General features: G+C 37.5%; 2 protein-coding genes and 2 pseudogenes across 2 annotated transcripts in view; 1 reads left to right on the forward strand and 3 right to left on the reverse strand.

Moving 5' to 3' along the window:
• The first annotated feature begins 4,994 nt into the window (after positions 1-4,994).
• LOC144250025 (apolipoprotein C-I pseudogene) lies at positions 4,995-5,245 on the forward strand (annotated as a pseudogene).
• A 21,711-nt stretch (positions 5,246-26,956) lies between these two features.
• Positions 26,957-54,893, reverse strand: LOC144253345 (small ribosomal subunit protein mS31-like). The gene is made up of 9 exons (XM_077795460.1): positions 54,887-54,893; positions 54,213-54,247; positions 53,005-53,285; positions 49,325-49,609; positions 45,733-45,891; positions 41,487-41,621; positions 38,055-38,128; positions 29,686-29,829; positions 26,957-27,236 (listed from the first exon to the last, which is right to left on the reverse strand). The coding sequence occupies exons 1-9, from the start codon at positions 54,891-54,893 to the stop codon at positions 27,007-27,009; spliced, it is 1,350 nt and encodes a 449-aa protein (XP_077651586.1). The 3' UTR covers positions 26,957-27,006.
• A 2,426-nt stretch (positions 54,894-57,319) lies between these two features.
• LOC144253294 (BCL2/adenovirus E1B 19 kDa protein-interacting protein 2 pseudogene) lies at positions 57,320-58,120 on the reverse strand (annotated as a pseudogene).
• A 13,834-nt stretch (positions 58,121-71,954) lies between these two features.
• Positions 71,955-72,089, reverse strand: part of LOC144253295 (ubiquitin-fold modifier 1-like) — a 10,835-nt gene continuing 10,700 nt past the window's right edge. Inside the window, exon 5 of the mRNA XM_077795161.1 lies at positions 71,955-72,089. This exon is cut by the window's right edge and continues 42 nt beyond it. Coding sequence (XP_077651287.1) covers positions 72,025-72,089 — 65 coding nt within the window. The 3' untranslated portion in view covers positions 71,955-72,024.

Below are 72,089 nucleotides of genomic sequence, written 5' to 3' on the forward strand. Positions count from 1 at the left end.
ATTATCCAAACTCAGAGTTCATCTCCTGTTTATTACACTTTCTGCCTCCCTAAAATGTTGGGATTTTTCTAGTAGACTAGAAATTAACTTCTGCTTCAAATTTTTTCCAAAAAAAATTGATATTTGAAATAATTTTTCTTTCTTGGGTACTTGTTGCCAATTAGCTCTGCCTGGAAGCAGTTCAGTTTGTGATAAAAAGCCTAGAGACAACATAAATCACAATAATAAAGCTGATGTTTGTTTGCATTTGTATAGCACAAATCAGGTAGGGGATTTTGAGCTATTACCACTTGCTTAAACAATCAGCCACAGTCTGAATACAAAAGAGCAACCACACCTTCCAGAATGTTGGTTTATCTGGAACTCTTTCCAAAACTTTCCTTATCCTGAATAAAAGCACATCAAATCAAGCTCAACAGCCATATTGAGCTCTCTCTGCACCAATGAAAGTGATTAGTGTTGGATTTTTATCCAAAAGCCTTCCCCCTCACTCAGTCAAGTTGCAGAGCTTGGATTTAGAACAAACATATTTTAATGGTGAGTCTTATTCCAACTATATTTTATCCAGCTCTGTTGCCTATTGCAGTACCTACTGGGGACTGGTCAAAGCCATAAATTTTACTTTCATGAGGTAATAAACAAAATTAAAAGCAAAACAAGCAAAACCCTTGTGTCCCTCTCTATATTTTCAAGTTGGCCTCAAAGTGAATTGGAGAGTGTCCCCCTCTACTGCCCATCAAGCATAAAATAACAGAGATATTTTAAAAGCACCTTTAGAAAATCTTACTGGGGGAATCCAGTAGAATTAGGCATCCAAGTTCCCAGTTTTCACAAAAAGCATGAATAAGAAAGACATCCTTCAGGGGAGAGGGGGAAAGCTGACGCTCTGCATGCTTTTTCAGCCTGTCATTGCAAAGGGCCTGCAGCATCCCTAGACTGCAGGCCAGTTTTCCTCTGAAGAGCTTATCTGGGGCCACTTGCCTTTGGGTGGGGAACAGTTCAATTGTCAATGAATCACAAAAGGAAAATCACTCCTCCAGGAAGAGTCCTCCTTTCAATGACCCATTGAACACTGCTTAGTGCAGCCAGCAGCTGTGAGACCTCAGCGGATGTTGAAGATGAATGCCAACTTTTGTATGACACTTAAGTAAAGCTAAACCAGAGAATCCTCCAAAATTTTTAAATATATTTGATTCTTGATTTAATTTTTTTTTCTTTTTTTCACTTTTCACTGTAGACAGAGCCACATTAGATGTCCGACAAAGGCCTGGGGCAGTAGGGTAGAGAAGGAACGGAATGTTCATGGACGTGGCAGTTGTGTCCCTCAGTCACCTCCAGCCAAGGCTGATGCAAGTAGAAAATTGTAGAAACACAGTGGCTCTTTACAGATCAAGGTAGCCTTTAAACAAGTATGCCATGATGTTGGTCCTATATGCAAAATATGAGAAAGGGAAAATCACAAATGGATCTTCCAAGAGGAGCAGAAGATAGGCAAAGCATGACTAGAAGTTCTTTATTCCCTAAGTAGTGTTCCATTTATTCTTCATTTTGAATTTTTATCTTGGTATGACTTGCCACCTACATACCTTAAAGATGTTTTGTAAGGATTAAAACAATGTCTTTAAGTGCTTTGAAACAGAGATGAAATGTTTGTTCTTTGACATTGGTACAACCTCGTGGGTAGGTTTTTGTTGCTATCCATATTACTTTAACTTAGGTAAATACATGATTTCTAAATCACTGATATTTTGTTCTAAATCTTACTACAGCTCCTTCAAGTTCACGCGTTACCCACATTGGTTGCCAGAATCCAACCAGTCCTCTGTGAATTCAGAGACAACATGTATTATGACCTGGGACTGTCATAGCAAGGGGTTGAGGAAAGGTCTCTAATCTCAGGGATTTTTACTACTTATCTGTGTCCTACAGCTATGAAGGTTTGTTGTTGTTGTTGTTGTTGTTGTGTGTATGTGTGAGGCTGGGGGTAGAACCCCCAGTCTCACACATGCTAAATAAGTACTCATTCTGGCACTATACCCCAGCCCAGCTATGAGTTTTATTCTTGTTTTTGTTTTGCTAGGAGGTAATAGTCTCCCTGTGTGCCCAGGCTGGTCTTAAACTTCTGGATTCAAGTATTCCACCTGCCTCAGCCTCCCCAGTAGCTGAGCCTACAGCAGGCACCCTGTGTCCACATACTTGGCCAGCGGGAGAGGCTATTATTTATTTAGCCATGCTGGGGATCTGTCCCAGGGCCTCACATGTGCTAAGCAAATGCTCTACCACTGAGTTACATCCCCAGCCCTTTTCATTCTATTTTGAGACAGGGTCTGGCTAAATTGCACAGGGTGGCCTTGAACTTGCAATACTGTTTCAGTCTTCAGAGATTTATAGGCATATACCACCATGGGCCCAGCCAGCTAAAGTTTAAAAGGAGAGGAAAAAAAAAAAAAAGGTGGGGGAGGATTAGTTGAGAATTCTGAATCTTAGCACCACCTTTTTGTATGGTCGGATATGGGAAAATTTTGCTATTAAAGCTTTTAAAATACTCTTATATTAGTCTTGATAGTCTCCGCAGGCAATTAAAAAGCAGTTAAAAATAAAGTTAGCTGACTCATTTCAGGAGTTTAGCTGCTGATGCCAGCTTCAACTGATAATGTTATCATAGAAAGCAACACAACAACTTTAACAATGGAGCAAATTTCTCTAAAATAATTGCAAAAGAGTATTGTACAATGCAGTCTTTGTTTTTTCTGTGGTTCTTTGAGTAATTTTTTTGCTACTAGGGATTGAACCCAAGGGCTTTTTACCACTGAGGCTAGATCACCATCCTATTACCCCAACCCCCAACTCCCACCCCATTTTTCTAAAACAGGATCTTGCTAAGTTGCTGAGACTGACCTGGAACTTATGATCCTTCTCCGTCAGTCTCCCAAGGTTTTGCACCACTAAGCCCAGCTACAAATGACTATCTCATGAAGAGAAAATAAAACAAAACAAAAAGATTATAAAATTAGCTCTCTTGGAAAAAAAGAAACGGAAAATATATAGAACAGTAACCACAAAAAGATTACTACTTATAAGGAATTGAAATCTACTGGCTGCTTAAATCCTGGATCTTTTTTCTGGGTTAATTTTTTTTTTAAGACTAATTAAGCACTTCTTTAGGAAAAAGGCAGTAGCTTATTTTTTCTTTTCTTTTTTTTTTTTTTAAAGAGTGAGAGAGAGAGAGAGAGAGAGAGAGAGAGAATTTTTAATATTTATTTTTTAGTTCTCGGCGGACACAACATCTTTGTTGGTATGTGGTACTGAGGATCGAACCCGGGTCGCACGCATGCCAGGCGAGCGCGCTACCGCTTGAGCCACATCCCCAGCCCCCAGTAGCTTAATTTTAATGTTCGCTTTTTAAAGTGGAAGGGATTTGTGTCTCTTCATGTCAACAAATTATTTCTAACAAGGCACACCACCTGTATTATCAGATTCTGTAGTTATTCCTAGATTAGTTATTCTTGGCATTCTTACTGTAAAACCACGTGTCAACTTGTGTTTGCATGTGATGTATATACACACCAGGATTCTATTAAAAGATATCATATATGCCATCTTATTTTCACAGTATAATTAAAATATACAACACATTTGGTCAGTAATAAACAAAAAATGATGAGAACCATGGAAACCTCCTAAATTAGCAACTACAAGAACCTGAAATTAAAAAACAAAGTAAGTTGCTAACTGACATGATCAAGATAAGAATTTGTGGGGCTGGGATTGTGGCTCAGAGGTACAGGGCTCGCCTAGCACATGCAAAACCCTGGGTTCGATCCTCAGCACCACATAAAAATAAATAAACAAAATAAAGGTATTGTGTCCAAATATAACTAAAAAAAATAAAATATTAAAAAAGATAAGAATTTGTATTGTAAATGTTACCTCCCCCCGAAAGAATTTAAAGATGTGTGAAAACTCGTTTTGCTCTTGCTTTGTTTTTTGTTTAGCAAGGACCTTCTTAGTGACCTTTGCTAATAAATTCTTGAACTTATCATAATGGAAGAACAATTTTTTTATATTTATTTATTTTTTAGTTGTAGTTGGACACAATACCTTTATTTTATTTATTTTTATATGGTGCTGAGGATCAAACCCAGGGCCTCACATGTGCTAGGTGAGCACTCTACCACTGAGCCACAATCCCAGACCAGAAGAACTATTTTTAAGCAGGTCATGATAAAGAAATTATTGAAGTAGACATACTGGATAAGGTATTCTTGTTCCCCAAAGGGATTCAGGGGTCTTTTCTTTTTCTTTTCTTTTCACCAGGGATTGGACCCAGGGGCACTTAACCACTGAGTCACATCCCCAGCCTTTTTTACTTAAATATATATATATATATATATATATATATATATATATATATATATATTTGCTTTATTTCACTTATTTATTTTTATGTGGTACTGAGGATAGAACCCAGGGTCTCGTGCATGTGAGGCAAGCGCTCTACCACTGAGCCACAACCCCAGCCCCCTTTTTTACTTTTGAGACAGGGCCCCACTAAGTTGCTTAGGGCCTCGATAAATCACTGAGGCAATTGTGATCCTCCTGCCTTGGCCTCTGGAGTAACTGAGATTCAAGGCATACACCACCACGCCAGGCAGGATTTTTTTTGAATTGGACCAAGATGGAAGGACATCCAAGTTCCTGAAATAGTTTTAGACAAAGCTCACCATCTGCCTCTACCTTATCCTTCCACTTTCCCTCTTTCTCAGTTGAGAAAAAGAGTAAGAAAGAGAAGATAGAGAAATTTTTTAAACCAGGATTTCCTACTCAATTAAAAATCCTAAGGATACTGTGGTTCTGGTACATACCCATAATCATGTGACAGCACTCCACTAATACCCACCAGGGACCAGACTGCTCCCAAGCACTGTGCTTCTTCACTTTAAATGGTACCTGTTGACCCCAGCTGTCCTACAACTGATCCACCTCTGGCTGCCATGAGGCCCATCCTGTGACTGTCGGCTCTGGTAGTGGTCCTGTCCATGGTTTTGGAAAGTCCAGTCCCAGCTCAGGCTGCCCCAGGCGTCTCCAGCACCTTGGAACTGAGGGAGTTTTTAAATACCCTGGAGCACAAGGCCAGGCAGCCATGGACCACATCAGACAGAGTGACATTCCTGCCAAGATCTGGAATTGGTTTTCTGAGACATTCAACAAAGTGAAGGAGAAACTCAAAGCAAACTTCTCTTGAATGCCTGCAGGACAGAGCCTAAACAAAGACTCCCTCCATGATGCCCGAGGTGGCCCCCATTCCATACTAATAAAAATGCTATAAAATAATAATAACAGTAATAAATGGTACCTGTCAGTTAGTGGTAAGGTACTTGCCTAGCATGTGTAAAGTCCTGAGTTCCACCCCCTGCACCAAAAGCAAAACCAAACTATGACAAGTGGCCCTGGAAGCATACACCTGTAATACCAGCAACTCTGGAGGCTGAGGCAGGAGGACAGCCAGTTCCAGGCAGCCTCAGCAATTTAGCAAGGCCCTATTTAGACACACAGAGATGTGCCTGCATTGAGAGAAGGCCATGCCAGGACCCAAGGAGAAGTGGCCATCTACAAGTCAAGGCAAAAGGCCTCAGGAGAAATCAAAACCAATTCCAGCCTTCAAAACTGTGAGGAAATAAACTTCTGTGTTTAAATCCCCAAGTCTATGGTATTTTGTTATACCAGCCCTAGGAAATGAATACACTGGCTAGACAATCAGTTGTCTTTCTTACAGGCAAGCGCCAACACACCCAACTAGTTTAGGTTAGTTTTTGGGTTTTTTTTTTTTTTTGTACTGGGGATTGAATTCAGGGGCACTTTATCACTGAGTTATATCCCAAGCCCTTTTTAATTTTTTGAGATAGAAATTCGCTAAATTGCCTAGGGCATCCTTAAATTGCTGAGGCTGGCCTCGAACTTGTGATCCTCCTGCCTCATCCTCCCAAATGGCAGAGATTACAGGCATGCACTACCATGCCTGGCTTAGGATAGATTTTTTAACATTCAATTGAGGATTTAAAGACCCTAATTCAGTTAAACAAATAAAGCACTAATGTGTCAGTAAAAATCTGAACTGAACTTTCAACTAAACCCTAACACTTCGTTTCTTAACAAGCATCATGGTTATCATTATAGGTGATGTGCCCTTATGTGCCCTATATTGTTCTAAGCCCTGTCCTTGGAAATTCATTTAACCTTCACAAAACCCTATGGGGCATAGACAGGTTGTTACAGATGAAGAAACTGAGGCATAGACAGGTTGAGTTACTTGCAGGAGGTTGTGTAGATAGCACATTGGAGCTGTGATCCCAACATCTTTGCTTTTAACTAGTAATCCATGCTGCTTCTTTAATTAATAGATCTAATAGTTGTTACCCCTCCCTCACCAAACACACAGCAGTGCAAAGCAGGCGTAATCTACTTAGACCTGGACTTAAAACACCTAACTTCTGCCAGGCACAGGGGTACAGTCATATAATGCCAGAAGAAGCTCCAGAGGCTAAGGCAGGAGGATGGCAAATTCAAGGCCAGAACGGGCAATTGAGCAAAGTCCCCATCTCAAAATGAAAAGGACTGGATTTGTAGTTTAGGGGCAAAGCGCTCCAGATTCAATCCCCAGTCAGGGGCGAGGTGGGGAGGGGACCTAACTTCAGATTCAAGCTCTATGGGTATTCTTCCAGGGAGTTAGTTTCCCCATCTGAATAATAGACATCAGAATATGTGCCTGCTTTGGGGATCAACAGAGATAATGGTACAAAGATGCTTGCAGGTGGGATTAGCCTCAGGCATGGCCCACCTGTTTACTAGTCCTTTTATCTCAAGTCTTAAGTTCCTTTTTATGATATTCGGAAGGACAGTCACTGACCGGGATCCAGCGGTCTCAGTCCCACCAAGGGTTTCCACCCCTTTCCAGCTGTCTCGCATCTGCAATGCACGCAGATGCAATCCTGCCTCTCATAGGGGTCCCTTAGTCCTTGCCCTTAGTAAACCCAATTGAGGACGAGGAAGAGGAGTCGCTGGACTGTGGAAAGCTTTTGCAGAGAAGCTTACTTGCGAGGAAAAGCCAGCAGGTTAAAGTTAGGCAAGCACAGACCAGATCCCTCCTCTGTCAGTCCCCTGTGGGGCCCACAGAATCATAGAGACCCTCGTTCCCACACCCAGTTTCCCAAAGTGTAATTCAAGCTCTTCGCCCCTGCCCCCCGCCCCCGCCCCCTTGCCGTAAATGTCCTAAAGCCAGATCAGCGCTGGCCTCCATACAGTTTGGGCCTCTTGGAACCACAATTGGGTTTTTATTTTGTTTTTACTTTTAGCCATTTTTTTTAACTTTCACTTATTTACATTTTTGTGTGTGCTGGTGCTGGGATTTGAATCCAGGGCCTCAGGCATGCTAGGAAAGTGCTTACCCCTGAGCTACCCCCCACCCCGCCCCCGCGGGCCCTTGGAATCCACCCCTGGGACTTCAGCTCTGCCTTGTCCTCGCCTTGGCCATCCTCTTATCCTGGCTAATAGAGGCATTTCATGAATTTCCTTCTAGTCTTGTTAAAGAGACAGCACTTTAAAAGCCTGCTTCTGATATCTGCCCTGCCCCGGTGAAGTTGCTGCTCACGTGCGTGACTGCAGCTGCACTGGCCTCTGGGTCTAAACAGTCTCATCTCGACCCTCAGCACCCCCTCCCGCTCCTTGCAGAGGGCTTTCACCACCAGGGAAGGAGGGGAGGAGAGCAGAGCTTTACCACTAGAGACTGGCTGTCAATCTGAACACAGAGCCATTGGATCCCCATCCCCATGGTTTCTTTCTATACTATTAAAATTCGCCACCCCCCCTAATTCTGGGCATAACATTTGCTTTTTTTCTTTTTTTTTTTTTTCTTTTTGTCTGAGTCTCACTAAATTGCCCAGGCTGGCCTCAAATTTACCATCCTCCTATCTCAGCCTTCGGAATAGATGGGATTACAGCTGTTCTGCCCCACCCAGCTTCTGTACTACTAACATTTGCAAAGCAAATGATAAAAATTCTACGGGCTGAACTAAAATCAGTGCACATTCTCTAATTGTGTTGTGTGACCAACAGGATCTTGCTTTTCTTTCTCCTCTTTCTCATGGAAATAAATAATCCAAGAAATGGCGCAATTTCTTTTTTTTTTTCTTTTTCTTTCTTTCTTCCTTTCTTTTTTTAATGACCAGTTACACACTAACTCCTGGTGTTGATTGCCCCTGCCAGTTAATGAGCAGGGCCTCACTATGCCAGCCTATCCAGGTAAATATAGCACACTGACACCTGAGAATACATCTGGCCAATCCCCAGCATATCCTTCTGCCACTCTGCAAGTGGATGCTAAATAGTTCATGCCCAAGTGACAATTGATCTGGAAACTCACAATCTAGATTTTTTTTTTTGGGGGGGGGGATGTTTACTGGGAATTGAACTCAGAGGCACTTGACCACTAAGCCACATCCTCAGCCCTATTTTGTATTTAATTTAGAGACAGGGTCTCACTGAGTTGCTTAGCCTGCTGTTGCTGAGGTGGCTTCGAACACTGATCCTCCTGCACCAGTCTCCAGAGCTGCTGGGATTACAGGCATGTGCCATCCTGGCTGGCACCATTTAGAGTTTAAAGTAACAAATTGTAGACCATTGAAATATGCAGCAGACCATGTGCAAATTGGGGTGGATTTTTGTTTGTTTGGGGGTACTGGAGATTTAATCCAGGGGTGCTTTACCACTGACTCACATCCCCAGCCCTTTTAATGTTTTGTTTTGCAACAGGGTCTCTCTGAGTTGCTGAGGGTGGCTTTGAACCCGTCATCCTTCTGCCTTAGCCTCTCTAGTTGTTGGGTTTACAGGGTGCACCACGACACCTGGCTGCAATTGAGTTTTTACATTTATTTCAATTTGGAGGACCCCCATACATAATGGCCCACAGAAGTTCTGGAGTGTGAGAGAGCTAGTTGAGGTTTCTCGTCCCTGAGACATTCACCAACACTGAACATCCATCCCTCTCATGCTGGTTTTTACAAAGAAAATTATTCTCTCCCCTGTCAGGTTAGATCACAGTAACTTGTTAGTTCTGATCTTCTCATTGAACTGTTCCTCTTTTTTGCCCGGTCCTCATCGTTTTGGTTTTTTTTTTCCACAATACAGTTTTTAATGTTTTAAAAGCAATGTTGTAGTGCCCCCTACTGGTATATCCTATTAGTAGCTATTTGTGAAGAGAGTTTGCTATTTTTAGAGAAAAGGTAATAAACTTCACCAAAAAAGTTTAAAAGGAGAGTCTGTTATTTACTTCCTTTTCCCCTTTGTAGGTGGGATTGAACCTAGGGTCACTTTACCACTGAGCTAAATTCCCAGCGCTTTTTATTTTATTTTGAAACAGGGTCTTGCTAAATAGCTGAGACTGGCCTGGAACTTTCTATTCTCTTGCCTCAGTCTCCCAAATCGCTGGGATTACAGGTGTGTGCCACCACACCCAGCACAATTATAGTAATTATTGAAGTCGATCTGTGTATTGATTTTATTATGATAATGCCCTAAATTCCCATAAGGATAGTAGATGGATACATTGTGCCGCATGAGATCAGTACAACTCATAAGAATAGGAACCAAGTCAAACAGGCCAGTGGTGGGGAGGGCTGTCAGAGCTGGAACTATAAATATTATGAATTAAATAGAAGAAAAACTTTGTCCCTAATAAAGCAAACCAGAATAATTTTGCAACATCAACCTGCACATGGAAACAATCCGGTCCCCTATTCTGTTTGGGTATAATGCAGAGCCAATCAGGGTAAAAGAGACCCTGTGTGGTCAAGCAATCCCTGTCCACTCTCAGACAGAACAAGGAAGCAAATACAAGCAAACCTCCAAGTCACTTCCCACAGCCAAGTAGTGCCTGCCTGCAAGGGAAGGCACCAGGCCCAGGGGTGGACACATGGCCACTCAGTGATTCAGTGATTTCCCATTCAGCAATGGGTGGGCCCATTTTTGCAAAGCCAGAAGGAAGCTACGCACACAGATTCATGTAAAAAAAAAAAAAAAAAAAAAAGAAAAGAAAAAGCACTTAGTTAAGCCACTTTACTTATAATCTTGTGCCAGATTTGAAAGATTAGCTCTGACAATGAAAAATACTCTCACTGTATAATATCTCCAAAACCTGGGAAGCTTTCAGGAAATTCTAATTGCCTAAAATGGTCTTCTGTTAGTTTTTCAAGGGTCTTCTAAGTCTTGCAGTTGAAAAAAAAGGATGATCTTCCTGTCATTTTTTGCTTTCTTAATTTTGCCTTTATTTTTATTTATTTATTTATTTATTTATTTATTTATTTATTTATTTATTTATTTATTTATTTATTTTTGCAGTCCTGAAATTGAACCCAGGGACACTCTACTAGTGAGCTTACATCGTCAGCTTTTCTCTCTCTCTCTCTCTCTCTCTCTCTCTCTCTCTCTCTCTCGGTACTGGAAATGGAACTCAGGGCACTTGAGCACTGAGCCACATCCTCAGCCCTGTCTTGTATTTTATGTAGAGACAGGGTCTCACCTATTTGCTTAGTGCCTCCACATTGCTAAGGCTGGCTTGAACTCGTGATCCTCCTGTCTCAGCCTCCTGAGTTGGTGAGATTACAGGGGAGAGCCACCACACCTGAATCCTAAATTTACTTTTAAAATTCATTTGAAGCAAAAGAAACACTTGAAGAGTATTTTGTCATATAACTTTTATTTTTGTCACTTACCTTCACCTCTTGCTTTTCAAATCTGTTTAGTAAGAAGTGAACAAGAGAACATTTAATCAAGACATATGGTTAAAATGTCCAAAACCATGGAATGTCTCAGTGTGTTCTGCCAAAATCTTAGGTATTTTAGCTTCAATTTTAATAACTGCCATTATTAGTCATACTGTAGTGGAGAAAGCTGCCTTAACTGACAGTTCTTCTTTTTTTAAAAAATATTTTTAGTTGTCAATGAACTTTTATTTTATTAATTTACATGTGGTGCTGAGAATCAAACCCTGTGCCTCACACATACCAAGCAAGTGCTCTACCGCTGAGCCACAACCTCAGCCCTGACAGTTCTTTTAAACCTAAACCTACCGGTGATAATTCACAGGAACTAGACAATTTGAAGACCAGTGTTGTCTCCATGGTTGATTTCTCCTAAAGTCAGAAGGTTCATCTCTTGCTCTAAGGGAAGAGAAGACTCGAGAAGAATAATTTTTTTTTTTTTTTTTTTTGTACTGGGGATTGAACTCAGGGTCACTCAACCAGTGAGCCACATCTCCAGTCCTATTTTGTATTTTATTTAAAGACAGGGTTTCACTGAGTTGCTTAACACCTTGCTTTTGCTGAGGCTAGATTTGAACTTGTGATCCTCCTGTCTCAGCCCTTCCCAGCCTCTGGGGTTACAGGCCTGTAACCTGCCTGAGGTCCAGCAGGAAGAATACTTTTTATAACCAAGTCTATTAAAGTTCAGATCACTGGCCTGGGGCTGTAGCTCAAGGTAGAGCATGTGTTTAGCATGCAAGAGGCCCTGCGTTCCATCCACAGCACCTGGGGGAGGAGGGAGTAAAAGGGCAAGTCACTCTTACTGCATTCTGTAGTGTTGCTAAATACCTAGCTCAATGAAAAGAATAAACATAGGCTGTCACCTACAAACACATGGTGACGTTCACAGTAGGGAATGGATGGAAATATAGAGGCTCCTTGTGTTAAAAGCACAGCCTCTGCCGGAGCTTGGTGGCAGATGCCTATAATTCTAGCGAATTGGGAGGCTGAGGCAGGAGGATTGCAGGTTCAAGGCCAACCCCAACAATTTAGTGAGACCCTGTCTTAAAATTTAAAAAATAAATAAAAATATAAAGGGTTAGGGATCAACTCAGTGATTAAAATTCCCTTGATTCAATCCTCAGTACCTTCCCTGGGAGTGGGGATCCCCACAAGTAGTAAAATCTGGAAACTCAAATTTAAAAAGCAGTTCCCAAGCTGGGTGTGGTGGCACATGCCTGTTATCCCAGCAGTTCAGGAGGCTAAGGCAGGAGGACTGTGAGTTCAAAGCCAGCCTCAGCAAAAGTGAGATGCTGAGCAACTCAATGAGATCCTGTCTCTAAATAAAATACAAAATAGGGCTGGGGATGTGGCTCAGTGGTTGACCCTTGAATTCAATGCCAGGTATAAAAAAAAAATTGTTCTCAGACTGGGAATATAGCTCAGTTGGTAGAGTGCTTGTCTCACATGCATAAGGCCCTAGGTTCAATCCCCAGCACCACACACACAAAACAGTAGTTCCCATCACTTTCTTTTTGTTGACTCCCACCACTAACTTACTTAGAGAAATACTTGATTGCCGTCCCATAGCTATTCAACACAGGGGCTGCATGATGATGCTGTGCCACCCCAGCCTGGGGATCATGGAAGACCAGGGCCAGCTGTGCCTGGAGAGTGGAAGGAATGCCCAGAACGATGACTGGCAGGTTGTGTCTTAATGGGGATGGTAAAGAGTCTCCCAGTCAGAGAATGAAGGTGCTCCCTTCATGGGGGGAACAGTATGTGGAAAGGTACAAAGGTGTAAAATCTGCCATTTAATCCATGCCAGGCACTCAACCACTGAGTCACACCCCCAGCCCTATTTTGTAATTTATTTAGAGACAGAGTCTCCCTGAGTTGCTTAGTGCCTTGCTTTTGCTGAGGCTGGCTTTGAACTTGTGATCCTCTTGTCTCAGCCTCCTTGGCCCAGCTCTTTTTCCTTTTTTCCGCAGGACTGGGGATTGAACCCAGGCCCTGGTGCCTGCTAGGCAAGTGCTCTGCCACTGAGCTACATCCCTTTTTATTTTATATTTTATTGATAAGTTGCCAAGGCTGCATTTGAATTTAGGATCCTCTTGCCTCAGCATCCCTTGTAGCTAGATTACAAATTTGCATCACCATGCCTGGAGAAAGTTTTTTTTTTTTTTTTTTTTTTTTTAGTAAGAATTTTTAAATAAGAATGTATCATATTCAACTCTATGGTTTAATAAAAATCATTCTGGAGCAATTGTGTGATTCATTTTGGGGTACTTTGGATTAAGCACCTCCCCTAATCAACTGACCAGCTGCTTTTGGGAAAGACATGAATGGAACATCTCAGGAGGAGGTGCAAAGTATCTGCTATTGTCTTCACTGTAGACTAAAGTTGAGCTCAGGTGTGAGGACTGACAGATCTGGGGTTTGACCCACTCCAGGGTGCTAGAAACAAGACTGGAAAAACATAGATGTGGCTGAGCTGCCAGAGTCCCCCCAGTGGAGAAATCAAGAAAATGCACAAAAATGAGAATTTTTCAGGACAAGAAAGTAGTTAGAGATTTGCATGTGCTGTGATAGTTTATGAAAACCTTATTGCTTCGTTCTATTTTCATCAAACATCTATTGAACGTCAACTTGGACATGCAAGCTTTAAAAACATGCAAACTCAGCTGGGCGCCATGGCGCATGCCTGTAATCCCAGTGATTTGGGAGGCTAAGGAAAGAGCATTGCGAGTTCAAAGCCAGCCTTGGCAACTTAGTGAGACCCTAAGCAACTTTGAGAGACTCTGTCTCAAAATAAAATATGAAAAAGGGCTGGGGATGTGGCTCAGTGTTTGAGCACCCATGGATTCAATCCCCAGTACAAGAAACAAAAACAAAACAAAACAACAACAACAACAAAACTCTATTGTTCATGCCACTGTCTGGTGTTGATGGTTGGGGCCAAGAAACTTTATGTCCCAAGTGCTGCTGGTTGGAAACCATACCCAGAGGTGATGGGCCAAAAAAAAAAAAAAAAAAAAAAAAAACCACAGGAGAAAAGTTAAAACCAAAGAATGACAAGATACCATGACTCAACTTCTGTCTTAAAACATATTCTAGACACGTCTGTCAGCCACACACAGGGATTTCCACACTCTGCTTCCCCTTCTAGAAGAAACTGACCTGCCACCACAGCCCCTGCTCAAGGGAGCTGCTCTGGGCTGGGTGAGGCAGGTTTGACTATGACTGGACAAGAGCGAACGGCAGATCCAATCCAAGGCAGGATTTTTTTTTTTTTGTACTGGGTATTAAAGCTCTAGGGCCTATATCTGCCCCCTCTTCCGTTTAAAATTGTTAGATGCTGTATTGTAGATGATACATTTTGTGACACATGGCCTTGCTACTGGTAGGAAGAGGGTTAGAAGTCCTGCCACATAATCATGTGAGTCTGAATGGGCATTAGTGAAATGACTGCAATTCCATCTAGTTAACATAAAGGTAAACTAGGTCAGCCTCTCACACGACATTTGCTCCTTCAGGCTCCTGAGGAACTTCCTCAGCATCTCCTAATTCCAGGAAGATCTGTGAGGCACTTATAATGCACTTGTTTTACTGAAAGGAGATGCTGAAGCCAGACTTCTTGCACATCTCTCTCTCTCTCTTTCTTGCTCTCTCTTTTTTGTTTTTGGTACCAGGGATTGAACCCAAGGGCTCTTAAAAACTAAGGCACATTCCAGCCCTTTCCATTCTTTATTTTGAAACAAGTTCTCACTAGTTTGCTTACAGCCTCACTAAATTGCTGAGGCTGGCTTTGAACCTGTCAACCTCCTGCCTTAGCCTCTTGATCCACTAGGACTACAGGCATGTGCCACCATGTCTGACTCACATCACTCTTCTTATACAAATTCAGGTTGCTTTGCAATCAAACCACCACCAAAAAAAGAAAAAAAAAATCAGTCCATATCCCAAAAATGCATACATAGGTTTGAGGTCAAGTATTCAAACTGTATGGTACCTAGCACAACATAGGCATTTGATAAACATAGGAAATCAACAGATAAGTGAAAAATGCCTAATCTTATGGGTGCAAATATACTTCCCTCTGATTAGCTGTGTGTTGTGTTTAATTATTTTCTCTCACTCCAGAATGAAGTTGCTATTGCTAGGGATAACATGTGTGTGTGTGTGTGTGTGTGTGTGTGTGTGAGGGATTGAACCCAGGGACAGACTATCACTGAGCCATGTCCCCAGCCCTTTTTTATTTTTATTTTTTAATTTTAAGACTGGTTCTTACAAAGTTGCCCAGGCTGGCCTTGAACTTGTGATCCTTCCACCTCAGCCTCCAGAGTCACTAGGATTACAGGTGTGCATTGTAGTGCTGAGAGGGATCAAAACTCATTGAGCCTTCTCTTTAACAGTGCATTTGTTAATAACAGGATGTATCCTCAATATAATAAATGTCAAAATCCGTGCAAAGTGATAAAAGATAAAAGTAATTGAGTTAGCTGAGAGCACATTTATAAAACACTGGTATCCTGGCTCTATTTCTACCTCACCCTGGGGAGGAGCAATTTTGAAAATTTCAGATTCCCAAGACTCACCCATGACCCTTTGAAATTGCAGTCTGAGGGCTGGGATTGTGGCTCAGTGGCAAAGCACTTGCCTGGCATGTATGAGGTACTGGGTTCAATCCTCAGCACCACATAAAAATAAATAAATAAAATAAAGGTATTGTATCTACAAAAAAAAAATGTTAAAAAAAAAAGGAAATTGTGGGACTGGGATATAGCTCAGTTGAACCTATATCTTCACAAATACTAGACAAGCACCCTACCCCAAGCTACATCCCCAACCACATTTGGATTTTTGGTTTTTGTTTATGTTTTTGGTACTGGGGATTGAATCCAGGGGTACTCTACCATTGACACTGAGCTTCTTCCCCAGTCCTTTTTATTTTTTATTTTTACTTTTAAGACAGGATCTTGTTGAATTTCCCAGGCCTGACTTTGAACTTGCATTCTTCCTGCCTCAGCCTCCTGAGTTGCTAAGACTACATACTGCATCACTGGGCCTAGCTACATTTGGATTAACTCTCCAGGTGGCTCCAACATGCCTGTATGGGCAGGGTTTTTTTTTTTTTTTTTTTTTTTTTTGTACTGGGGATTGAACTCAGGGACACTCAATCACATCCCCAGCCCTATTTTGTATTTCATTTAGAGACAGGGTCTCACTGAGGTGCTTAGTGCCTGACAGGGTTTCACTGAGCTGGTTAGTGCCTTCTTATTGTGGAGGTTGGCTTTGAACCCGTGATCCTACAGGTGTGCGCCTTGGGCAGATTTTGAAGACCCAGGTAGGGTAACCCTCATTCACAGTAGTGCTTCTCATACTTGCCAGATGGTAGAATCCTCTGAATGACTTAAGTTAACTTTCCAGCTCTCTGCCTTGGAGATTTCAATCACACATCTGGGGTAGGTCTCAGGAATCTTTTTAAGATGCCTCAAAGGGAATTCTTAGGACCTATTGAGATACTCATCTTCAGGAAGTTCCGCTGACTCTGGTCTGTATGCTGAAGGCTAGATAGATGCCCCCTTAGGCTTGTGATTAATTGTTATGTGGCATATATAGCAAGAGCTAACTCATACTCCATTTCTCAGAAAACTATTAAAGGATGTGCTTCATCAAAAGATGAAGTAAACTAAGAAAGAGTAAGACATAGGCTATAAGACACAATACAACTGGCCGGGCGCAGTGGTGCAGGAGGCTGAGGCAGGAGGATCACAAGTTCAAGCCAGCTTGTGTGCTAAGCAACTCAGTGAGATCCTGTCTCTAATAAAATACAAAATATGGCTGGGGATGTGGGTGAGTGTCCCTGAGTTCAATCCCCAGTACCAAAGGAAAAAAAAAAGAAAAGAAAAGAAAGAAAGAAACAATACAACCACAAGGAGAGCAGTTTGGGAGGCTGAGGCAAGAGGATTACAAGTTCAAAGTCAGCCTTAGCAACTTAGTGAGGCCCGAGACAACTTAGAGACCCCAAGTCAAAACAAAAGATGGGCTGGGGATGTTACTCAGTGGTTAAGTGCCCTTGGGTTCAATCCCTGGTACGAAGAAGAAGAAGGAGGAGAAGGAGAAGGAAAAGGAGAAGGAGGAGGAGGAGGAGAAGGAGAAGGAGAAGGAGAAGGAGAAGGAGAAGGAGGAGGAGGAGGAGAAGGAGAAGGAGGAGGAGGAGGAGAAGGAGAAGGAGAAGGAGAAGGAGAAGGAGAAGAAGGAGAAGAAGGAGAAGAAGGAGAAGAAGGAGAAGGAGAAGAAGGAGCAGCTGAAACAACAGGCACGCCTATAATCCCAGAAACTTGGGAGGCTGAGTCTGGAGACAAGTTCAAGAACAGACTCAGCAATTTAGCAAGGCTCTAGGCAACTTAGAGCCTTGTCTCAAAATAAAGAGGCCTGGGGATGTGGCGCAGTGGGAAAGCGGTGAAGTGCCTTTGGACTCTATCCCTAGTACTAAGAAAAAAACGGGGGAGTGACATGAATGGCACGAAGGAAGTGACACCGGTGGCACCTGATGTATCTCAATAGGAGGCTTAAATCGTTTTCATTTTGATCTTTCTATGGCAGATACAATCTCTTTCTTTTCTGTGCTGGGGATTGACCCCAGGGCTTTAGGCACAAGCATTATCACTGAGCTACATTCCCAGCCCAGTACATCACATCAACAATGGCTGGCATCTCCTCCAAACCCTGTTTTGCCCTCTCTACAACAAATCTTCAGTTTTTTGCCAGGATAGAGAGGGTATATAGACACTTTCCAGTTTCTTAAGCAGATTGTTAATGTCTTTCCTATTTAATCTATACCCTTTTGCTCTCTGTTCCAGGGAAATCTGGTGTAATCAATTACTGATTTTGGTGGGGGACACAGGGGGACAGAATTCTGTAGTGCAAAACACCAGGGCCCCATTTTCTTGGTTTGCTAATCCCCTATTATCCATCATCTATGCAGCTTGTAAAACTTTTTTGGTCCTTTCTTTCATTCTCTCCAATTTTGTGCTCTTAATGCCTTTTTAAAGAAAAATCCTTTTACTGTCATTGAATGAAGTTTCAGGAAGCAAAGTAGACGGCATGCTTTCAATGTGTTATCTTTAGACACAAATTCTGGTGTAGATGGACATGTCAAAACTGTGTATTATAGAAAATCTCAAAGACACACAAAATACGAAGAATGTTAATAAACCCCCACTCCATATATAATACATATATGTATGTGTGTGTGTGTGTGTGTGTGTATTTTTTTTTGGGGGGGTACTAGGGATTGAAACCAGGGTGCCTAATCATTAAGCTACATCCTCATCCCTTTTTTATAGTTTGTACATTTTGTTTAGAGACAGGGCCTCGCTAAGTTGCTGAAGCTGACTTTGAACTTGCTATCTTCCTGCCTCAGCCTTCTGAGCCCATGGGATTATAGGCGGCTCCCACTTCCCATATTATCCACTGCCCAGCTTCAACAATTACAAAATTCATGGCCAATCTTATTTCATACATATTTCATCCATATCTCTATCCTTCCTCCTGGATTATGTGGAAGAAAATGATATCATTTCATTTGCAAATGAATAATGGATCTGAAGTGCTTATGTAACTACATCTAGAGAATGAATTTCTGATTACAGTCCTTCAAATGCTAACTAACCAGAGTGCTAGGTCCTAATTAGGGTACTTCAAATGTGAACAGCCTCTACGATGTTAATCTATATACGCATGCATTGCACGGGCTGTTCATAGGAAAGTGAATCACCGTACAGAGCATCTAAAACAGTGAAGCTCAAGGGTTGAGGAGAATTATTGGGTTTTGTTGTCTGACTAGAAGAAGCTTAAGAGACGAGCACTTAGAGTTGATAGCTGTGTTTTGCTCTTAGAGTAGAAGAGAGCCATCAGTAAAAGAGGTAATTTGCAAAGAAAGAAGAACTAGAGATAATGTTGAACACACAACAAGAAATATAGACAATTGTTAATGTATGATTGGGGCTCAGAGGGAGGTCTGACTGGGTATTCATACTTAATCATCATTCTTATGGAAATAAGAATTGAAAGCCTGACACAAGTGGATTCTCCAAATGAGCCAGGAAAGGGAACAGAATGACCTGCATTGGGGAGGGGAGAGAGGAAAAGGTTGACTCCTGTTTGACAGAAAGGGAGTTGGGCCATGAAACCTGCAATTACATCACGATACTCCATCATGGAGAGCCGGGGAGAACGGGTTGTATATGCCACCATCTCAGACAAAACTCTTAACCCTTGCGCCTATTTTAGTAGTCTGGAGAAATCTATGGACTTTCTTAAATGAAAAATATAAAGTAGGTATGATTACAAAGGAAGCCAATTACACTGAAATAGTTCTCAAAATATTTTTAATGTGATACAACAATAAAATTATTCTGATACATTAGATAACAAGATATAGTGGCAGGTATAATGTTTACTGTAATTTTTTTTTTTTTTTTGGAGGGGATATTGGTGACCGAACTTAGGGGCAATTGGCCACTGAGCCACATCTCCAACCCTATTTTGTATTTTATTTAGAGACAGGGTTTCACTGAGTTGCTTAGCAACTCGCCATTGCTGAGGCTGGCTCTGAACTCCAGATCCTCCTGTCTCAGCCTCCTGAGCCTCTAGGATTATAGGCATGCCTTCATTACTGTAACTTTGAAGTAGAAATGCGTGTAAACTATGTTTTGAGATATCTGCAACAACTCTAATGTGATGTGAAAGTAACTGTGACTTCTATGGGTGACAAAGTCATAGGCATTGCTAAAACCGCATTTGGTTGTGTACATTCATAATTGAAAGAAGTGCTAATTTGCAGTTAGATGTGAGTAGAAATAAGTGATTTTTTCCTATCCAAGTTCACAGACACCCTGCACCCAAATCTCTATCCACAAACTCTCCCCACCATGAGAACCTACTTGGGCGTGGATTGTCAGATAAATGACTTCATTCATTCACAAACTATGTAGTAGACACCAATAACTGCACTAGACATGGAGATACAGGATAAATAAGCAGCAATGAGTCAAGTTGGGGAGACTGATATAAATAGATAATGGCAGGGCTGGGGTTGTGGCTCAGTGGTAGAGGGCTCACCGAGCATGCAGGAGGCACTGGGTTTGATCCTCAGCACCACATAAATGTAAAATAATGATATTATGTCCACCTAAAACTTAAAAATAAATATTTAAAATAAATAAATAAATAGATAGATAATAGCAATTCAATATGGTGGGTACAATGAAAAGCTTAGTGTAGCCAGCTGTTCCGAGGAGGGGTGTTTGGGAATAATTATGCCCAAAACAAGCGACTTGACTCCAAAATGAACCTGGATCTGAGTCTGTTGTCCTCGATGGAGGCTTTGTGGGTTGAACTGTGAAGAGCTTCATGTTTCCATGTCTTTCTTCGGAAGCCCAGCATGCCCTTCAGGACTGCAAGGTCCATTCCATTCTCCAGCCCCTTCTTGAGTTACTGTCTCCACTCTCCATGTCTTGAATACACCATCCCGCCTGCCCCAGAGTCACCCTATGTGCCACAGATTTTCTTGGAAGTCTTCTCACCCCCAATATACACTCCCCCATGGTTCATCCCTATTTATCATTAAGTCATAGCTTAAGAATTACTTGTTCTAGGAGGCCTTCCAGGACTCTTTCTCAGCTGAATGATTCAGTAGTTCAGAGTGTTTAAGCAGTCCTTGCTTGATGAACACTGTTACGGTTTGGATATGAGGTATCCCCTACAAGCTCCTATGTGAGACAATTCAAGAATGTTCGGAGGTGAAATGATTAAAAGAGCTGTAACCTAATTGGTGAATTAATCCAGTTGCATGAACTAACTGGGTAGTAAATGTCGGTAGGTAATGTGTGGCTAGAGGAAGTAGGTCACTAGGATATCCCTTTGGGGTTTACTTTTTTAAGTTTTTATTTTTCATTTATTTGTTTATTGGTACCAGGGATTGAACTCAGGGCCACTCTACCACTGAGCCACATCCCCACCCTATTTTGTATTTTATCTAGAGACAGGGTCTCAATGAGTTGCTTAGTGACTCACTTTTGCTGAAGTGGGCTTTAAACTTGTGATACTCCTGCCTCAGCCTCCTAAGCTGCTGGGACTACAGGTGCGACACCTCGCCTGACTGGGTTTTAAAAACTTTTCTCCCTGGTGAGCGGAGCTCTCAGCTCTCATTCTCTCTGCTTTTGGGCTGTCATGAACTGAGCAACTTTCCTCCACCATGCCTTCTGCCATGATGTTTTACTTCACCTTGGGCCCAAACATGGAACTATGGAGTCAGCCAACCATGTACCGAACTACTGAAACTGTGAGCCAAAACTAACTTTTCCTCCTTTAAGTTCTTGTTAGGTCTTTTGGTCAAAACAATAAAAAGCTGACTAATACACATATTTAAGTTGTCTCTAGTTTTTCATCATTACTAGTCTGCAGACACACACACCTTTATGTATATATATGCTTGTACTTAAATATTTTTTTAAAGATTGATGTGATTTTTTATACCTTTATTTTATTTACTTATATGTGGTGCCTCACACATGCTAGGTGAGCACTCTACCGCTGAGCCACAGCTTCAGCCCCTTAAATTTCTTTTTTTATGTTTCTTTTTTAGTTGTAGTTGGCACAATATCTTTATTTTATTTATTTTTATGTGGTGCTGAGGATCAAATCCTGGGCCTCACATGTGCTAGGCCAGTGCTCTACTGCTGAGCCACAACCCCAGCCCTTGTACTTAAATTTTTGATAGATCAATTCTAGAATGACTTCCAATCAATAATTGCTCTCAAAAAGGTGTGGTAGAGAACCTGCTTTACCACAGTTAACAATACTGGATACTATCAATCTTTTAAACATTTGTTAGTATTTTCATAAGATGGAAACAATCTTGTTAAGCATGGATATCTTTATCAGTGAGAGTGACTATTCTGTCTTTCTATTATTTAAGATATAGTGTAATTAGGTTGACATTTTGGATAGAAGACTGAAAGACTGGAAAGAGAAGAAAATTAATATTCCTGCTGAAGAATAAAGGAGCATTTTAGGAAGGAAAATACTTTCCCAACTTTGATATAAACTATATTCATGCCTAAGGCACATTATGGAGTGAAAAGAAGATTTAAAATCATGCCTAAAGCTAACCCAATTATATCAGCTGTTTCAAAACAGTGAAGATAATTCTTAGTCCTATTTGATAAAATTTCTGATACGTAAGATTTGTAACCGGGGCTGGGGATGTGGCTCAAGCGGTAGCGCGCTCGCCTGGCATGCGTGCGGCCTGGGTTCGATCCTCAGCACCACATACCAACAAAGATGTTGTGTCTGCAGAAAACTAAAAAATAAATATTAAAAATTCTTAAAAAAAAGAAAAAAAAAGATTTGTAACCATCAAAGAATAAGCTCCCTCCTCCATATCTTGGTTTCTAAATGTCATTGCCCATTAAAAGAAACCAGGGCTGTTTGGAGAAGTGACTGATTTCCAGGACTGGAGGAAGGACAACCTGGAGCATCTTGTGCTCTAAAAAAGGGGGTATGTCAAAAGGACACAGGAAGCAACTGGAAAAAACACGCAGAGGCTAAAACTGAAACAACTTGAGCAAGAAAAGAAATAATGCTTAATTATATCCCATAGGACAAAATAAATATACTAAGTCCAATTGATAAACATAAATGATTGAATAAAGTATTATAGTTAAGATTTGGGGGATAAGGACCAACTCTTCCTTTCAGAAGAGTAACAGTTATAAATGTAGGATTGAGGAAAATACAAAATCCCCATTAAAATACCACAGTGGTAACTGTTGCTTACAAGATCTATCAATGGATGTCAGAATCAGCGGGCAAAAGTTTGTAGAGAAGATGTTTATCAATTACAAAGAAAAAAATAGTAACTTTACAGTAGGGAAACCCAGCAGATAACCAACCATGAGATGGTAAACAAGAACGTCATCACCTGAAATGAAACAAGAAGAAATATTTCACCTTGTCTTCTTCCAAACCTGTACCTTCGGGGCTGGGGATGTGGCTCAAGCGGTAGCACGCTCGCCTGGCATGCGTGCGGCCCGGGTTCGATCCTCAGCACCACATACAAACAAAGATGTTGTGTCCGCCAAAAAAAAAAAAAAAAAACTAAAAAATAAATATTAAAATTCTCTCTCCCTCTCTCTCTCACACTCTATCTTTAAAAAAAAAAAAAAAACCTGTACCTTCAGTTTGATCATGAGAAAAATATTGGGGAAAAAAACCTGAGGGGCATTCTACAAAATAGCTGACAAATATTCATCAATGGAGCAAATAAAAGAGAAGGAAAAACAGTGGAACTGTCACAGATGGGAGGAGACTAAGGTACAGAAACTAAATGCACTATGGAATTTGAATTATATACCGGAACATAAAAAGGACATTAGAAGGGGACGTGGTGAAATTAGAAGTTTAATTAATAGCATTGTTATCAAGCTGGGTATAGTGGCACATGTGTGTTAATACTCTCGCGGCTAAGGAAGGGGGATTGCAAGATCGAGTTCAGCCTGGGCAACTCAGTTAAGATCCCGGTCCCAAAATAAAACAATACAAAACAAACCACATCCTGCTGCTTGTGTCTGCTCAGACTTGAATTCTGTTCAGAATTTCCTTTAATACTGTACTGCTCTTCATCTAAAATCAATGCTTACACCAAAATGATGAAATATTTTCAAAACAGTTAGCATTCTACATCTCTGAATTTATTGACTTCATTGTTTTCATTCAGAAAATAATTCTCACCTACGCAAGCTACTGATTTATGTAAAGAGAAATAAAATGGAAATCTAACCAAAAATCTGGAGTCTTTCTCAACTCTGCCATAAGTTTCAGTTATAAAATTGCTAGCAACTTACTCTCCTGGGGCTTAATTTTCCACATCTATAAGAGAATTTGAAAAAGATAATTTGTCTTTCTCAGTTTTGAAAGTCTGTGCTTTCGTGGAATGTCACACTTAATTAAGATGATACCTTTAAGTCAAGGAGTGCCTCACCAATGTGCTTCTACTCTAGTGTCCAGCAAAGTTCTAGCACATGGTACAGCTCTGTAGATGCTTGACAATGATGCACATGCAAAGGTTATTACATGCCATCAAGTACCATGCAAATGTTAGTCACTGTTTTGTTAATGTGGAGATCTACTCTTATTTTGCTTCTTTTGCACATCCACAGAGATATTAAAACAGAGAAAAACACTCATTGAAGGCATCTACTTATTTGGTCATACCGGGTCTTTGTTGTCCTAGGAATCATTTTGAAGCTATTCAGTACTGGACTGAACAGTGATTAGGTGAGAAATCCTATTTTAATGTCTCTGACTGACCAGTCATCCCACTTTCCTTCATGCAAGAGTACACAGATTTTTTATTTTTTTGGTACCAGGGAGCTTAACCACTCAGCAACATCCCCAGCTCTTTATTTTTTATTTTAAGACAGGGTCTAGCTAAGTTGCTAAGGCTGGCTTTGAATATGGCAATCTTCCTGCCTCAGCCTCCAGACTTGCTGGGATTATAGGCGTGGGCCACCTCGACCAGCAAAAGAAGTTGATTTTCAAAGAGTGCTAAAATGACTGTTTATGGGTACTGGAAGATGAGGAAAACGTCATAAAAATTAAGTATTCCATTTCACTGATGTTAGGTAATGGCAACTAGGATTGAAATTTTAAAAGCAGCAAGCTGCCATTTCCAAATACATATTGCAGTTACGGGTGAGGGGAGACTCATTGTGTGTCCATCCGGGCATTGGAGTTCTGGGGAAGAGTATATGGAAAGAGAACTGATGTTATTTTTTCAAGAATGCCCTATATGCCAGTTACATATAAACTACCTCCCCCCATTCTAACATCTATAAATTCTGTGGGATGGAATTGAGCATCTGTTGGTAGCCAACTGCTTTTGTCTGTTAAATGCATTTAGCTCTCATTTTTAAAAGATATCCCAAACATATCAGTAACTATGATAAATACAAATACCCAAATTTAAAAATTTTAAAGCTTTTCTCACATACTTGAAAAGAATGTATTCTACTTTTGTTGGCAGTAGTTGTTTTGGGAAATACTATCTTTCACTAACTAGAATAAAACTCAGTAATTATCCAAAGTTAGCAATCTCTGAGCTAGTTTCCCTTTTCTCTCCTCCTGGCAATTTGATGTAATTTTTTTTTGTTTTTAAATTCTTTCATATTTTATTTTGCTTCTCTCTGGTGCATATGGGTAATTTTTTTTAAAAATATATTTTTATAAGGACACCTTTATTTTATTTTTATGTGTTGCTGAAGATCAAACCCAGTGCCTCAGTAGTGCTAGGCAAGTGCTTTACCACTGAGATAGAGCCCCAGCCCGCATATGGGTAATTTCTTTAGAACAGCTTCATAGTGACTAATCTATCAACAACTTTTTTTTTTTTTTTTTTTTTTTTAAGCAGGGGAATTAACCCAGGGTGCTTAACCAAAAATGCCCAGCCCTTTTTGAAAGGGTCTCAAAGAGTTGCTAAGGGCCTTGCTAAATTGCTGAGGCTGGCTTTGAACTCGTGATCCTCCTACCTCAGCCTCTCAAGTTGCTAAGCTTACAGGCATGCACTACCAAGCCTGGCTGCTTGGTTACTTTTAAAGTGTCAATTTTTTCTTATGCTTATTTTACATTCTGAATTTGTAATTCAGAGGCCTTATGATTCTGTTGTATGGTTTCTGCTGGCACACATTCATGGTGTTTTGTTTCCTTGTGTTTTCTAATTTGTAGCCTGCAGAATCGTAAATTATTTTGCACAATGCTTGTTGAATTGTACCAGGGTCCTGGACATTGCTAGTTTGGGACCAATGCAAACTAAATCTTGTTTTGTGTTTTGTGATTTTTTTTATTTTTTAAAAGAATCTTCAATCCTTTCAGCTGTATGAAAATAGAATCACAATGCTGAGCACCATTATAGAAAATAGTCATAGTTCAACATGAAAATATTAGACGAGATTAGAATAAGCCCTTTTTTTCCTAGAAGTTTATCTGTTTATACTGACCTACTCTTATGCAAGGGTAATTTGGTGTGAAATAAAATACATGCAATTACTTATATTATATATAAATATACATATATATTCTATGCATATGAATATCTACAACTCATCTCAAATGTTACAACAGCCCTACAATGATTTTGATGTTTGAGCATGTCCTCTAAAGGTTCATATATTAGAGGGTTGGTCCTCAATGTAGAAGCAGTAGACCTTTAAGAAGTGGGGCCTGGCTGGGCACACACACACCTGTAATCACAGCAACTTGGGAGCTCAGGCAGAAGGATACCAAGTTCAAAGCCAGGCTAAATGATTTAGCGAGGCCATAAGTAACTTAGCAAGACCCTGTCTCAAAATAAAAATAAGGGCTGGGGATGTAGCTCTGTGTTTAAGTGCCCCTAGGTTAAATTCTGATTTTAAAAAAGTGTGACCTAGAAAGTAGGTCCTTAGGGGCATGCCCTCTAAAGGGACTATTCTCTCTCACTTCTTGTTTCAAGATCTCATGTCTTGGGGCTGGGGATGTGGCTCAAGTGTTAACGTGCTCGCCTGGTATGCGCGGGGCACTGGATTCAATCTTCAGCACCACATAAAATAAAATAAAGATGTTGTGTCTGCCGAAAACTGAAAAATAAATATCAAAAAAAAATTCTCTCTTAAAAAAAAAAAAATGATCTCCTGTCTTCCTCCCATCTTTACTCCTGCCCTTTCTGATGAGGCCCCGTCAAAGCTCACACTATGCTGTGTGAACTTTCAATTTCTAAAGTGATGAGCTAAACAAACCTTTTTTTTTCTTTATAAAGTTAGCCTGCTTCATTTATTGTATCATACCAACAAAAACAAACTAATGTAAGCAATTTGATGTCATCAAATATATGGCTCATAAATGAATTGTATTTCAAAGTACAGTCACTGAATAAAAATAGAAATGTTTGGGAGAAATTGTCTTAAAGTTATTATTAATTCTCAGATATTCTTTTGAACCTATAAATGCTAGTGATTTTTTTTCCATACAAGAATATTTTTCAGGTACTCTCATATTTCAAAAAAAAAATCTATTTTTAAACCAGTCAAATCAGATGAAAACTTTTAGTAAAATTATTTTATTTAGTTATAATATCCGTCTCCAACAGCTTGAAATAAAATTTTCCACTGTCTTAATTAAACTGTATGTTATTTTCTTTTAGAATGTCCCTTTTTTCTTTAAAATAATTTTTAAACCATTCTATGTGCTCGACCTTCTGTTTAACACTCAGATATGGGTTTTTGGAAAGGCCACAAGTCACCAGCTCCATGAAGTGGCGAATTGGTCCTTGTTTTGGAAAACCCTCCAGGTGTTTATCCAAAAATATATGTTCATGAAATTCTGAACCATCATCATCAAAACCTAGGAAAATAAGACATAAAATATAGTTAAATGCATAAACTTGGGTGTCAGACCAAGGTTTACCCACTGTGACTTTAGGCAAATTAATTAACTTCTCTGACCATCAATTTCCTCAGGAAAATACAATTAAAAGAGTACCTTCTTAGGGTTTTTGTAAAGATTAAACAGACACACACAATGCCTAGAATACAGCAAATGTTCAAAGTACAGAAACAATTGTTATTAATGAATATTTTAATATCAAGAACAACCACTAAGAAAATTATACAAACTATATTTTAAAATATGTAAATAAAACAAGAAGAAATCACAAAAAAAAGTTCAGGCAGTTCACAAGAAGCAAAGAAACTAGGGCAAGTTAGAAATCCCATTAAATATGAAAAAGGCTGGGACGGGGATAGAAATGTAGCTCAGTAGTAACATGCCATTGGGTTCAATCTCTGGTACAAGGAAGAGAAAAAGAGGGAGGGAGAAAGAAGATAAATAGGAATGAGAAATAGGGAAAATGAACCAAAAACAAATAATAAAATAGGACAGACTTAAGTCCTAACAAACCAACAATTATGTTGTATGTAAATGGTCTAAATATACCATAAAACAAAGATTGGCATAGTGTTCATAAAAATATGATCCAAGTATATGCTATCTATTACAATATCATGTCAGGAACTGCAGAGCAACTGAATATCTTATTAAATTCTCACACTCTTCCAGTGAGATATCCTTAATTTTGCAGATGAGGAAACTGAGGACCAGAAAGTTAAATAATTTCCTGAAAGGCAAATGGCTATTAACTGACAGCTCATGTTTGTATTTAGGTTTGCACAAGTAAAAAGTCTTTGGTCTTTTTGTATTACCCTGATACACAAACCACAGTACTTTAAGAAATACACTGTTTTGGGGGTTGGGGTTGTAGCTCAGTGTGGGAGCACTTGCCTAGCATGTGTGAGACACTGGGTTCGATCTTCAGTACCACATAAAAAAATACATAAATAACAAAGGTACTGTGTCCATCTATAACTAAAAATATTAAAAACAAAAAAACACTGTTGCCAGGTACAGCAGTACATGCCTGTAATCCTAGCAAGAGGATCTCAAGTTCAAGAATCTCAAGTTCAAGTGAGACTGTCTCAAAAAAATAAGAGGGACTGGGGAAGTAACTCAGTAGTACAGCACCCCTGGGTTAAATCCCCAGTACCAAAAAAACCCAAACCAACCTAAACCTTGTTATATAACAGGCAAAATGCAGTGTGCTACATTACTGCATATACACCATGTAGAATACTCCTTAAGAGTCTGCTGAAGGATCTTTTAAGTTTCTAAAGTTTTCCTATAGAAAGCAGTATTTTTATAATGATATAAGTCAATTTCTTTTTTTTTAAATTTTTTTTTCATTTTTAGGTAGACACAATATCTTATTTTACATTTATATGGTTCTGAGGATCGAACTCAGTGCTTCATGAATGCTAGGCGAGCACTCTTCCACTGAGCCACAGCCCCAGCCAATATATAAGTCAATTTCTAATGCTTAAGTTTTCATTCTACTTATTAATCAGAAAAAATATAAAATGAAAGAATATAAAAGATTAAAATATTACACTGATATCATAATACCTCAAAGCTTAAAATATAGACTACATTTCCTGAATTAGGTGTCCTCAACTTCTAGCTAATCTTACCATAAGAATAAATGGACACCTTCCAATTGAAAATGCACCTAGAAAATTCAGTGAGACTGTTTTAACTCACGACAACATGGGTGCCACAAAAGAAAAAACAGCATAGTGCAAGGAGGAACATAAAACATCTTCAGAAAACACCCAGGAAAGTAAATAATATTCCATTACCAGTTCAAAGCGTTTACAGTATGCAAAGATTTCTAAAATTTCCTAACATTTCTGCTTTGAGTAGCTTTTAAGCGTACCTTGCAGTGGTTTTATGGATAAAAGACATGAACATAAAACTTTAAGAGTTGAAATATTTTCCAAATTTGAACTGTAATCTCATAACCAGCAAAGAATGTCCTGCTTAGCAACTAGAAAGTATTATGTGTAGTTCTCAATCCTTTAATGCCACATTAAATCACATTTAATGTGATCACATTTTATGTGATCCTCAGAACCATATAAATGTAAAATAATATATTGTGTCTACCTAAAAACTAAAAAATATTAAAAAAAGAAACTGACTTATATCATTATAAAATACTGCTTTCTATAGGAAAACTTTAGAAACTTAAAAAGATCTTTTACTTTTTTATTTTCCTTATGAAATACATACAATTAAGTAAAATTCGAACACTTTTCAAAAACATTGTCAGATTTCTTCTAGGACACCATGAAGACATTTGCAGTGTTTCAGATTCATATAAACATCCAAATTCTAAAAATGAACATTTTCTAAACATGGTCTCAAATCAATGTTATAAACTTCTGAAATTAACCCATACCTGCTTCATTGTTGATTGGGAACTCCCAGAGTTTCCCCTCCTTTGTCCACTGAATCATTTCTTCAAACCCGTTCTGATAGGGCTGTTCATTTACTGCAGCTAGTTGCTTAGCAAATTCCACATCCCAAATAGAAGGTGATGTCTCTGTATCATAAAAATATTTTAAGTAAGCACAAGTCCACATAAATGTATTTCTTCTTTAAAATGCTATAATCAGTTCTGATTTGACAATATGTTTTCAGACACTGATACTCACAACTAAACAGTATATAACAAAAGTGGAGAGCTAAAACTGCAATAAAAATTATAAAGATTATAACTATAATAATGGTAAGCTTTAATTTCTATATTACTACAATTCTGAACAATTACTGCTCTATTTCAAAGGAAAAAAGGAATTTGTGTTTTGTTCAAGGGTGTTTTCATGAATATGAATCTCTTTTATATATTATGTCTTTTTGGGGGGAGGGCAGTATTAGGGATTGAACCGACGGACATACTACTTCTGAGCTCTATCTCCAGCTCTATTTATTTTAAGACAGGATGTCACTAAGTTGCTCAGGCTGACCCTTGAATTTGGGATTCTCCTGCCTCAGCCTCCTGACTTTCTGGGATTATGGGTGCGTACTGCCATGCTTGGTCCTGATAGGTGAGTTTGATCTTTAAAGTCCAGCCTATTTTCAGTCTGACAAAATTTGTCACTAATACCTTACCACTGTTAAAGACCAAAGAAGTTAACATAATAATAACGACAGAAACACAAACGGATACTAAACACTCTATGCTAATTTTTTTTTTTTTTTTTGAGGAGGTGATACCAGGGATTGAACTCAGGGGCACTTGACCACTGAGTTCCACTGAGCCACATCCCCAGTCCTATTTTGTATTTTATTTAGAGACAGGGTCTCACTGAGTTGCTATAAGTGCCTTGGCATTGCTGAGGTGGGCTTTTAACTTGTGATCCTCCTGCCTCAGCCTCTTGGGCTGCTGGGATTACAGGCTTGTGCCACCACACCCAGCTAATGTTTTTTAAATACATAAATTAATTTAATACTAGTATCCTATGAGTAAGGTGGTATCAATGTTGACTCATACCATTATCATGTTATATTCTTCAATCATTTACTTATTTTTAAAATTTAAGTCATCTTTCACTGCTGGTAGAAGAGTAAATGGTATAAGCATTTTGGAAAAACTGTTTCTTAAAAAGTTAAGAATACTCAACAATTCAATATAGCCATTTCACTCCTAGATATTCACCTAAGAGAGAAAGGTAACAAATGTTCACATAAAGATTATACTAGAGAGCTGAGGTTATGGCTCAGAGGTAGAGCACTTGCTTAGCGTGCGTGAGGCACTGGGTTTGATCCTCAGCACCAAATAAAGGTCTTGTGTCCACCTATAACTAAATAAAATAAAATAAATGTTAAAAAAAAGATTATACTAGAAAGTTCATAGAAGCTTTATTTATAACAGTCAAAACTGGCTTCTAATTGAAAAAGAACCCAAATGTCCCTACAGCTATACAGTCACATACTACTCAGCAATAAAAACTAATTACTGATACATGCAACAGTGTGGATAAATCCCAAATAATGATGCTGAGTAAAAGAAGTCAGACCCAAGAGTACATGCTGTGTATTTTCACTTAAGAGATGCAAACTCATCTATAGTGTAACAGAAAGTAGCTCAATAGTTGCCTGAAGATTGGCACTGCTGTGCCTAATTTTTCTTTTAATTGTACCACATACTTCTGTGCATATTTATAATCCTTTTCTTAGAATAAATTTTGTTCCTAGGAACAAAATTTCTGGCTGAAAGACTTATTCAGCTTTACTCACTTTTGCCAAGCCTCCTAAGCCATCCCAACAAGGAGCTCATTTAGAATGCCTAAGTAAGCCTTATTTTACCTATTCTGCGTTATTTTTAAGCTGCTCCTATGAGCCTGTATGTGCACAAACATGTCTACATCAACTGGTGGTATTAAATATATTGGTCTAGACCATCTGTTACAGACAAAAGATCACAGCAGTTTGGCCTAATTAGACATATTTACAGAGTAATTATAACAATGAAATAATTATCTTGGTTTTATTTATTTATTCAGTGGGCACCAATCAACCAATGCCCTTTTCATTACCATCACTGTATTATCTTTATATTTGTTAATAGTTGCAACCATGTTTTAAACATCTACTGTGTTCCAGGTACTGTACCTGATACTTTATCTCTTTTAATCCTCAAGATGTATGCACTAACTCTCATTTTATAGGTGAGTAAATGGGACTCAGAAGATAGTATGGAAGAATATGAATTTAAATCCAGTTCTACCCTAAACCAAGTCTCTTTCCAGTAAGATTTAGATTACTTTGAGATAACCAGTAGGACTCTCTGTCCTTTTGCTGCAGTGGTTAAGAATTTGATGGAAAATGTGGGAATCATGGGAGAGAAGAACTCATTCAGTTAGTCAATAAATAATTACTGAATGCTAGGTATTACTTAGGCAGGTAAGGAAAGAGCCATGAACAACTGTTAAATTTAAGTTCCTACATTGATGCTATTCTTGTATTAACTGAACAAAACATATTATTTAGACTCATACAAGTATAGTTTAGTAGAACAGTATCTTCATTACGGTAAATTAATACATAATACTCCCAATTTTTAAAAGTACGCTGGGTGTGATAATGCACACCTATAATCCCAGAGACTCAGGTGGCTGAGGCAGGAGGATCATAAATTAAAGGATAGCTTACAGCAACTTAGTGAGAGCCTGTCTCAAAACTAAAAGTAAAAACAAAAATGACTGGTTATGTAGCTCAGTGGTAGAGAAGTTGTTTATCATGTGTAAGGCCCTAGGTTCAATACGGAATACAAAAAATAAATTTTTTTTCAAAAAGTAGATCATATATTATGTCACAGGGCAACTCTTAGACATTATAAAGGAGTGGAGATAATACCATGCATCTTATCTGATCATAATGGAACAAAACTGGAAATCAACGATAAAAGAAGGAAGGAAAAATCATGTATCACTTGGAGAATGAACAATACGTTACTGAATGATTAATGGGTTATAGAAGACATCAAGGAGGAAATTAAAAAATTCTTAGAGATAAATGAAAACACAGACACAACATATCGGAATCTATGGGACACAATGAAAGCAGTTCTAAGAGGAAAATTCATTGCTTGGAGTTCATTCCTTAAAAAAAAGAAAAAAAACCAACAAATAAATAATCTCACACTTCATCTCAAAATCCTAGAAGAACAACAAAACAACAGCAAAAGAAGTAGAAGGCAAGAAATAATTAAAATCATGGGCTGGGGATGTGGCTCAAGCGGTAGCGCGCTCGCCTGGCATGCGTGCGGCTCGGGTTCGATCCTCAGCACCACATACCAACAAAGATGTTGTGTCCGCCGAGAACTAAAAAATAAATATTAAAAAATTCTCTCTCTCTCTCTCTCCCCCTCCCCACTCTCTCTTTAAAAAAATAAAATAAAAAAATTAAAAAAATTAAAAAAAAGGAAATAATTAAAATCAGAGCTGAAATTAATGAAATCGAAACAAAAGAAACAATTAAAAAAATTGACAAAACTAAAAGTTGGTTCTTTGAAAAAATAAATAAGATTGACAGACCCTTAGCCATGCTAATGAAGAGAAGGAGAGAACTCAAATTACTAGCATACGGGATGAAAAAGGCAATATCACAACAGACACTTCAGAAATACAGAAGATAATTAGAAATTATTTTGAATCCTTATACTCCAATAATATAAAAGATAGTGAAGGCATCGATAAATTTCTTAAGTCATATGATCTGCCCAGATTGAGTCAGGAGGATATAGACAACTTAAACAGACTAATATCAATTTAGGAAATAGAAGAAGCCATCAAAAGACTACCAACTAAGAAAAGCCCAGGACCGGATGGGTATACGGCAGAGTTTTACAAAACCTTTAAAGAAGAACTAATATGAATACTTTTCAAGCTATTTCAGGAAATAAAAAAAGAGGGAGAACTTCCAAATTCATTCTACGAGGCCAACATCACTCTGATTCCTAAACCAGACAAAGACACCTCAAAGAAAGAAAACTACAGACCAATATATCTCTAATGAACCTAGATGCAAAAATCCTCAATAAAATTTTGGCAAATCGGCTACAAAAACATATAAAAAAAATTGTGCACCATGATCAAGTAGGATTCATCCCTGGGATGCAAGGCTGGTTCAATACGGAAATCAATAAATGTTATTCACCACATCAACAAACTTAAAGATAAGAACCATATGATCATCTCGATAGATGCAGAAAAAGCATTCGACAAAGTACAGCATCCCTTTATGTTCAAAACTCTAGAAAACTAGGGATAACAGGAACATACCTCAATATTGTAAAAGCTATCTATGATAAGCCTCAGGCTAGCATCATTCTGAATGGAGAAAAATTGAAGGCATTCCCTCTAAAATCTGGAACAAGACAGGGATGCCCCCTCTCACCACTTCTGTTCAACATAGTTCTCGAAACACTGGCTAGAGCAATTAGACAGATGAGAGAAATTAAAGGCATAAAAATAGGAAAAGAAGAACTTAACTATCACTATTTGCAGATGACATGATTCTATACCTAGCAGACCCAAAAGGGTCTACAAAGAAACTATTAGAGCTAATAAATGAATTCAGCAAAGTGGCAGGATATAAAATCAACACGCATAAATCAAAGGCATTCCTGTATATCAGCGACAAATTTTCTGAAATGAAAATGAGGACAACCACTCCATTCACAATATCCTCAAAAAAAAAAAAAAATACTTGGGAATCAACCTAAAAAAAGAGGTGAAAGACTTATACAATGAAAACTATAGAACCCTAAAGAGAGAAATAGAAGATCTTAGAAGATGGAAAAATATACCCTGTTCATGGATAGGCAGAACTAACATCATTAAAATGGCGATATTACCAAAAGTTCTCTATAGGTTTAATGCAATGCCAATCAAAATCCCAATGGCATTTCTTGTAGAAATAGATAAAGCAATCATGAAATCCATATGGAAAAATAAAAAACCCAGAATAGCAAAAACAACTCTAAGCAGGAAGTGTGAATCAGGCGGTATTGCGATACCAGACTTCAAACTATACTACAGAACAATAGTAACAAAAGCAGCATGGTACTGGTACCAAAACAGGCGGATGGACCAATGGTACAAAAAAGAGGACACAGAGACCAATTCACAAAATTACAACTATCTTATATTTGATAAAGGGGCTAAAAGCATGCAATGGAGGAAGGATAGCATCTTCAACAAATGGTGCTGGGAACACTGGAAATCCATATGCAACAAAATGAAACTGAATCCCTTTCTCTCGCCATACACAAAAGTTAACTCAAAATGGATCAAGGAGCTTGATATCAAATCAGAGACACTGCATCTGATAGAAGAAAAAGTTGGCTACGATCTACATACTGTGGGGTTGGGCTCCAAATTCCTCAATAGGACACCCATAGCACAAGAGTTAATAACTAGAATCAACAAATGGGACTAAAAAGTTTTTTCTCAGCAAGAGAAACAATAATAAGAGAGGTAAATAGGGAGCATACATCCTGGGAACAAATCTTTACTCCTCGAACTTCAGATAGACCCCTAATATCCAGAGTATACAAAGAACTCAAAAAATTAAACAATAAGAAAACAAACAACCCAATCAACAAATGGGCCAAGGACCTGAACAGACACTTCTCAGAGGAGGACATACAATCAATCAACAAGTACATGAAAAAATGCTCACCATCTCTAGCAGTCAGAGAAATGCAAATCAAAACCACCCTAAGATACCATCTCACTCCAGTAAGATTGGCAGCCATTATGAAGTCAAACAACAACAAGTGCTGGCGAGGATGTGGGGAAAAGGGTACACTTGTACATTGCTGGTGGGACTGCAAATTGGTGCGGCCAATTTGGAAAGCAGTATGGAGATTTCTTGGAAAGCTGGGAATGGAACCACCATTTGACCCAGCTATTCCCCTTCCCGGTCTATTCCCTAAAGACCTAAAAAGAGCATACTACAGGGACACTGCTACATCGATGTTCATAGCAGCACAATTCACAATAGCAAGACTGTGGAACCAACCTAGATGCCCTTCAATAGATGAATGGATAAAAAAAAAATGTGGCATTTATACACAATGGAGTATTACTCTGCATTAAAAAATGACAAAATCATGGAATTTGCAGGGAAATGGATGGTATTAGAACAGATTACGCTAAGTGAAGCTAGCCAATCCTTAAAAAACAAATGCCAAATGTCTTCTTTGATATAAGGAGAGTAACTAAGAACAGAGTAGGGAGGAAGAGCATGAGAAGAAGATTAACATTAAACAGGGACGAGAGGTGGAAGGGAAAGGGAGACAGAAGGGAAATTGCATGGAAATGGAAGGAGACCCTCATGGTTATACAAAATTACATGCAAGAGGAAGTGAGGGGAAAGGGAAAAAAAAACAAGGGGGGGGAAATGAATTACAGTAGATGGGGTAGAGAGAGAAGATAAGATGGGAGGGGAGGGGAGGGGAGGGGAGGGGGGATAGTAGAGGATAGGAAAGGCAGCAGAATACAACAGACACTAGCATGGCAATATGTAAATCAGCGGATGTATAACCGATGTGTTCTGCAATCTGTATACGGGGTAAAAATGGGAGTTCATAACCCACTTGAATCAAAGTGTGAAATATCATATGTCAAGAACTATGTAATGTTTTGAACAACCAACAATAAAAATTAAAAAAAAAAAAAAAAAGAAAGAAAGCTGACTCCTTCAAGATCCAAGTCTCTCTTGTGGCTGTTCATTGGGTGGACAACAGCAGCTCTCCTGACAATAAATTCCTCTTTGAGGCAAGCTTAACAGATGCCACTGGAGAATCTTTCTCCATGCCTGCATATTTAGCACTTCCTGTTCACCATATACAACAGAATGCAGGTTTTCACAATTTAACAAGGGGGGTTGTTCTATTGCTTCATCTTCAGTTCAAGTGAATGAACACTGGCTGCATCAACTTCCTTCCCCTATGGATATTTATTTTTTTGGCTCATTTTATTCAAAAAGGATTGAAGTGGTTTTTTTGTTTTGATTTGTTTTTTGTGGTACTGGGATTGAACCCAGGTTCACTGGACTGAACTACAATCTAGCCCTTTTTAGTTTTTATTTTGAGACGAGGTCTCACTAAGCTGCTCAGACTGGCCCTGCACTTGGGATTCTCCTGGCTCAATCACCCAAGTAGATTGGATTATAGGTTTGTGCCACCATGATTGTGCAGGATTTACAATTTAAGATAATTCCTAATATCTATAAACCACATGGCTAGGTGATACAGGGTATACAAACATGAGTGAGATCTAGCCCCCAAAATCATGTTGACTGAATAGTGGGAAAATCAAGATGTTTATATTAGTAAGTGGTAGTAAGATTAAATACACCATTGGAGATTGACCTAGAGAACCTAACTTCATATACATTACTTCTCCAAGATCCATGTTCATAAGCAGGAAACAACTTTTATTGAGTGTTTAAAAATTAATTTCATCATGAAACCAAATTTAAAGTTAATTATTTCTCTTTTGATTAGATTTAAAATGGAGAATTTGAAGGCTTTGACATCTTACTCAAAGAAAAGGGCAAACACAGAACAAAGACTAACCAAGTTTTAAGAGAAAATACGGGGCTGGGGCTGGGGTTCAGTGGCGGACTGCTTCCATAGCATGTGTGAGGCACTGGATTCTATTCTTAGCATTGCATACAAAAATAAATAAAATGAAGGTATAATCCCCATCTAGAACTACAAAAACAAACAAAAAAACAAGTCTGCTACATATATTCCCTGAATGTATGTTCTTTCCATCTCTTGAACAGTCACTACCTCATTTCAGAAAGTTACTTCTATAAGTGTGATCTCCACTTTTAGACAGTAAGTTGCCCAAAAGCAAGAATCACAACTCATTTCTTTTTATGTAAGAGCACAGAGTTGCATTGCAAATAATGGGTGCTGATTAATGATTTAACTGATACCAGTAGTCAATCCATATCTCTGGATTCTTCAACTGGTAGAACCAACTTCCTTTCCATGGCCCCACACAGAATGTGCTGTTTTAAAAAAAGGGGGAAATCTGACCAAAACTAGTAGTGTCAACAACTACATTCATAAGCATACATTCAAAAGCATGATCCAGAAAAATGACAGAAGAGAATATTAAAGTACCAACTATTATGTAATCAAAATTCAAAGAACATCTTTGAAAGACAAAAATGTTTCTCCATTTGAGGGCTGTTCATTTTTTAAAAAAATAATTTATTTTTGCTGTTTATTTCTTAACAAACCTGTTTCAGGTGCTTTTTCAGAAAATGTTTCAATGTCAAAAATATTAAGCCTCTTCCCCTTGAATAAATTTTTCCTAAGAGTAAAAACAGAAAAAACATTTCTTAACGACTATATAAACTGTCAACAAAAACTGTTTATAAGAAGAAAACTTTTACTTGAAATATTCTATGTAGAAATGAAAAATAATTCCACTGAACCACATCAGACATTATAGTTAAAATGCCATGCTGTTAGGACTGATAATGATATTTGAATTTTTGCTTCACAAATACAACAAATCATTTTAGTTTAATTTTCAGTTCACCTAATGGAAAAGATTGGTTTAATTAACCATAATTTTTATTTGATCCCTTCCATATAAAAGTGTAATAAGACCTAGTATTATGGAAAGCTACAAAAATACACTAAAATATAAGCTTCTAAAGTTTACATTGTTTTAAAAGCAGAAAACAATGCAATGTTTAACTACAAATTATAGTTATAAAGTATTGCACAACTAAATCAAAACATTCTCTTTTATTTTTATTTTTTGGTGGGGGGTGTGCCAGGAATTGAACTCAAGGGCATTTGACCACCGAGCAACATCCCCAGCCCCATTTTGTATTTTATCTCACTGACTTGTTTAGTCTCACTCGCTAAATTGCTGAGGCTGGCTTTGAGCTTGCAATCCTCCTGCCTCAGCCTCCTGAGCCGCTGAGATTAGAGGCAAACTTTTGCCACTGCATCCGGCAACATTTTCTTTCACAAAGCAATCACTCTGATGTTTAGAATATTAACTTTCTTTATATAACTTTTTAATTAACTATTGAAATTAATGTCAGAGAGTTAACAGGTAACTTCTGGTACAATTTTAATCAACTGTTTAATGCATCAATTTACATATTTACTTGAATGAATATACTGGCAGATTAAAAACCAGTTTATAAACTGGAGAATTTGTTTTTAAAACAATTTGTAATACTTCTCTGGATCAAAATATTTTTCTCTACTAAACAAAGGTAACTGGAAAAAGTGTAAATAGTGTATTAAAATTAGATGCGATCTCAAATCACGTTTTCCTCTAGCATGATTCCAAATATTTTGTAAATAAATACCTTTATGCTCCAGAAAGAACTATCCTCAGTGCTTTGCATTCATTTCCTACCCTACTTTCCCACAAGTGTATAACAAGCAAAAAGGATGATTAAATTCACGGTAAAGATGGAATGCATTGGCAAAGTATGGAAATTTAAGAGGAATCTACTAACATGGAAGGTGATGAACATTCGCTATTTATCTACTATGTAATTGACAACTGATTCAAATTACTCCTCTACTTCTCAAGAAAATCATTTAAGCTACTTCACTTTGAGCATTTTATAGGAAATTAAGGTTATACAAGTTGCTCCAGTCTTGGAATTAGTCTGTAGCAGTGCCAAGATTCTGAAGCAGGCCAGTATGACTCCAAAGCTAGTGCACTGTACCTCAGACCTCTCAGTCTATAACTCAAAGAATCAGCCCAGTCCTGGATTTTTATCTTTTATTTTGAGACAAGGTCTTTCTAAGTTACTTAGGATCTTGCTAAATTGCTGAGCCTGGTCTTAAACTTTCGATCCTCCTGCTGCAGCTTCCTAAGGCATGCCCAGCTTTAGTCAGCTTTTTAATACAGTCATTATATGCACAGAAACCCCTTCCTTATTTTTTTAAGCTTCTCCCTTGTTGTTTTCTAATTTTCAATGGCAGCTAATATTATTAAAAATCAAGTTATGATAAACCATTCAGATAGTTACACAGAACCAAGGAAAGAAGACTGATTTCGTGAATTAGTAAGTCAAACCTCAAGTATTCAATAACGTGTCACAGACATTAAATCACTTTAAATTAGTAATTCAAATAATCATCCAAAGTCACTTTTAAAAGAACTTCCTCTGTTAAATGCTGACCACCTTTTTCAGTCTTCCAGTACAAATCGGTTGTTTATGGACCAGGCTATATGGTCAATGACCAAACAGACTCCATTTTACCCTTAGACTCCATATCATGTAAGAAATGCTTCTCCCATGGGAAAGCCCTGCTTCTGTACCCATTAATAGTTACTTAGCATAACATATTTGGCAACACAAAATAGCAATTCTCATAAAATGAAAAATTATTCTCTTTGGTTTCCATTTTTCTTGGGCAATGTACCTTGTCAGTGATTGATTGTCTACATGTTAGAAACCATTCTCTAACTTGTACTTAACTAGGGTCATTTTGACCCACTTCCCTTCTGCTTGCTCGTTGCTATACCAACTTGGAAGTCCCATGGGAAATACCAATGTACCCACTGCACTGTCTCACTAACTGCCCAAATCAGCTTCTATACCTGCTTGCTTGCAGCTATGTCAATCCAGATGTGGTTTTTTGCCTTTAAATATCCTAAAATCCTCAGGCTCAGGGCTGTTCCTTGCAGAGACAGTTATGGGTCTTGTGGGGAACAGTTTGCCGGCCGACGGGCTAAATAAAGACTTCAATTTGGACAAAACTGGAACTTGGTATGTTTTCTGAGTGACCTGTCCCACAACATGGTAATTTAGGATCTGGAAGGAGCAAAGTCAAATAAGTTCCTCAGATTCTATTTCAGACAAAATCCCTCAGAATATACAATGCATTGAAACTACTCCAATTTGAGAACATTCTGCTCCCTACTTTTTTTTTTTTTTTTTTTTTTTGAGATAGGGTCTCTATAGTTTCCCAGGCTTATTTGGAACTTGTGAGGGTCCTGCCTCCGAAGTGGTTGGTAAATAGGCATGTGCCACCACAACCAGTTCACACCTATTGTCAAAGACAAGTTAGTTTTTGTCAGATAATGCTAAATATCTGGTTCCCTCTCCCCAAATGTTGCTTTCTGGGCTTAAAGGAGAGAAAATACAGAAACTTTATGTAAATATAGAGCAGCTTTCAATTGTAAAGTAACTATGCAGCTTATTTCAACACCATAAAAAGTTATAAATTAGCAAATTCAAGTTGCTATAAATAATCTATCACTTTCTTTTTTTTATTATGGGTTGTTTCTCTAAGAAATGATGAAAGAGGACTATAGAGTGATAAAGGTATATAAACATCCAGTGTTAGAAACATTCAGAATGAAAAATAATGCTTCTTGTAAAACATTTGTTTGTTCAGAACTCAGTCAGCTCCTCTTACTCTGAATCGGGGGACCCCTATTTAACATGGGCAGCTCGGAGGCAAGACCCATTTTGCTTTATAGTACAAAAAAAGGTAGAACGGCTAAATGCAAGATTTTTCCTCTCTAGGAAATAGCATCCAGAGAGTAATAAGATATAGGCAGAATGTATCCATAATGCTCAAATAACTATCAGCAATTGCAATAACAAAGAATAAAGTAAATTTACAGTTAATGTTAAAAAAAAAAAACCAACAAAATCCAATAGACTGGAAAGCCTGAATACCTTTTTTTAAGATCAGCTGTCTTCTCCTGGCTGAGAGAATGATCAGATCCTTCATCAAACTGAATCTGATGCTCTGGTCTTGTGCTAAGTCTAGCCGAAGCAGATTTGGCAATTTTCATATCTGATAATATATTACTGAAACAGAAATTAAAAAAAACCACTTTATATTAAAAATGTTAGCTTTTTAAATAGGAGAAAAATTCTTATTTCATTTTCATGCACTAATGCAGCATAAAATGTTAAATTTAAAAAGTTACATTTTAATATTCACATACTATAGACCATTAAAATTTATGTTTACTTTTTTTTTTATTGGAGATTGAACCCTGGAGGGCTTTACCACTGCACTTTTCATTTTGAGACAGGGGTTCACCAACTCACTGAGACTGGCTATAAACTTGCTATTCTCCTTGCCTCAGTCTCCCGAGTTGCTGGAATTACAAGCGTGCGCACTTTCATCCAGCTTACTTGTCTTTTGAAGGTGTTCGTTAAGGCTCTAAGCAACTCAGTGAGATCCTGTCTCTAAATAAAACACAAAAAGGGCTGGAGATGTGGCTCAGTGGTTAAACAACCCTGGGATCAATCCCCAGTACAAAAAACAAAAAAGGAAGTGAAAGCTTCATTTAAAACAAATTGCCACGTAGTGGTGCACGCCTACAATCCCAGCAGCTTGGGAGGCTAAGGCAGGGGGACTGAGAGTTCATAGATAGCCTCAGCAAAAGCAAGGTGCTAAGCAACTCAGTCAGCCTCTGTCTCCAAATAAAATACAAAATAGGGCTGGGGATGTGGCTCAGTGTTCGAGTGCGCCCCTGAGTTCAATCCCTGGTAACAAAAAAAAAGAAAGAGGAAAGGAAACATGTCTGTTGATTATCACATTATGTACAAAACCAGCAAATTAAGTACATTTTCTGAAACTATTTTTTAAAAATTCTTTTTAGTTATATACAATACCAGGAAATATCCTGACATACAAAAGCATGGAACACAACCCACTCCAATTTAGTTCTCAATCCCTCTTCAATCTATTTACTTTTGTAAAATTAGTGCCTGTGGATACATCTGATGGTGGGAACCGCCATGCCATATCATGCATTCACATACAAAATTCAGTATCATTCTACTGTTCTTCCCTTTTCCAGTTCCTTCTTCCTCCTCAATCCCCTACTCTACTGATCTTGTCTCTGTTTTGGTGTGAAATTTCCTGTTCCTTTTTTCCCTTTCTTCTTTTTCTTTTTGATCAAACTTTGATTTTTAGGACTGGCTTATTTCACTTAGCATGATAGTCTCCAGTTCATTCCACTTACCAGCAAATGCCATCATCTCATTCTTTTTTGTGGTTGAGTAATACTCTAATGTGTATACATTCCATATTTTCTTTATTCATTTATCTGTTGAAGGGCACCTAGATGGGCTTCATAGTTTTGGTATTGTGAATTGTGCTGCTACTGATGTGGCTGCATCACTGTAGTATACTGATTTTAAATCTTTTGGGTATATGCTGAAGAGTGGGATAGCTGAGTCATATTTGGATCCATTCTTAGTTTTTTAAGGATTCTCTATACTGCTTTCCATAGTGGTTGCACTAACTTGTAGTCTCAGCAAAAATGAGTGTACCTTTTCCCCTCATCCTTACCAACATTTATTATTATTTGTAGTCTTGACAATTGCCACCCTGACTGGAGTGAGATGAAATCTCAATGTAGTTTTAATTTAAATTGCTCTAATTGCTAGAGACGAACATTTTTTTCATATATTTGTTGACCATTTGTATTTCTTCTTTTGAGAAGTGTCTGTTTAGTTATTTTTGCCCACTTCCTGGGTTTTTTGTTTTTGTATTAAAATTTTTGAGGGACTGGGTTGTGGCTCAGTGGTACATAAATAAAATTATTAAAAATTGTAAAATATTAAAAATTTTTTTGAGTTATTTGTGTACTCTACATATTAATGCTCTGAGAAACAAGTGGCAAAGATCTTCTCCCATTCTGTAGGCTCTCTCTTTACACTCATATTTCCTTTGCTGTGCAGATGTTTTTCAATTTGATGCCATTCCACTTATTGATTTGATTTGATTTCTTGCACTTTAGGAGTCTTGTTAAGGAGGTCAGTTCCTGTGCTGACACGCTGGCGTGTTGGACCTACATTTTCTTCTAGGAACTACAAGGTCCAATTCCTAGATCTTCAAACCACTTTGAGTTGACTTTTGCATAGGGTGTGAGACATGGGTTTCAATCTACTACAATGGATTTCCAGTTTTCCCAGCACAATTTGTTAAAAAAGCTATTTTTTCTCCAAAATATTTTTGGCACCTTTGACATTTTGTTTCTGTGTCTTCTATTCTATTCCATTGGTCTTCCTGCTTGTTTTGGTGGCAGTACCATGCTGCTTTTGTTACCATAGCTCTGTAGAATAATATGAGATCCAATATTGTAATGCCTCCTGCTTCACTCTTCATACTAAGGATTTCTTTGGCTATTCTGGGTTCTTATTTTTCTAAATGAATTTCAGAATTTCTTTTTCTAGTTCTGTGAAGAATGTCATTGGAATTTTGATAGTGACTGTGTTAAATCTGTACAGTGCTTTTGGTATGGCCATTTTGACAATATTAATTCTGCCTATCCAAGGACCTGAGATGTCTTTCCATCTTCTAAAGTCTTCTTCAATTTCTTTTTTTAGTGGTCTATAGTTTTCATTATAGAGATCTTTTGCCTCAGAGAAACTATCTTATTCTACTATTTTATTCTTATTTTTTAATTCTTCTTTGCCATTCTACTATTTATTTTTAATAACATTACTGAATTTACCATTTCTTTTTCAGGGGCATAAAATATGTAACTTCCTTAAGGGAAAGTTTCACTACTCAATTTATTTTTTATAAAGTAAATCTTATTCAGGTTGGGGTTGTAGCTCAGTGGTAGTGCTCGTGCCTAGCAGGTGTGGAGCCACTGGGTTTGATCCTCACCACCACATAAAAAATAAATAAAGGCATTGTTTGTACACAACCAAAGATATGAAAAATTGTGCACTATGTGTGATATGACTTGTAATGCATTCTGCTGTCATATATAACAAATTTTTTAAAAAGGCATTGTGTCCATGTACAACTAAAGAAAATATTTAAAAAAAAAAACTAAATCTTACTTAAGACATAGTTTTTTAAAAAAAAAAATCAGTAAAATTCTATTTACAAGGTATATTTTATATATGCATATTACATCAGTCATTTTGACTTTTTCTCTTGCGGTGAGTCCTAGGGATTGAACCCATGGATTCATCCATGACAGTCAAGCATTCAACCACCAGGCCACATCCCCAGACACATTTTTTGAGATATAAGCATTACTATTCATCTCACTCCAGTCAGAATGGCAGCTATTATGAAGACAAACAACAATAAGTGTTGGCGAGGATGTGGGGAAAAAGGCACACTCACACATTGCTTGTGGGACTGCAAATTGATGCAGCCAATATGGAAAGCAATATGGAGATTCCTTGGAAAACGGGGAATGGAACCACCATTTGACCCAGCTATCCCTCTCCTTGGACTATACCCAAAGGACTTAAAAACAGCATACTACAGGGACACAGCCACATCAATGTTTATAGCAGCACAATTCACAATAGGTAAACTGTGGAGCCAACCTGGATGTCCTTCAGTGGATGAATGGATAAAAAAAAGTGGTATATATACACAATGGAATTTTACTCAGCAATGAAAGAGAATAAAATCATGGCATTTGCAGGTAAATGGATGATGTTGGAGAAGATAATGCTAAGTTTAGTTAGCCAATCCCCCCCTCAAAACAAGGCTGAATGTTTTCTCTGATATAAGGAGGCTGACTCATAGTGGGTTAGGGAGGGAAAACATGGGAGGAATAGATGAATTCTAGATAGGGAAGAGGGGAGGGAGGGAAAGGGAGAGGGCAGGGGATTAGCAAGGATGGTATAATGTGATGGACATCATTATCCAAAGTACATGTATGAAGACACGAATTGGGTGTCAACATACTTCATATACAGAGATATGAAAAATTGTGGTATATATGTGTAATAAAAATTGCAATGCAAAATATATAAAGATATGAATTGGTGTGAACATACTTTTATATACAAAGATATGAAAAATTGTGCTATATATGTGTAATAAGAATTGTAATGCATTTCGCTGTTGTGTATTTAAAAAAATAAAATCAATTTAAAAAAAGAGAGAGAGAGATATAAGCATTACTGACACAAATGATCCACTAACCTAATTTTAGACTTTTCTCTATCCTTCTGTGCCCTTGAGTCTTCCTCATGCTGTCGGAGCTGTCTAAGCAGTTCTGACTTGGTTGTCTGCTTGTCAAAAGGCAGAGAATCTGCCACAGCAGATGCAGCTTCCACCAACTCAGGACTCAGGGAATCATTTCTGAAAAAGAAAATGAAAAAGGAAGAATTACTTATGACACTAGTTTTGTGAAAAGTGAAATGATTTAGGAAGGAAAACTTGTCATTCAAAAAAAAAAATCACTCAATTCAATTTCTAAAGAATTGTTAAACATTAGATAGTGGTTTTCTATAAACTTTGAAAAACTAAAATTTTAACAGATACTTCCTGAATTAGGATACTAAATTAATGGAATTTTTAATTAAATGTCATTTCATTTCAAATATATACATGCTGCAAGAAAATTAAAAAGTGACTAAATCTGTCATAGAAGCTCTACTCATAATAGGCCAAAACTGTACCAAACCTGAAGGTCCACCATCAGGAAAATGGATAAAAAAAAATTGTGAGCTACCCATACAATGTGATAATACTTGGCTCCCATCAATAATGTGAGTGAATTTCACAGACATGAGAACAAAGGAAAGAAATATCAAGTTCATTAGGCAAAACTAATTGGATTTGAAAAATAAACAGAACAGCAGTTGCCTCAGTACAAAAGCCTTCTGATTAGGAAAACAAAAATGAAAAACTTTCTGTATTTTGATAAATATGTGGGTTACAGGGGTTTACCCATCTGTTAAAATCCTGCTGATAAGCTCTATACACTTCGATGTATCTAAATTTTACCTGGTGGGGAGGGGGGGAAGCCATAAGTCGTCATCATTGAGCAGGAGATAACAGATGATTCAAGAACGGTAAATGACAAGTACACAGAGGTTCATTATACAATTTTGTTTCCTTTGCATATGTCTTAAGTTTTCCATAAGAAAAAAGCTTAAAATTAAAACATCTGGCCAGGAACAATGGCACACTCTTGTAATCTCAGCTACTAGGGGGACTGAGGCAGGACTGCAAATTTGAGATCAATCCCAACAACCTAGTGAGATTGTCTTAAATAGTTTGGGGTTTAGCTCAGTGGTATAGTATCAAGGATTTAATCCCCAGAACTGTAAAACATAAATAAATTAAAAAAAAAAAACAACCTACTGCTAGGTGGTTGTGGTGACACTCTCTTATAATAGCAGCAGCACAGAAGCCCAAAGCAAGAGGATATCAAGTTCTAAGACAGCCCCAGTAACTCAGTGAGCCTTAAGCAATTCAGCAAGACCCTGTCTCAAAATAAAATATAAAAAAGAGCTGGGGATATGCTTAACTGCCCCTGGGTTCAATCCCTAGTACTACTCTGAGCCTAGAGTTGAAGCTCAGTGATAGAGCACTTGCCTATCATGTGCAAGTATACTCCTAAGTAAACTGGAGTAAGTTAATAGAAAAAATATGTAAGAAGAAATTATTTACCGGTTTTTGTTTTCTTGGGGGGGGGGGGTGGGTACTGGAAATTGAACTCAGGGGCACTAAACCACTGAGCCACACCTATTTTGTATTTTATTTAGAGAGAGGTTCTATCGAGTTGCTTATTAGCGTCTTACAGTTGTGGAGGCTGGCTTTGAACTCAAGATCCTCCAGTCTCAGCCCAGATCCACTAGGATTACAGGCGTGCACCACTTTTTCAAACTCTCTGAGAATTACCTCAGTGAATAAGATCCAAATTAATATACTTAAGTGGCTTTCTATATTCTGCTATTTAATATGCAAATTAAAGACACCCAAAGCTTGCAGGATAAAGATTATAAGAATTTTACTATGATATGGAAGATCTTATAGGAACAGAAAACAGGAAAACAAAATATAACAATTAGTTAAAAAAAGAAATGTGCTTTCAAAACTGTGATCTATGAACAAGCTTAAGTCTCATCCCATGCTGCTGTATTTGTTTTTTCAGCAGTACTGGAGATTGAACACAATGGCACTTTACCTAAGCTCCATCTCCAGCCCCTTTTAAAAAATATTTATTTTTTAGTTGTAGTTGAACACAATACCTTTAATTAATTAATTTATTTTTATGTGGCTCTGAGGATCAAACCCAGGGCCTCACATGTGCTAGGTAAGCGATCTACCACTAAGCCACAGCCCCAGACCTCTTTTTCATCTTTTATTCTGAGACAGGGTCTCCTAAGTTGCCCAGGTTGGGCTCAAACTTGTGATCCTACTGCCTCAGCCTCCCAATCACTGCACCCAGCCCACAGCATCTTGATACTGGTGAAAATAATCTAAATTTCAAGCAGATGATCAATTAATAATAGTTGAAGCCTTCTTAATGGATGATTAGGGCAGGTAGTTCCTTGATTGTAAGAATGTTAAATCAGAAACTAGAAATTTTGGTCATTACTATAACCACCAGATGTAAGTTAGGTGTCACCAAACATTGAGACCCACAGATATTCATGGCCTATCCATTAAGAAGATAAAAGAGAGGACTGGGGTTGTGGCTCAATGGTAGAGGACTGCCTAGCAAGTATGAGGCACTGGGTTTCATTCTCAGCACCGCATATAAATAAATGAATAAAATAAAGCTCCATCAACATCTTAAAAAAATTAAAAGAAGATAAAAGATAGAACCACAGCAGTAATGCACACAGTGGTGCATTACAAATCCCGGTGGTGCAGCTAGCAAGAGGATCACAAGTTCAAAAAAAAAAAAAAAAAAAAAAAAAGAGAGAGAGGGAAAGATCTGCATCACATAGGCCAGGGAGCTGCCTGGCTTAGTGCCCCACAACAATAACAGCTCTTAAAAACAAGGCCATAAGCTGTTTCCAGGGTTGCTGCAAAGGACAGGCAGTGATGAGAAAAAGCTCTCAGGGAAGCCCTAAGGATGGTGGCCTTATCAGATACGTGCTGCTCTGAGGTCAGATGCAACCTATCAATCAAGGTCAATTTTGTCCTAACAACTGCCTACACTATAGTTGACTTTCTACAGTTATCAAGTTACTAGAAATGGCAGATTATATTTTCAGAGAATAGAAAATACCAGGGGTCATATGTTTCCTCTCACATGTGAAAGCTAGAGGATGAAAAAGGAAAAGAAAGGTAGTGGTGGGGAATCTCATGAAAATGGAAGGGAGATCAGTAGAAGAGAGGAAAGGGACCAAGGAGAGGGAGGAGAGAAAGGGGAAGTACTGGGGAGTGATATTGGCTAAAACATTTCAAAAAGCAAGTCCTCTACAGACATAAAACAACTTTCAAAACAAGATGTACACGATATTGTTAATTAAGTTTAAAGAAGCAACCATGTGACAGTTAATAACATTAATGACTATATAAGAGAATGTGTGGAATTCTCAATTAGACCCACTACTCTTTTCCTTTGATTGTATACAAATATCGTTTTATTACTTAAAATATAAACAATAAAAGCATTCCTCAAGTAATTTGAGTTCCTGTGTTTATAAGCTGATGTTTATTAATTCAACATCTCCCAAGTACTCTAATTAAAAATATTTTTAGTAAAAGAAAAAGGCTTTTTGGAATTTCAAAAATTAGTTTCAAAGAACATTCAAAATGCAATTCAATTTACCCCTTCTTTGGAGCATTTCCTGGAGTTCTTCGAAGCCTGCCAATTGTCTCCAAACTTTTGAGTGTTTTCCTGCTGGTTGGCTTTGTTGTTTGTACATTTACTGTGCTTAATTCAACTTTCATATCCTTAATAATGTCTAACAAGCCTTTTTTCGTATTCTTCTTTATTCTGCCTTGGTTCTCTGAGGTCTTCTCAGGACTTGCAACAGTTGGAACACCCTGCTCATCTTTCTTGCTATAGGTCACAGTGCTAGTGCCAAAATATCTTGGAATATTATTTTTTGTCCTGTAAAGACATATTAAAGAAAAAATGAAAATATACTGTAAAATAATTAATAACTCAAAACATTCCTTCTGCATTTAAAATGATTTTCAATTCAAGCCCTTTCCATTTGCTTTTTTAAAATTATTACTAACAATTATAACAGTAGCAATTTACCATGTATTAGCAATTATTATGTGCCTAGCCTCATGCAACATAATTTATAAACATTTTCCTATATCCACATCAACACCATATGGTAGGCATAGTTCCTGTCTTGCAGATAAGGAAACAAAGTCAGAAGTAATTTACCCAAAATCATGTAGCTTAGAGATTACTAAAGCCTAAGTCTACACCAATGGGCCACAAATGGATACAGGTATGCTGAGGTAATACTGATTATCTGGTTCTTAGGGTGGCTGGATGACACCAGGGCTGTTGGTGTTCCCAAGTCTGTTGTTTCCTTTCCCTCCATTTACCCCAGGATAGGTTTTATTCATTTGCTGCTAAGAATCAAACCCAGGGCTTTACACACTAGCACTGAATCACAACCCCAGCTCTCAGATATTTTCTGTGGGTTCCATAATATTAAAAAGGGTTGGGAAACACTGACATGGTTAATAAATATTATTCTCAAATCCAAAATCTCTATGAAGAAATGTTACTCACAAAAGTCCCTGTGTGCTATTCTGATCAACTTTCTTGAGAGACATACCATTTAATCAATCACTACTTGTAATGTTAAAAGGAAAATTTCTTAGACAATTCAATTTAGAAGAAGACAGGCACAGTACATATGCCTATAATCCCAACCACTCAGAAGGCTGAGGAAGGAGGATCACCAAGTTTGAGGCCAGACTCAGCAACTCAGCAAGGCCCTGTTTCAAAATAAAAAGGACCAGAAATGTAGATCAGAGTTCAATCTACATTCAATTGGGTTCAATCCCTGGTATAAAAAAATTAATTAATTTAGTAGAGTCTGAGCAAAGTAGAATATGATCAAATCAATCTGCAAATTGGGCAGCTCCTGGCACCAGAGCAGATCCTGAAAACTCCCACCAAGAAGGTGACCAGAGAGCATTTATAGAAAAATTGAAGAATATAAAACAACTTAATTGGCTAGAGCTTAGTCAATCAGTCAAGTGTTATAGCTTAATTAGTTTTTACAGCTTAATTACTTAATTGGCTTCAGGCCTCCTGCAAACAACCAAAGCTATGAATTGGTTCTATATTGATTTAATCTATTGGGCCAAGGGAAGGTGTGCAATACAAATTTTGCAAGTTAAGCAAAAGTGGAAAAGAGGAAGGGGGTTGTGGCTCATGGTAGAGTGCCTGCCTAGCACACACAAGGCACTGGATTCGATCTCCAGCACATTAAAAAAAAATATATATACATATATATATATATATATATATAAATAAAATATACACACATATACACATACATACATACACACACATATACACATACATACATACACACACACACAATAAAAGCATTTTTAAAACAAGTGGAAAAGAGAATATTCAGGGATTACAGCTGTCCTGCTCTGTTCAGGAGGTATACTTATGAAAAAGAACACATGTGATTACACAGAAGATTTCCTTTTAAATAACGCAAATGTCTAAATTTATTCTGGTAGGTCAAATATCTCTTTGGTATTTGATATTGAAGAATTTTAAAAACTAATGAACATGTTAGTCTGAATAAGCAGGTATAATGTATAAAAAATTATTCATTAGCTGGGTGCTGTGGTGCATGTCTGTAATCCCAGTGGCTTCAGAGACCGAGACAGAAAAATTGAGAATTCAAAGCCAGCCTCGGCAACAGCAAGGCACTAAGCAACCCAGTGAGACCCTATCTCTAAATAAAATAATAAAAATGGCTGGGCATATGGCTCAGTGGTCGAGTGCCCCTGAGTTCAATCCCTGCTACTAAAACAAAACAACCACCACCACCAGATTCCTAAGATTCTTAGTTTGTAAGTTTGGAATGGGCTCAGGGATTTGTATATTAACTAAGACCCCAGGTGATTCTGATGCAGTCTGATCCCTGCATTAGACTCTGGGTTAAACAATATTAAATTCTCAAAGCTAACAAATAATAGTGCTAGGACAGTGACACTTTAATATAAGGAGCAATTTTCAAAAATGCTGAAACTATTTGATGTGAGGCTATCACATCAGGCACTTGAAAATTGGAATGAAAAACAAACTGCACAACCAGTATCTTAATCAATACACAGGACTCTAATATATGGGACAATTCAAATTAAGGAAATACTGCAAATATTTTTTTATCTGAAAGTTAGTATTAAAGGTATTTTAACAGAAAGATGGCAATGAAGAGGATGAATTTCACATAATCTTTTTACAATGTTTTCTTTCAATACTGCTAGAGTAGCTAAGAAAATAATCTATAATTATTAAAGGAATATCATGTAAATTCCATAACACTAACTTCCCACCTGTTGTTTCCACTGAGAACATCTCATCAGCACTTCAAATGCAACATACCCAAAACCTCCTTCAATAAATAGCTCTTCCCTCAGACTGACTTCCTATTTTATACCCTCTGTATTGATGGGCTTCCTACCATAAAAAGTTTTGTGTTCTAAAAACTCTGACATGTTTAAACTCTTTCTCACAACTCTTTCTCATTCTCTTAACACTTGATGATACTTTAATCCTCTAAGGCAATCAGCTGAAACCTTTTGCTCTCTGACCACTCTACCATTATCTCATTATGTTACATCCTATTAATTCTACCTCTGGGGTTTCCTTCTCCATCCAGCTGATCCTTCCCATTCCTCTGCCAGAAACTTGCTTCATCACTGCATTAAACCAAATTGGTCCCAAACAGTTTTGCATTGAACATAAGCAGTGGAATTAGGTTTTCACAACCAAACATACCAAAACAAGTATGCCACAACTCCTTTACCTTCTCTGGCTCACATCAACCAGTCGTCCTCCTTCAGATTTTACCTGGCTTCTCTTCCAGAAAGGATACCCTAAATCTCTCCTCCAAGGTTTAGGTGTCCCTATTTGCTCTCCCAGCAATTACTTGTTGGATGAATACAGCACACTGTGCGCACCTAAACTGCCACAGCTTTACTCTGTTATACTTGAATCACCTGCTTGGTAAACCTATGCCGTCGGGAACGGCTCAACTGTCTTGTTCCAGGCTTAACACCAGTAATGACACACTGTAAGTACTTCCAATAATGAACTAAATAAATGAAGGGGAAGGAATGAGACCATAAAAAAAAAAAGGCTGGGAGACAAAATAACTTCGCCTCTCTGTAGGACGATTACACAGCTTTTAGACTCTGCGGGTTATAACCTCGACCCCAGAGAGCCGGGAACAACAAAAGAATGCACCGGAGGGGTGCGGGGCCAGTAGCTCTGAAATGCAGTACCTGACCGTTCGGAGGGGAGCACCAAGCAGCACGATTACAGCCACCGACGCTTCCGGGGTTCCAAAGGGAAAAGAGAGGCGGGTGAAGGGGCGAACAGGAAGAAACGCCGACATCTTGGGGAACACGGCCGAGAAACGGCGACCAGAGTAGGGCGTCCTTTTTCCAAATACGTCCCCTAAACTAGCTTCCGTTCCTTTTCCTTTGCGTTCCGGTGGGAAACAGAGGCGAGTCACTATGGTTCCTCTTTCAATCGCGGCCTCCTGGAACCCGCAGACTCCAAACTAGACTCCAAACCAGGCTCCCAGCCTTTCACACTTCGGAGGTGGAGTCAAGCTCTAGTGCAGCCAGGGTGCGCTGTGTGAGGCGGGCCTAGACCAGACAGCCCAGAGTGCAGGGAGTAATCAGTTAAACAAAACTGTGGGTTGGGGTTGTGGCTCAGTGGTAGAGCACTTTCCTAGCATGTGTGAGGCACTGGGTTCGATTCTCAGCACCGTATATAAATAAATAAATAAAGTCCATATATATATATATATATATATATATATATATATATACACACACACATATATAAATAAATAAAGTCCATTATATAAATAAATAAAGTCCATATATATTATATAATATATATATATAAATCCATATATATAAATAAATAAAGTCCATTATATAAATAAATAAATAAAGTCCATTGACAACTAAGAAAATATTATAAAAACAAAAAATTGCTGATGACTCCAGTAAGAGAAGGCCCAGAACTTTGCTTTGTTTTAGGGGAAAGTTCTTACTCTTAGAACCATCTGCAACCCCCAAAGAGGTTTTAAAAAATTACCATAAGGCATTCTGTCTGATATAATTCGCCCAATTTCATTCATCTAATATAGGCAGATTCAAATGCAGAACCCTCTAACTCTGACATTCTTGTTCATTCTGGAATCTTTGAGGGCCTTTGACTTTAGGCATACATAAAGTCGGGGGGGGGGGGGTTGTATTAACACACATTACCAAGTAGCATAGACATTCTACTTAATAGATCTGAATCTAAGAATCTAAAAAACACCTCAGATGATCCTGATGCAGTGAGTTCCCAGCCAAAACTTTGAAAAGCCTTGGCCCTGTGGCTTATTTAGCTTATTCATAACTCTGTCTACCCTTAGAATACACATAAGAAAAATTGGGATAGAACTTTTGCACAGTGGTAGAGCACTTACCTTTCCTAGAATGGGTGAAACCCTGGATTTGATAGCTAGCACAGAAAAAATAAAGAAAGAAAAAGCAACAGAAAGAAATTTTTAAAAAATCAATATAAATGATACCATATTAAAAGTTCTAACCTGGAATAACATGGATGAATCTCAAAGGCATTATGTTCAGTAAAAGGACCCAGATGCAAGAAGAGCATGCCCTGTATTATTCCACTTATGTAACATCCTGAAGAAGCTGGAGCTACAGGGACAGATCAGATTAGTGTTTACCAGGGGATGGAGAGGTAAGGAGGAGATTGATAATGAAGAAGCATGAGGGGATTTTGGGGGGGTTACTGAAATACTCTCCCCTGATTCTAGTGGTGGATATAAGTCCTTTCATGCTTATTAAGACTCTGAGATATGGACACCTAAAAAGTGTGACTCTTGCTGTATATAAATTTTATCTCAATAAACCTGATTGTAATAAGAAAGACAACTAATGGGGTAATTCTGATTATCCACAAATTAAACCATAAAGAGAACTTCAATAAATTCCAATAATTCCTTAAAATCCATCCTTTGAAAATCTGTGACTAGCACAGCTGTTTCTTCACAGCAATCATTTATAAGTGACAGAACTCAAGCCTGAAAAGTCAAAGTGTTTTTCCTTCTCCCTCTTTTATTTTGGTTTCGCTTACCAGTCATTTTACCCCTCGAAATATGTTTTCTAAAAACAATGTATCTTTGGCAAGAGGCAGCAAATCAACAGAAATCAGTCCTGATATGGATCAATGACTTTGTCCTAGATGCCTTGTGAGTTTTATATTAATCAATTCAACAAACCTGCCATGAAAAAGGAAAAATCAAAATCATCCTATATTCCAGTGAGAGATGCTATGTAATAAGCTACCCTAAAATTCAGTGACTTAAAACAACTACTCTCTCTCATTGTTCTTAGGATGACTTGGCTGAGCTGGGGGGTTCCAGCTTGGGGTCTTCCATATGATAGTAGTCATGTAGCAGGTAGTCTGGACTGGATATCCCAGATGGTTTCTTTACCCACACAAATGATGTTCCCACTGGAATAGCTGAAAGAAACAGGCTGGCTAGACATCTTCACCAGCCCCCGTGGTTTCTCTGGGGCTTCCTCATTGAGCTGCTGGCTTGCTCAAAGTGAGCTTTCCAAAAGGCCCTGGCTAAAGATGCATGGCATTTTTAGTGAGGGGGCCAGCCCGATTGAAATCAATTGAATTGCATTCCTCTTGGAGTATCAGCAGGAGAGGCTCATTAGGGACAATTTTGCAGACTAGCTACCACATCCTAAGAGACTCCTTTTTATTATTCCTAGAAGACTTTTACTTTATTTATTTTTGAGGCACAAATAGAATTTATTTCAATGTATAGGTACTTACCAAATGAAACAAGAAGCTTACACACTTATATCAAATGTTTCATCCCAAACAGCACATTATAATAATGCTCTAAGACATAAAAAATTAACTTAATTCATAGTATTATTGTCAAATAGATTCAACAGAAACTTGAAAGCACATAATCGCTGAGTATTTCAAACTACTACTGACTTTAAGTAATTGATATGGAAGTATTTTGGTGAAATTCCCACAGGCAGAATAGTTTAAAAAGCAGCACATACCTGTAATCCCAGCCTTTCAGGAAGCTGAGGCAGGAGGATTGCAAGTTCAAGGCCAGCCTCAGCAATTTAGCAAGACCCTGCCTCAAAATAAAAAAATAAAAAGAGCTTGGGATGTGGCTCAGTGGTTAAGTGTCCCTGGGTTCAATCCCTGGTACCAAAACAGACAAACAAACAGAAAATCCAAACAAACAAACAATAACAACAACAAACCCAGCCCCTGTTTCCTACAGAAATTGTGACAGTGACCACTTATCACATTCTCTGCAATATTTCAAAGCACTTCCACATTCGGCAGAGCAATACCCTGGACACCAGTTTATTTCACATTAGTGAACAAATCCAAGACTTTTGTAAAAAGTCTTGACTTTGGGCCAGAAGATAAAATATTCCATATATATATGTACCCCCACCCCCCACACACCAACACCTAGTATATTAAATTTCTACTTCTAAAAATAGCTTTTTGACTTGTTTTCAAAGAGGAAAAAGTATACAATTCACTTTATTTGTGCTTTGAATTAATGAACAATATACATTAAGTGAGAAAAAAAGCTAATGGTACAAATCTACTTAGGTTATGTATATGATATTGGGTGTTCATGAGAATCAGTGTAACTGAACCTTACTTTAGAGCAACATAATTTTCTAAAGTTACCTAGAAAATGTATTCAACCTTTTACAAAATCAAAACATCTAACATGCATTTTATAAGACCATAGTCTCATGCCAGGCTCAGTGGCACACACCTGTAATCCCAGCAGCTTGGGAGGCTGATGCAGAACTATTTCAAGTTCAAAGCCAGCCTCAGCAATTTAGTGAGGTCCTAATCAACTTATCAAGACCCTGTCTTTAAATAAAATATAAAAAGGGCTGGGAATGTGGCTTAGTAGTTGAGCACTCCTGGGTTCATGCCCTGGTACCAAAAAAATTTATTAGCTTGCCTGTTCTTCTACAAAATAGGTATACATTAAAAATATTGCTCAAAAACATAAAAATATATATTATTTCTTTTCTTTGCTATATATACATATAGTTCCCTGAAAATGCATCATCTTTCAATAAACAAATGCAAAAACTGCCTTATATAGTTCTCTGCTATTTAGTATTATAAAATACAAAATTATTACAATATAATTAATTAGCTCCTAAATTCAAGGGGCTTGGGTTGTAGCTCAGTGTAGGAGCACTTACTTGCCTTGCATGAGTGAGGCACTGCATTTGATTCTCAGTACCACATAAAAATAAGTAAATAAAGGTATTATGTCCATCTACAACTAAAAATTTAAAAAGAGCTAAATTCAAGAGATTTGTAAACCAATACAGCAGCAAACAGTCCCCTGTACAAAAGTCTATTAAGAAAAAGTCAAGTTTGTTACAGATTACATAAAAATGCCAGTCAATAAATGCAGTACAAATGCAAAAAAGAGCGTTGCTTCATCAGCACGTTCTTCAGTCTTGTTTAAACTAGATGCGAAACTTACTGTTCACTTTTTGGTTCATCTTGTTTTACATTAAGATCTTGATCAACTTGTTTCATTTATTCTGGTAAACCAGCATATTCCATGGGAACAAGTTCTGCTAGTTCTGCTAAATTAAAGACATAGGTATGATGATTAGGGATTTTAGTTTTTTTCCATGAGTTTTTATCAATTTGCTGATAGCATTTTATAAGCCATCCCAGACTGGGCATTTTTCTTTGAGTTGTTGCACCATTTAAATAAACTATCATGTGGTTTATTACTAGCTCCAAAGTGCCAATAACATACTTAAAGAGATTGTCCATCCGGTATAGTTAGATTGATCACTTTCAGATATAAAACAGACAACAAATCCATCCCTGTAATATCTTTCATAGCTGATAACTTTTTTACAGGGTTCAATTGCCTTCACGTCAACCCCCTGGTGCTGTTCTCAAATCCTGAACATATGCCAGCATCAAACATCTTCTTTTTCCTGTGCTGCTGTAAACTCAGGGATGAAGCCTTTCCTAATTACTTCCACAGTTTGGGGTTTAGGAAGATCATCTTCCCACCCACATTCGTTACTGTTCTCTGATGGTGTATCCAAACCATCTAAGTCAATCTCCCCACTTTCATCCAGATCATCTAACACAGAGCCATCACTTTGGTCCAGTGTCAGGCTGATGTCTGGAGCCATTAGTTTCTCACTTTTTTTCCATTAACGTCTAGTGAGCCAGGCTGGCTCTCTGGTCCATTACATCTAGTATATCTGCTCCAATACCATCATCTTCTAGTAAAGGCATTGGAAAATCTTCATCTTGTCATTCTTCTTTCAGTTCTACACCTTGCAATCTCAGCCTAGATTCTATGTCAACCATTGACATAGAACCAACATTCCCGGAGAAAGCCTTGGCCCCCTCAGCCTCTGTGCCCCTCTAGGCAGGCGACATGGGCCAGGTTGCAGGAGGCAGCCCCAAGCAAAGCCCACTTCCCTAGGTGGGTGGTAGAGATGCCAGTCCAATTCCCCAGCCCAGTTCCCCCACCGCAGCGGCAGGAGCAGTGGCAGCAGTTGACCGGGAGGCAGTCCTAGGAGACTTTTAATTTAGCCCATTCACATCATCACTCTACTCTGATGGCTTTAAAAGTTCTTTCTTTAATGAAAAATTTTTTAGAATTTCCAATCATCTTAATGGTCTCTTAAGAACTCCCTTTATATAAAATTCATATATTTATACATTTTTATATATTTTTCATTTATGCAAAAATTTGTAAAGTACTGCCACATACATTATTTAATTTGATCAGCATCATAACAATAGAGGTAGGCAGGGCAAGGACTTTTACCCCCAATCGTATTATTTATTTATTTATTTTTAGTACTAGGGATTGAACTAAGGGACATTTGACCACTGAGCTACATCCCCATCCCTATTTTGTATTTAATTTAGAGACAGGGTCTCATTGAGTTGGTTAGTGCCTCACAGTTGCTGAGGCTGGCTTTGAACCCATGATTTTCCTGTCTCAACCTCCCAAGCCACTGGGATTACAGGTGTGCCATGTTGCCAAGCTGTATTTATTTATTTGTCTATTGCAGGACTGAGGATTGATTCAGGGGTACTCTTACCACTAAGCTGCATCCTCAGCCCTTTTTATTTATTTGTTTATTGGTACTAGGGATTGAATCCAGGGGTGCTTAATATCTGAGCCACATCCCCAGCCCTTTTTATATTTTGTTTACAGACAGGGTCTTGTCAAGTTACTAAGGGCCTCACTAAGGCTGACTTTGAACTGAGGCTCCTGCCTCAGTTTCCCAAGCCACTGGGATTACAAGATTGTACCACCACACCTGGCTTTATTGAGTCAGGGTCTTGCTAAACTGTATAGACTGACCTTGAACTTGAGATCCTCCTGCCTCAGTCTTCTCTGAGTTGCTAGGATTACAGGCATGCTCCACCCCAGCTTTATCCCCAATTTACATTAGCAAATTAGAAAAAAGAAGCCTCAGAGAAGTTGAGTCCCATGGCCAGTAACTGCCAGCCCATAAGCTGGGCTCCTGCTCTGGTCTCATACCTGCTCAATAGCATGTCTGTGCTTTATTATTCCAGCCGAGAAAATAAGGCATTGAAATTCAGTTGACAACCAAGTGCTGGTGTCAGCAAAGTCATGCCTGCAAGATTAATGTGGTAAGACAAAATTTTAAAAGAGCAAAGGAAACTTTAGGCACCTATCTAGCAGATGGATTTTAACTTGAAAATTAGGATTGCAGATGTTGATTGAACATTTAAAATAAAGGGTTTCTGCTATTACATATTGAAAGCTCCACTATTCCATGTATAAAATCATCAATAGTAGTAAAAAATGGGTATAAATAATTTGCACCACAAAGTAACTTTTTTTTTGGGGGGGGGGTACTGGGGATTGAACCCATGGGCATATAACCACTTAGCTACATCCCCAGCCCATTTATATTTTATTTTGAGACAGGGTCTTGCTAAATTGCTGAGGCTGGCTTTGAACTCACTATCCTCCTGTCTCAGCCACCACTGCTCCTGGTTACAAAGTAACTTTTTAAGTCAGTGTTTCACCTCCTTTTTATCTGTTTCTTATCAGGATAATAAATGAGTGACAAACTGGTTTGGATTCCCTTTCCTCTTCTTGTTCTTGTTTTCCTTTTCCTTGGTTAAAATCCTAGTAGATGCTGAAATGGTTTAAAGTCAAAGGTGGAAGAAGAAACCTTTTCAAACAGACTGTTTTGGGAGAGACAGTTATTGAAACCGTGACCATGGCACTGTCCACAAGAAAATCTTATGCTGATAAGTCATCCTATTGCAACTTCAGGTCAATAATGATTATTTGGATTCTTTAATAAAATGATGCTGAAGCAAAAAAAGTGTTTTAAGACTTACATAATTACTCCAGCTATTTAACTTGATTTTGTAGATATGAGACAATCTTTTTGAAGAAAGTACCGATAAATTTGCCATAATACCCTGAAGTTAGAACTGATGTTAAGGTAATCTAAAACATTACACAGATCAATCCCAAATGCTTCAAGGATTGTGGGGGGGAAAATTCTACCTTTTCAAGCCTCAAATATTTACTGATGACATTGTTTACCAGTAAACAGTGGTAAGTAAGTGGTTTACAATACCGAGCAAATGTCAAGGTTAACAACAACAACAAAATGAAAACATTTAGCTATCATTCAAGAGGTAACTTCAAGGGTCTCTTTACCTCCTTGATACTTGGAGATAGGTCTCAGGTAAAAAGTCCAAGCAAGGGTCTGTTACTATTATTGGACAAGGCTGCTTGAAGGGGTCATGTGGCATCAACCACTCACAAAATTAGAAAATTAAACCCTAACATCTGTTTTTAAATAATTTTAAACTTTCTTCCAAGAAGACAAGAAAATGAAGAATAAATCAGTCATCTAAAACTTGTTTGCTCACATGTTGTAGCAGACACAGCAGAACATGGTGATGATGTGTGGGCAGGGACATGGAGCCAGGCTTCGTCTTTCCTGTGGGACTTTGGGCAAGCTTTCTTACCCTCTCTGTGCCTCAGCTGCCTTATCAATGGACAAGAAGATGATGCTAGTATGTACCTCAGAGGTGGCTGTGAAAATTAAATGGTTTAAAATATGTAATAGTGCTCATAACAGTGCCTAGCACAGTGAACACACTAGATGAATGCTTGCTACTGTTGTAAAAATTGAAAGGTGGAACATAAATATCATTTGAAAGTTTATTCAAAATCAAGGAAGCTTCTGGGTATAGTGGCACACCTGTCTTTATAACCCCAGAAGCTTGGGAGGCTGAGACAGGAGAATAGCAATTTCAAGGCCAATCTCAGTAGTTTAGTGAGGCCCTAACCAATTTAGTAAGACCCTGCTCAGAATAAAAAATAAGAAGGGCTGGGGATGTGGCTCAGTGGTTAAGTGCTCTGGATTCAAGCCACTGTACAAAAAGAAAAGAAAGTCAAAGAAGTTGTGCAGAAAAATATCAGGAGTATGTGAGATTATTTAGAAGGTTAGTAAAGATGGTTTTTATAACTATGCCTTCTGATTTCCAATGCAGCATTCCTAGAGAACACCAAGGTATTTTCATAATTACTACTTCTGAACTTAATAGTAAACTTTTATGAGTTAACCCTTAACAAGTGACCCAGAAAGAATATACTGTTATATTTTTAAAAAGAACATTAATATATTGCTACATGCTGATTTGAAGACAATGAAAGAATTTTAAGAAATAAGGAGAATGCTGTTCCCAGCCAATTTGTGGTGCTGCAAATTCCTGAATCTATGCTTTGAAGGCAGAAATCTAAGAAAATAGTGTGGCTCTTGCATTTGACTGGATTATAAACCAGTGAGTGTTCTCAGCAAAGAATGTTAAGAATTTTTCTATATTCCTAATTCTAGTGTGTCTTGGGATGAGGCCCACCTGGGAGTTCAGGAAGAGTCCTATTCTGAGATGTAGACAGGAGTTCTACTGCAGCACACAGAAGGAAGGACTAGTACCAAGAGATAGACTCCCCCTGGGGGGAGGGTCCATACAGGTGCAGAAGGACCACTGGGAAAGGGTAGATTTGGCTGATGAAATGAATTTTTTTTGTACCAGGGATTGAACTCAGGGGCACTTAAGCACTGAGCCACATCCCCAGCCTTTTTTTTTTTTTTTGTATTTTATTTAGAGACAGGGTCTCACTGAGTTGCTTAGGGTCTCCCTAAATTGCTGAGTCTGGCTTTGAACTCATGATCCTCCAGCCTCAGCCTCAGCCTCAGCCTCAGCTTCCTCAGCTGCTGGGATTACAAGTGTGTGCCCCTGCACTTGGCTTGGAATGAAATATTTGAAACTTACACTAAGTACAATAGTTGTATTTGTTGACATTTAACAAACACACACCCAAACTATATAGATACTGATTCCAAAGCACTCAATGAAAAAATGATCTTTGGAAAGTTGATAGCTAATGTGTCAGAGGTGGAATTCAAAGATAAATGGTTCATGGGGCTGGGGATGTGGCTCAAGCGGTGTCTCGCTCGCCTGGCATGCGTGCGGCCCTGGTTGGATCCTCAGCACCACATACAAAGATGTTGTGTCCACCGAAAAACTAAAAAATAAATATTAAAATTCTCTCTCTCTGGACAATTTTAATATCATTATCTAAAGGTAGTTTCTGAGGATTTTATAAAGTTTATGTTTCATATAAATTACCCAGGAATATTTTAGAATGCAGTTAATAGTTTTCTGTGGAGCTGCGGAACTGGAAAATATCCTGTTAAGTGAAATAAGCCAGACTCAGAAAGCCAGGGGTCAAATGTTCTTTTCTCATATGTGGAAGCTGGAGTAAAGTGAGGAGGAAAAATGTAAGAGGATCCTACAAGAATAGAAGAGAAATCAGTGGAGTAGAGAAGGGTTTGAAGAGAAGACAGGCAGGAAACAAGAGAAATCGAGAAATCGCAGTATGACATTGACCAAATTATGCTATGTACATATATGAATATACCATAGTGAAATTCCAACTTTATGTATATGTATAAAGGACTAACTTTTAAAACTATAAATAAATACAAGGAATATCTGTAGACCAGAGGAAGGAGAACATGGGGAGGGAGCAGAGGAGGGAAAGAGGAAATACTGGGGACTGAAGTGGAGCAAATTATATTCCATGAATGTATGATTATGTCAAGATGAACCCCAACATTATGGATAATGATAATGGACTAATGAAAGCATTAAAGAGAATATCAAGTGCCTTAAATATTTTAGGGCAATAACATATTAGGCTATGAATCAGGACTCTGACTTTGATTATACACAACTTCAAGTGCTTGAGAAAGATCTAATTTCATTTATGAGGAAAATTCTGGACTGAATCAGAGGTATTCTTGTGAACTTCATCCCACCCAAACAAGTCTTCCATAGTTGGACTATAATTTTCATGAAACAGATTGTGGCCTTGAAAAGCTGTTCATAAATCACATAAAGCTCCTACTAATCAATAACATAGCTTATAGATACTTGTGGTCTTCATCAGGGAAATCAACTTTGATTTGATTTCAGTCTAACACCAAATACCTGGTGAATATGTAATACATTTGATATTCATATCCTGTGATTTAAATTGTTGCATTCTGTTAGATCACAAAAACTCAGTGTACTTATATAGGAAAAGGAGAAAGACGTTCATTGGTTATGATCCATGTTTATACTCTTATCTGAGGGGAAGTTTTTCTTTGATAATTATGTATTTTGTTTTGGTTATACAATTTTTTGAAATATTATTTAATGCTTTATTGAGGATGAATAAGGGAAATTTCCTATTAAATTCTATGAAAAGCCTTTTTCTTTTGATGAGGACATATGCATGCATTCAAATATATTTTATATCAAATGTTATTTAAATATATTTTAATTGGAAAAAAGAAATTCAGTTACTCAAGTATTTTTTTTTTAATTTTAGCTGCTAGGCAACTCAGAATATAAATTGAACAAGAAGACATACATTATGTTTTACTGTATTATAGAATCCCCAAATTCTTAAGAGTTAAGCCAATATACATCTATTTCTTCCTCACTCACAGCCTTCTACTCATTGATGACTCAAGCAGCCATCCTCCACAAAGTGACCCCAAAATCAATGCTTCTCACATATTGTGATTCTCATCTTGCACAACACCCCTACAGAGAAAGACTAGGATTCAAGGAGTGCCTTTTCTCTTCCAATTTAGAATTGACAGTGACATATGTCTCTTCTGTTCACATTCCACTGACTTCAACTTCATCACATAGGCTCATCTAACAGCCTGAGAATGTACTCTACTCCATCAAGATAGAGAGTAATTACACTGATGAATAATCAACAATGCCAGCCTGTTAGTAATGGTGTCTGTGACCATTTACGAGGAGTCTTTGGAAGAAAATGCTCAGAATTGTGTGGGAGTCCTCATTCAGACTAACTAACCCTAGTTCACCAGGAAATAATCATTTTTTTAGCTAATGACATTTGCACCATAGCTGATGCTGTATATTTTCTAGGATTCTGATAATAGTTGAAATGAATTTTTAAAAATCTTTATAGGGGAAATTCAAAGAAATAAAATAAACATTTGCTTAGTCATGGAAATAAAAAATAGCACCTCACAAAAATTAATGTGTGACACAAAAGTTTGATGGGGGTACAGATAGTGAAGGAATTCTTATGTCTTAGAATGAAGATAGAGTTCGTATTGTTATAAAACAGCCTTTTTTTTTCATTCACAGCAGGAAGAAACAATGGAAGTACAGGGAAAAAAAAAGCTAAGTTTTAAATGGGGGGCTTTTCCAGTTACTTCCATACGCATCGATTCATGCTTAGTGTCATTTTTAAAAACAATTTTAATTTTCTGTAAAAAAAAAAGTAATACAAGATTTAAATCTGCCTTCCTGTGTCTTTCGAGTATGCAAGTTCCCTTCTACACATAAGAATCTAGGTGACTTCTCCAGCCTGAAAAGGGAGACTGACCTGGTAAACATGATTGTTCTCAGAATTGTGGAAAAAACTACTCTACAAATTTCCAAACACTAACAATGTGATCAAATCCAGACACCTTGGATCAATTGTATTCAATAAATTTATGGAGAAATCTATGTCTGGAAACAAAAATTAATCTTTATAAAAGAACTTTGATTTTTATGCATATATAAAAATAGATGTGCAAATAATGAAAAGTCCAGGTAAAGAATTTCACAAATATACACAAAGCACATAAATGCTCTGATAATCTCCCTTCAGGGAAAAGATAAATCCAGCCCAATCTGATAATAGAATTTGTAAGAGGAAAAAAAGATTCACAGTAGTGCCAAATTGTAACTGCTTTTGTTAGACATAACTTAATACAATTGAGCTTTAATTCAAAAGCTGAGGCTGGAAGTAGATATTCTCTCCATTTATAACAAATCACGATACAGAAGGGTCAGCTGGGGTTATTTTTTGCTTCCTGTTTTTCTTAATAGCTGTGGGCTGGTGTTCTAATCCCAAGATATAGTCTTTAATGGGATGAATTCATTGAAAAATCAAAATAGAAGAAACATACATAGGTAAAATCATTCAAAGGCTTTAAATATCTTGATAAGCAGAAATATGTCCCTCATAGGGATGTGTACATACGTACATATGCACTGACTACATTTCCTGATTATGGTTTTGGTAGTTCATCTGTCTGAAGTAATTAATAAACATTTTGTAAACTCTGGTTTACAGCTTGCCTCTTAATTTATCATTATTGAAAATGTTCTCTAGGAATGAAGACCTCCTAACATCATACATTCTCAACAAATTTTCTCAAACTTTGGCCAACAGTAAGGTGATTTTTTTTTTTTTTACTATTGTTGGCTTTATGATAGAAGAAATATTTTCCTTAGAAATTATATAGAAGAATACCATCTTCATGGCCATGGGTACAGCTAGAAGGGGATCTATGGAAGAATTAGTCTAATAGGAACATCTTAGACATTAAAGACATTGTCAGGATTATTTCCACTCCAGTCTTAAATAATCAGTACTAGTGAACCTTACTCTAATTGATCTTGTTTAGATGAGTAAGTCACAATGATAAGTCATTGGTCTGCCAGCTAACCATGACATTTTTTTCTGTGGTAGGATTTTGGATGAGAAGCCAAATAGGCCTGATAGGATCAGTGTAGCATAGCAACAGGTAAGGTGGGATCTGTTGGACTTTGTGAAGGCAATCCTTCACTCAATGTGGTATGAATTTTAGCAAGTTGCTTAATTTTCTTTTTTTTTAAATAAAAAAATTTTAGTGTTAGGTGGACATAATACCTTTACTTATTTATTTTTAATATGATGCTGAGGATTGAACCCAGTGCCTCACATGTATAGGCAAGCGCTCTCATACTGAGCTATAACCCTGGCCCCAAGTTATTTCATTTTCTGTTCCTTAATTTCTTTTTCTGTAAGTCATGAATAAATGCAATCACCTAAAGAGTTAAACAGTTAAATCGGACTCAATAAAAATAATAAATACTAATTGGTATCCATTTTACTAATAATTTAAAACAGAGAAGCCATAGCAAGACCAGGTGAACATTCCTTCCATGGGGATGTTGGACACTGCCTTCCATGTTTTGAGGCCTTATGGTTCAGATTCAATACATAGTTGTTATGTAAAATTTACAAAAGAATATGGCTTAAATAGGGAATCATTCGGTTCCAAAACATCTCCTTTTGTGTCCTATTAATTAGATAGGTTACATGAGTTTTTCCAGGAAATAAAATCCTCCAAATCCTTAAATTTCAGTTTTATTTACAATAAACAACCTAATCTGACTGAGGATACTCTGCTAAAAGCCTTTCACAGATTAAAACTTTTATTTTCCTGCTAATAAATAGCTTTATTTATTAAAATAAATTTATAAGCAGGTCTGATAACTGAAAAGCTGGCAAAGAAATTTGAATGCTTAGCTTTTCCTTTACCAGGCATTTCCACTGAAGGCAGAAAATAGGTCACAGGCCTGCTGGTAGGACTTTAATTCCCATTCACCATTTGTGTTTTTAAGGAATAAATGAGTTAGAAACACAGGAAGCACTTAAAATAGCCTTTGCCATATAATTACTCAAAGATATCATTTATTGTTGATATCATTATTATTAGTTTGATATTGGTATCAATGTAATGAAAGGTTAGGTAAAATCTAGTCTGGGGTGTCATTTTGGTACATGTGACTGCTAAAGAACAATCAGGGGAATATGATTAGTACAAAGAAGAGAAACAGGATGAAAGAAAAACAGGAGATGCCATGTGGCCCTAAATAAACAAAAGACAGAGAAACCACCTCGAATCTGTCTGCTTCCCTGTTTCAAGCTGAAGTTCATGTTGAGATTATCATTGGCTTCATTTCTGAGAGCAGTCACTGAATCTCTTCATAAATCTCATTTAACTATTACAGATTTATTTCTCTTCCTCCAAACAAAAGAGACTTGTCTAAAATATTGCTACCTTTCCCAGGACACGAAGCAGCCTGGAGTACTTTAATAACAGTGCTACAGATTCAGCTAAACTGAGAAGAAGAGTCTCCTCTCCTACTACTACTGCAGCAGCTGTCTCAGATTAGGGGATCACATCAGCCCTTTCACTTTGGTTGGGAAAACATTAAGCTTATGTATGCAGTTCAGAGTTGCTCCCAGTTTCTGCAAAATTCAAACTTTTCTCACTTTGATTAATTGACTGTATAAATAATACATCCCTTGCAACTCATTAAATCCATTTCTCCATGTAATTTCTTGAAACCAATAAACAGTGAAAGAAAATCTTTTCAACAAATGGTGTTGAGAAAACTGGATATCCACATGCAAAAAAAAAAACTAAGTTAGATTCATTTCATGGGTAAAAGTCATCTTGAAAATGAAACAGACTCAAATTGAAGCCTTAAGAACTATAAAAGCCTTAGCTTAAATTCTTAAAACTATAAAACATTGGAGAAAAATCTTTATGACACTGGATTTGGCTATGATTTCTTGGATGAGACACTAAAATAGACAACAAAAGTAAAAATAATCAAAATTCACTACATCGAAATTAAAAACAACTATGAACCAATGTTCACAATCAACAAAGTGAAAATGAGACTTTTCAAATGGGATAAAATAATTGCATTTCATACATGTATATATGAAGAATATATGAATATATGAAAAAATATATGAAGAATATATGAAGAAATATATGAAGAATATAAGAAGAAATACTACAACTCAATGACAAAAAATAGATAACCTGATTTAAAAGTGGGCAAATAACTTGAGTAGACATTTCTACAAACAAGATAGACAAATGGCTAACAAGCACTTGAAAAGATGTTTGGCATCACTAATCAACAAGGTAATAAAGTTGTTATGATGAGATATCTTGGCATTCATTAGGAGAACTACTATTGCATAAAACAACAAATAATAAGTGTCAAGGGCATGAATAAATCGAAACCACTGTACACTATTGGTAGGAATAAAAAAATGGTGCAGCCAATATAGAAAATAGTACAGTATTACCAAGAGGTAGAAACAAATGTCTATCAATCATTGAATGCACACAGAAAATGTGGTATGTACAAAAAATGGAATATTATTTAGACAAAAAAAAGATGTGTCATAGCTTCAACATGAATCAACCTTGAGGATATTAGGCTAAGTGAATTAAGACAGTAATAAATTGACAATAACTACATGATCCTACTGACATGAGGTATCTAGAGTAGTCAAATTCATGAAGAGAAAATACACCACTGAAACTACTCTTATCGTTGAAAACAAATTCTGTGGTGTCAAATCAATGTTCAATTTGTATTCTTTGTTCTAGATCTTTCAGAGAATTTGAAACAGCTGATCATTTTCTTGCTGAACAATGCTTCAGTTTTCTGTTTGGATTACATACTCTTTCTATTTTCCCGATACAGTCCTGGCAATATTTTCTAGTTTCACTCTCTAGTCATTTCTTGCCTTCCCAAACTTCAGATGTTGGATTACCACATGACATAATTCTTGGAGCACTTTATTTTTTAATCTACCCACTCTCTCTAAGTGTATTTATTCAACTCTTTGGCTCTAAGTATCATTTATATATGCATGCAATTTATTTGTTTATATCTCAGAGATCACTTCATCTCTGAAATTCAGACCTTGTGTCACTGCCTCCTTCACACCTGAATTTAGATACCTAGTGGGCATCTGAATCTCAGTAAGTCCACACCAAACTTTTATATCCACTGTTTTTCTGCTCAGTTATCCCACTAATTAAATGGTAACCTCGTTCAGGCAGTTTCTTGACCCAAGAATGTAAAAGTCATCAATGATTCATCTCTTTCTTAGCAGATTCTACTAGTTTTATATATAAAACATATTTAGAGTCAGATTTCTTCTAATTGCCTTCATTTCTGGTCCAAGCAACTCTATTTTGCCTGCACTGATACAAGAGCCTTCACAGTGGTGTTATTCTTTCCTTCTTTTCCGTCTACAGTTTACAATCCTCACAGCAATCAGCATACTCTTTAAAATTGGAGATCAGATGGCATCACTGTCCTAAATCCTTTTGACAATGTTCCATAATGCTAGAACAGAATCCACAAAACTTAGACAATGATTCCATGGTGCATATACTCCTCTGACCTGATTTTCTCTCACTCTTGTCTTTATGCCCTCCACTCTGTCACACTGGTCCTCCTGCTGTTCTTCTAGCATGCCAAATCAGTTTCTGCACCATGGCCCTGACACCCAGGTTTCCCTCTGCCTGGCATGTTGTCCCTCTGACACGAACATGGTTCTTCCTCCATTTTGTTCATGTTTCCACTCCACTGATACCTTCTTGAAGAAGCTGTCTCTGACCACCTTACTGTACACCATCCTTCTCCTTACTTGTGATCCTCCTATGGGGCTGTATATGTTTGTTCTAGAACTTACCACTGTCTGAAATTATTTTATGTGATTTTTCTGGTTACATTTGTGTGAGACTTACTTATTAAAATTGAAAGTCTTTCAGTCAGGGATATGTTTGTTCAATGGCATTCCCTCAGTACCAAGAACAGGTCTTAGAATATAGGTATGTACCATAAATATCCATTAAATAAATAATAACCATCAACATATTGAATATGCCCTATTTTAGGCAAACATAGAACAAGTTGGGAAAGAAACGCAAAACTTAGCAAAACAACTTGAAGATAATTAAAAAAAACTTTTAGTTTGTTCTTTACATATTTCAATATTTTAAATAATTTTTATGGCCATCTATTAGTTTATAACAAAAAATAATCACTTGGTTAAAAACAACACCTGTGTCTGGAAATAGCTTGTGGCATAGTGAAAAATATTAGCAGAGCGGATACCCGTCAAACAACTGAAACATTAGGAACTGTGCCAGAAAGTAGAAAAAGACATAGAACAGAACAGTTTCAAGTAAGGAAATTGTAGCAGCCATCAAAAGCTTACAACAAAGAAAAGCTCAGGACTGGATGGATTCTCAGCAGAGTTCTATCAAACCTTTAAAGAAAAATTTGTATAAATTCTCCTCAAATTATTTGACAAAGTAGAAAAGGAGGAAACTCTTCCAAACACATTCTAGTATCATCCTGATACCAAAACCAAAGACACATCAAAGAAAGAAAACTTCAGACCAATATCCTTGATGAACAGAAGTGTGAAAATTCTTAATAAGAAAGAAAAAAAGAGTATCAGTTACATTTTCCTCATGAATAAATATTTAAAGGTAATGTATTAAACATTTATTATCTCCAAAATTTTCATACATTTTCAATGACCTTTTCTTCCTTTGGTTTTGAGTATTTGATAACAGGAACTCTTTTAAAATTAAATACATACACACAAACACAGTGAAAGGCATTTATTTTATAAAAACCTTGGACAATTCAAAAAATTAAAATCACATATATATAGTTGAATTTTGAACAATCTATATATTTAGCATATTTTATTATATTATCAAGGTATTGCTTTTTATTTTGAATGCTACAGCTTCATAACTGAATCTCTATTATTAAACATTTAGATTAATTTTTTTCTTTTTTCTTTTTGGTACTCTGGATTGAATCCAGGGTATTTAACCACTAGGACATATCCCCGTCTCTTTTTAAAAATTTTTTTGTTTTGAGACAGTGTCTGGCTAAGTTGCTTAGGGACTCACTTGTTTTCTTCTTTGCTTATGTTAATAATGCTATGGTAAAAATCCTTGTACAAAAATCTTTGTGCATATCTCTGTTTTCTTCTTTTTAAAAAAACTTCTAGAAATGGAAACTGGATAAAAGGGAATATTTAAGACATTTGATAATATTTTCCAGTAACCCTCCAGAAAGATTGTATCATTTTACATTTACCTCTGCTCTTATGAGAATGTCTGCTTCTTAAATCTTTGCCAACTCTGAATGTCATATTTCATTTTAGTTTTTGGTATTTGATAGAAAAATATCATCTCAGTGTATTATTTTGTGCCTCAAGTGAGTTTTGAATTTCTAGCTTTTCTAGTTGTTTGATATCTAGGAAATTTGAAAATGTTTAAATATACTAACAGTTCCTCCCATGATCCCTCTCCCTATCCCACTATGAATCAGGCTCCTTATATCAGAGAAAACATTCAACATTTGTTTTTTTTGGGATTGGCTAATTTCACTTAGCATTAGGGGAAGGGAGGGGGCATGGGGTTATTAATGATGGTGGAATGTAATGGTCATTATTATCCAAAGTACATGTATGAAGACAGGAATTGGTGTGAAAATACTATGTATACAACTGGAGAGATGAAAAATTGCACTCTATATGTGTAATAAGAATTGTAATGCATTCTGCTGTCATACATAAATAAAAATAAATTAAAAAAACAATAGCAGCACCCTCAAAAAAAAAAAAAAAGAAGACTATAGAATAGGAACAGAGAGGAGGTGAAAAAAATGTTTTCTGGTTGTTGATAATCGATCTGATAAGGAAGAAATGACAGAACACAGACCATGAACTTTTCTGAGGAATTATAGATAAGCAGATTAGTCTTATTTTGGGTCTAGGTGATATGATTGAAGACAAGAATTCCCTTTTGGTATACAGTCACAAGAAAGTTTCAAGTCAGTGACATATTATTGTTTAGGAGCTTTGTTATCAGTTAAAAATTAGACCAGGTAAATATTGACTGGAAACAGATGGAGTGAAGGAGAAGATTCTGGCCTTAACTGAATGGGCAGAATGGTTTTTTGCATGGTTGGTGTCTGCAGATACTCAACACTTTCCTCT

This window comes from Urocitellus parryii, chromosome 2 (genome assembly GCF_045843805.1).
Source record: "Urocitellus parryii isolate mUroPar1 chromosome 2, mUroPar1.hap1, whole genome shotgun sequence".
NCBI classification, from domain to species: Eukaryota; Metazoa; Chordata; class Mammalia; order Rodentia; family Sciuridae; genus Urocitellus; species Urocitellus parryii.

What these genes read in the sequence shown, in the direction of transcription:
- LOC144253345 (XM_077795460.1), bottom strand. An exon ending in AGAGAAAAGTCTAAAATTAG is followed by an intron (nt 41,622 to 45,732) that starts GTTAGTGGATCA and finishes TTTCTGTTTCAG; the next exon opens with TAATATATTATCAGATATGA. An exon ending in TGAAAAAGCACCTGAAACAG is followed by an intron (nt 29,830 to 38,054) that starts GTTTGTTAAGAA and finishes TTTATGATACAG; the next exon opens with AGACATCACCTTCTATTTGG.